The 72,089-nt window shown below is 39.3% G+C and overlaps 1 protein-coding gene across 1 annotated transcript; it reads left to right on the top strand.

Moving 5' to 3' along the window:
* The first annotated feature begins 24,337 nt into the window (after positions 1-24,337).
* LOC139327100 (inducible T-cell costimulator-like) lies at positions 24,338-32,542 on the top strand. The gene is made up of 5 exons (XM_070956801.1): positions 24,338-24,395; positions 27,625-27,672; positions 28,760-29,096; positions 31,783-31,930; positions 32,471-32,542. The coding sequence occupies exons 1-5, from the start codon at positions 24,338-24,340 to the stop codon at positions 32,540-32,542; spliced, it is 663 nt and encodes a 220-aa protein (XP_070812902.1).
* Positions 32,543-72,089: the final 39,547 nt, after the last annotated feature.

The following is a 72,089-nucleotide window of genomic DNA, read 5'->3' as shown; positions in this document are numbered from 1 at the left end:
GAAAAGAAAGTATGTGTGAAAATGGAGACTGTAAAAAATGTAAACAAGAACACTGAAATCTTACATGTGAGCAAATTGCAACTGACCCTTTTCCCGGTTCCATGTTGCTATGGTGCATGTTGCTATGGTAGTGCACAGCACAGCACTGGTGGGGAAATGTCCTCAGAATGGGGGGAGGGGGACTCTCTTTCCCCATTTCAAATCTATCACTCTAGCCACTATGACCTTATAATATTTATCTCTCTTGTTTCCTCCAAAGAATTCAGGATGGTTATAATTCTTCCCACATCTCAGTTTATTTAGTAAACGTGCAATATAGATTAGACAAAAGGTAGCAATAAGCGCCAAGATATCTAAAGAACTGCCTGAAAATGTAAATCCAAGTCTCTCCCCAGAAAGTCCATGGTTAATGCCATTATATCCCATTGGGGACACCTGATTAACAACTGCTGCCAGCTAAACAAGCTCCATGATACATTTTGGGAGGGGGGGGCAGGGGTTCATCTAGTCTTCTAACATTGATGTTTAGGAGGAGTGTCTGTGAGTGAGGCAGAAGACATTATTTTTTGATTTACAAGAAAGTTATTTTCTCAGGTATCTAGTGAAAGAGCCAGGAGCTAAGCGATTGCTCAAAGGAATATACCTGATCTCATATGGTTTCTTAGGAGAAGTCTTTATCTGGTCTGATGCTTCAATGAAATCCTAATGGTGTCCATTAGCCTGGGGATAGAGAGCTCTTCACAAGATGAGCCCCAAAAGACTACCAAAAAAATTGTTACCTTTGGAAAAATGGAGGTGAAACAAGCTGTCTGAATGCAAAGATGTCATTTCAGCTTAAAACAGGGCTTGGGCTGCAAATAACCCGAATGTTTTGTTGTGTAGAATAAAGAAGGGAAGTAGGAGGTTGAAAGTCATTTTGTAAATCACAAGCACAATAGGGGTATTTCTTATTAATCTCAAAAATCTCACTGTTACAGATGAAAATACCTAACCTGATATCTGTAAATATGTGTGCTTGTTTATATGTCATTATGTGATGTCATTGTGTCACTTACCATTGGTTAGTACTTACCATTAGCCCCGCCTTCTCTGTATATAAGTTCTTGTTCCTCCCAGATTAGCGCTTGTCTAATTGTGTTCCTGAGAAAGAAAAGAAATAAATATTACTATTACAAGAAAGCCTACAGTCTCTTATATATGGGCCTAACCAGGATAACCAAACTAGCAACAAATTGGTAGCAAGAGGATGGTTTGGTAGGCCCAACCGAACATAAAGATGCAAGACTCACATAACGACAAAAGAAGACCTGCCACCAGATACATAACGAAAAGAATGGCAGCTCAACTAACTCCTGACAAATATACACCACTTGAAAATATTAAGAAACAAACGCAATTACAAGAAAATGAACTGCTAACACCAAACAAAGAAGATGAGGTAAAAAGAAAAATACTAGAATTAATAGAAACAACTACAGCTGAATCAAATCTGCTTGTGAAAATCCGCAGCATAATAAACGACCACGGAACAGCAGCAGATAACGAAAATAACAAACAAGAAAACTGCAAGGTAAGAAATTCAACCCCTGACTTCAAAAATGACACCAAAGATGGCGACAGCTTCCCGCCTTTTTCATGGCAGCCATCTTACCCACCTAATACCTCTAAAATGCCTGACCAATTACTAAAAGAATTCCAAACCTCAAACTACGAAATAAAAAACAAAACCTACCAAGAAGATGATTACCCGAGTCCAAAAACAAATAAAAAACAATTATTTAAACAAAACAAAGCTCAACCTACTGAAGTAGAAATAGACAATGCTATACAGGTGCTAACTGCAGCACTCGGGACTAAACTAACAATACCAAACAAACAACCAGAAAATGAAATAGAAAATTCTAAACTACCATCTACCAAAGGCCAAAAAGAAATAGACTGTCTAAAGAAAGGCCTAGCCACCCGAAGAAAGACAAGCTGGCAATCATACTTACCTACTGAAGAGCAGCTCCCTGAACAACCCGGCTCCATTGGCAATGGCGGCCCGCCTCAAGCTCCACTTACTGACGACCTCAGAGAAGACTCCCCGATGAGCAGAGCAGCACCCCAGGCATTCTTCAGTCACCAGAGGCCCTCCGGAAACAAAGCAGAGCAACAGAAGGCCGTCTGGGACTTCACCCCAGGAGCTGCAGACACAGGAACCTCCCTCATCGACTGCTGGAGAAAAATGAGGACTGAGCATGCCCAGAACGAGCCTGCAAAGAAAGAAGAAGGAAACATAAATACAAGTCAGCGCAACATAGAGATAAGTAAATACAGACATACATCTACCATACCCAGGCCTTATTGTGAGTATGCTAAGGTCTTAAATCATGGACAGCTACTAAACATGAATAACACCTCACTACACTCAGGGACAATACCTCCAGACTTTATAAAATTGAAATTAGATGGAAGCAACTTAATGGAATGGGATCAGTGTTTACAGATTGTATATATGAAAGAAAATGTTTTATTTTTTATTGATAACCCACCAAATAAGCCTTGGACCTATGAAATAGACTGCCTCCACCACAAAGCATACTATATGTTAATTGTTTCTATTTCCCCAAGTATACTCCCCAGTATAGAGCATAATTTAACTGTATTTGAAGTATATCAAAAATTATTCAGACTGTTCTATAGCAAAAATGTAGCCACTACCACAAAAATCTCTAGGGAATTCTATTCTGCCAAACTAAAACATGATACATCCATGAGTGAGCATATCTTGAATTTAAACGCTGTAAGAGCAGACCTTATTCAAAGGGGAGAAACCATTTCTGACAACACCATGAAAAGCATTATAATTAACTCACTAGATCACAGCTGGGATAACTACATTACACTAATAGATAACCTAAGTATAGAGCAAATTACTTTAGAAAACCTTACCAATAAGCTTATTACTGAAGATAGACTTAGAAGAGAGCGATATACACAACAAAGAGAAGGTAGAAATCAAAGAAGGACTGATTTCAGGGCCAGAGACAGATACCCACATGAATGTCTCACATGTGGATCTGAAAGACATCAGAGTAGAGACTGCCCCAAGAATATAGGATACAGTGACTCATATAAACACAAGGATAGAAGAATACACTTTTTAGACAGAACCTCCCCAGATTACAGGTATAAGAGAAGAGAATCACCACACTCTAGAGAAAGACAAACTTACAGAAATAACCCTAGAGAAAATAAGAAAGGATCACTATATGGAATAAGAAATAATAACACTTTGATATCTGATTCACTCAACACCTGGCTCATAGATTCAGGAGCCACATGCCATACAACTCATAATAGAGAAATATTAAGTAACTTCACTGAAAAGAAATATTATATTAAAGTAGCAAACCAAAATAGAGTCCTAGTGAGAGGAATAGGAGACACGCATATAAAAGGTATAGGAAAAATAGAGGGGGTACTATTTGTGCCCGAAATTCCAAATAACATATTGGCAACCCTAAAGTTAAGCATAGACAATGCAATAGAAACCACTTTCAGAGGTGGAAAGGTATTCATGACTAAGAACAACAGAAACATAGGTAAACTATTTACAAATGATGGACTAACATACCTACTGCCACAAGATAACGAACTAGTCTATGCAAACTATCAATTAAGAAACGAAAAACCAAATTCAGATAGCCATGATGAAAATAATGATAAGAATGCATCAAACACTGATACTAATATGTCTGAAAATTTAAACAATGGAAAACCTATTCACGATAATTGTAGTCACTTACTCCACAGAAAGCTAGGACACGCGAGCTTTCCAGTCATACGAAAAATGTTAGAGTGTTCCGAAGATTTAAAGATAAAGAACTGTAAAAATTACTTAGAATGCTCTGTGTGCAATTCTTCCAAAATTAAAAACAAGCCAAAACCCAAAAAAGCCACTCGCACCACACAATCAACCTTTCAACTAATTCATATGGATGTAGTAGGCCCATTAAAACCTTCAATTAAATACAAAAAAAGATACTTCCTGACCATAGTCGATGACTATAGTAGATTTGGTTTTGTATACACCCTTAACCACAAAAGTGAGGTTTTCAAAAAATTTAAGGAGTTCTTTAAAATGGTAGAAACACAACACAATACCAAAATCAAACAAATAATGACTGACAGGGGGTCGGAATTCCTATCCAACGAATTTTCAATTTGGCTAAAATCACAAGGAATATTGCACTTTAAATCTTGTCCATTTTCCCCATTCCAAAATGGAGTCTCTGAAAGGAAGAATGGTTTGCTACAAACCATGGTTAAATGTGTGTTAGATGATGCTGGTTTAAACCAGTCATTCTGGGCTGAAGCCCTTAATTATTCCAATTACACTATAAATCGCTTATGGTCCAGTACAATCAATAAGACCCCATACGAACTCATGTATGGAAGGAAACCAAAAATTGGGCATTTACACGTATTTGGTGTATCTGCTGATGTATATGTGCCCTCACAGTTAAGGCGCAAAGGAGAGAAAGTATCCAAAAGACTGATATTTATGGGGTACGAATCAGGAACCAAGGGATATCGCTTCATTGATAAAAATAATCACTTCATTGTATCCAGATCTGCCGTGTTTCATGAACACATGAACTGGTCAAAATTACATCTCAATGAAATTTACCCAGAATCAAAAAATATTACACACACGCACGCAAAACATCACACATCAGATACGAACCCCAAATCCACATCTACTAACAGAATCAAATGCCCAGTAATAGTTAATGATGAATGGAAAAAAGGACACCCCACTTTGAAAGTAGATCAATTAACCGAAAAAGAAGCTAAGTATATGCATAGCGATGAACATCCCCAGAATAGGCCCATTAGATCCAATAGGGGCATAATTCCTAAAAGATTAGATGATTACGTACTGTCTATCCAAGCTAAACACCTGACTCCTAACACATATGATGACATACTTAAGCTACCCCTAGAAGAAAAAAGTAAGTGGGAGGAAGCAATGAAAAAAGAGATGGACAGTTTGAGAGAACTAAATGTATATACACCAACAGACCTGCCCACTGAGAAATCCCCTATTGGCACTAGGTGGATCTATAAAATCAAGGAGCTAGAGGATGGTAAATTCCTATACAAAGCCAGGTTGGTGGCTCAAGGCTTTGCCCAAAGATTTCCGGATGACTATGAAGACACTTACTCCCCAACCGTTAGATCAGAAAGCGTGAAAACAGCACTAGTGTTAGCTTCTATCTTAAATCTGGAAGTATATCAATTTGACGTGCAGACAGCCTATCTGCACGCTGATCTAGATAAAGAAATTTATGTGAAAGCACCCCCAGGAAAGGATACAAAAAAGGGAGAAATTTGGCTATTAAACAAGAGCCTTTATGGACTAAAACAGTCCGGTAAGCGGTGGTATGAGTGCTTATCAAAGATACTTAAAAATATGGGTTTTGTAGCTACTTCATCTGATTTTTGTTTTTTCACAAAAAAAAATAATGATTCTATTGAATATGTTTTGATTTATGTTGATGATATATTGTATTTTGGACACGACAAAATTAAATGTGATAATTTCGCTGAACAACTAGGCAAAAATTTCAACTTAAAAATATTAGGAAAGGTAAATAAGTATCTAGGAGTCCAAATTGACAAAACAGATAAGGGGTTCAAATTATCTCAGAAAGACAAGATTATGGAACTCATACAAAAATGTAACTTAATTAATTCAAAAATTTGTGATACTCCTATATCAACTGATTTTTATAGGAATGTGTATAATGAGTACGAACCATTCAAGGATAACACGTTATATCGATCAATTATTGGGTCCTTATTATACATATCTAATTGGACCAGGCCTGATATCACCCTTGCTGTAAATTTGTTGTCAAGACATGTAAGCAATCCTAACTCATACCACTGGGAAGGAATTAAGAGGATTCTAAAATATCTAAAGTCTAGCATTGATATGTGCTTATTCTTAGAACCATTCATTTCTGAAAAACCAACTTTGACCTGCTACGCTGATGCTGATTGGGCTACTGATTCAAAAACCAGAAAAAGTACTTCTGGATATGTTTTTCTTATAAATGGCTGTGCGGTGCACTGGTACACAGGCAAACAGAATTTAATTGCCACTTCCACAGCGGAAGCCGAATATGTTTGTTTATCCAAAGCGGTCAACAATCTAACTTGGTTCGATGACTTGTTAACCAATGTGTGGGATGAACCTGTTTATCCAATTATTATCAATGAGGACAATAAGGCAGCAATTGATATATCAGCTTCCGAAGCAATAGGTCAACGATCTCGACATATCGATATAAAATATAAACATGTAAGACAACTGTCAAGTATAGGATTTATTAAAGCTGTCCATTGCGATACTAGTGAACAAATTGCTGATATCCTCACTAAGCCATTGCCAACCAAACAACATATGTATTTGACTTCCAAACTTGATGTGCATATATAATCTTAATAACCCACCATTAGTTAGGTATTTTAGAGGGGGATTTGTTACAGATGAAAATACCTAACCTGATATCTGTAAATATGTGTGCTTGTTTATATGTCATTATGTGATGTCATTGTGTCACTTACCATTGGTTAGTACTTACCATTAGCCCCGCCTTCTCTGTATATAAGTTCTTGTTCCTCCCAGATTAGCGCTTGTCTAATTGTGTTCCTGAGAAAGAAAAGAAATAAATATTACTATTACAAGAAAGCCTACAGTCTCTTATATATGGGCCTAACCAGGATAACCAAACTAGCAACACTCACCTCTGTAAATGTGAGAGGGAATATGGTTGAATGAGAAGCATCAGCAAACTGACCCGAGGCAGTCTCATATGAAGACATATTTAGCCCGGCCAGAGAGGAGGAACCAGCTGGCAGGGACAGTTACAGGTAGTCCTTAAGTTACGACCACAATTGAGCCCAAAATTTTCCTTGCTAAGCAAGACAGTTATTAAGAGAATTTTGTCCCATTTTACGACTTTTCTTGCCACAGCTGTTAAGTGAATCTGGTTTCCCCACTGACTTTGCTTGTTAGAAGGTCGCAAAAGGTGATCACATGACCCTGGGACACTACAACCATCATAAATATGAACCAATGGCCAACTGTCTAAATTTTGATCACATGACCACGGGATGCTGCTATATTCATAAGTGCGAAAAATGGTCGCAAGTCACTTTTTTCAGTGCCGTTGTAACTTCGAATGGTCACTAAAGAAATGGTTGTAAGCTGAAGACTACATATATGCTTGGATTTTGTTGCATATGATACTACTCCTTACCTAATGGGTCCAAGGAATCCAGAGAGTGGGAGTAGAGGGGGGAGCATGCAAATTATATAAAAATTATTTTTAAAAAACTTTTATGATGACAATACTTCTATAAAGGATACTTGGAAGTCCCAACCATTCAATACGTAGTTGAAGATTCCAAGTTTCAGAAGAATATATGAATAGCAGAGTTATCTTCTTGCGTCCTGTTTGAGCTTATAATACTGTAAGTTGGTTTGCATATCTCTAGCAGTTCATGCACACAGGGTCAGTAGTACTATGGTGTCCGCCTTTCTTTGAAACAGGAGGAAAAGATGGCAATATAAAGAATGCAGCGCCCACAAATTTTTAATAAAAGTTTTAGTAAAAGGGCCCACACTGTTGCTGTTTTCACAAAATGTAACACAGGTTACTTTCAGGAACAGGAAATGTTTGATGAGTTCCTGTTGTCCTTCCCCTGCCTACCTATGGTCTCCTACTGTCAGAAAACCAAGAAAGGACCAACATCCTGTGTGGTGAGGAGAATATCAGAGATAATATTATTCACGTGGCTGGGAGAAGCTCTGCTTTCTCTCACCACAAGTAATATTGACCTCCTGCGTTCAACCTTACATGAGATCAATATTCTTATCCTTAAACAGCAACGAAATTAAATAGACTGCACAATTGAGATATTTAGTCTCTTAGTCACAGCTGAAGGTAAGAAGTCCAGTGACCAGATAAGAGAGGCAAGTCCCACAGCAGACTTGCTGGACCATTTGAAATCCCCCTGATGGCCAATCTAAAAATGCTGCCCCTGTGCACTCTGGCTTGGTTGCAACTTTACATGAGAACTCTTGTGGCATAATATTGGGGAGAATTATTTAGCGAAGATCTTCCCTTTTTGCTTGGCTCATTGCCAGGAAGGGCCACTCCATGATTCAGGAACAGATGATCATTTCCTCCTCCTCCTCCTCCTCCTCCTCCTCCTCCTCCTCCTCCTCCTCCTCCTCCTCCTCCTCCTCCTCCTCCTCCTCCTTTGTGTTTTCAAGCTTTATTCAAAACTGCTGTGTTGACCCAGGTTGTTTTAAGTCTTTCAGAGCAGATGGCCTTTAGCACTTCATTCAAGTCGAGCAGCTGGAAACCACAGTAGTGCCTGGCATATCTTTTTCCCTCTGGGGGTTAGTTATTGTCTTGGTTGCCATTTCAGGATCACATGATCCCACCAATTTCCTAACAACTAATCAAAATCACTGATTTTCCAGGATGAGAAAACAAATCACCTGCAAGCAGGTTATTGGGAGGAAGGGTAAACTTGTTACTTCTCTCTTCCCATCAGTGACACACTGCTCAGGATTTTGAGTGCATGTTAAAGATGTTCTCACAAAACAGTATTATGTAGGAGTAACCAGTTTCAAAATACCCATTTGCTAAAAAGTACTGGCATTATTTTCAGCATCAGCTTAAAGTTTTATATTGATAATTGGCAAGCAAAGGAAAGCAAATCCAGTGGAATAGCCATCACAAAGAATAGATGATTGAAGTGAACAATGAAAGTAGCAGTGTGCTTTCAGAAATGGCACCTGCTCTACAAACGTAATTGCTTATATGAAGGGAAATTAGTCTGAAGTAAGGACTGTTCAAAATGGAAGATAATGCAGTGTTTATCTAAAAGGAAGACAACACAAAATTTAAAAAGACCCATTCCCGAAATAAAGATTATACTGAAAATAGGTTAGAAATACTAATAAAATTCTATGCATTGCCCAATTTCTCTACTTGCCATTTATGGTTGCCAACACATAAATGTATATAGTGAGCAGAGCCAGAACAAAACAATATACGTACATACATACATACCAGTGGTGGGTTGCCCTTGGTTCGGACCAGTTCGCAAGAACCGCTAGTAAAACCGGCGGGAGGCCCCGCCCACCACCCCAGATGTCGTCATCAGTGATCTGTGCATGCGCAGAAGTGATCCCGTTGCAAACCGGTAGTAAAGGTAAGTAGAACTCACCCCTGATACATACATACAACATACATACAGCCATGTAAGTTGAGGTGGAAACTGGTGAAGATATCCCCCTTGTGAGGATGATGGATCTAACCCAATAGCTCATAAGACACAAGTATATCTTCTTTTAATTTCTTTATTGCAGGCCTGAACTAGTCCTAGGCCCATTCAGTTGATAACCACTGACCTTTGTCTCTCTCTTACAGGTGCACATCTGGAACTGCTGGATGGCCTCGTGGTGGGACCTCTTATACCCAGGGGGAGGAGTCAGAGGTAAGGTGGAATGATGGGATATGTGGTTATATTAACCCTTGCAGGACTATGAGGGGATGTGATACGAATGGGTTAGACATTTAACTTGACAAAACCCCCTCTAAATGTCTAACTGATGGCAGGTACATGATATTCACATACATACATGTTACATACATAAAATTATTTGGTTTACATATAGACACATATTTTTGACGTGAGGTATGCCTGTTGTTTGTGAGGTAAAGGTTTGGTAAGTATATCTGCTGTTTGCTCTTCAGTGTCACAGTGTATGGCCTTAATAAAACCAATCTCTGAGAATTGTCTAACATTTTTACACTTAATGTCGATGTGCCTTGATCTCTGTCCCACGGCATCAGCCTTTGATATTTCTATGGCTGCTTTATTATCCTCATGGATAATTATTGGGTATGATGGTTCAGTCCAAATATCACTGAGTAAGTCATCAAACCATATTAGGTTATTTGCGGCTTTAGACAAGCAGACAAATTCTGCCTCAGTGGTAGAGGTGGCTACTAGTTTTTGCTTCCCTGTGTACCAATGTATAGGGCTGTTGTTGAGGAAAAGTATGTACCCAGAAGTGCTTTTCCTACTTTTGATATCTCCCGTCCAGTCAGCGTCTGTATAACAGGTTAACTTTGGTTTCATGGATAGGTCTGGTTCAAGGTATAAGTGGGCATTAATACTGCATTTTAGGTACCTGAGTAACCTTTTGATGGCATCCCAGTGTAGAGTTGTAGGCTTACTCACGTGTCTAGATAGTAGGTTGACAGCTAAAGCGATGTCTGGTCTTGTCCAATTAACTATGTACAGTAGTGAACCTATGGTAGACCTGTACAGTTTGTTGTCAATGAAGGGTTCAGCTTCATTGTACATATTTTTTAGAAAATCTGGTTGCATGGGGGTCTCACTGGGTTTTGCCTCTGACATATTACATTTTGATAATAGCTCTATGATTTTTTTCTTTTTGCGAGAGTCGGAAACTTTTGTCAGTTTTGGTCACTTGGACCCCTAAGTATTTGTCTGTTTTCCCTAGTGATTTTAATGAAAAATGATTCCCTAATTCAGCAGCAAACTTGTCACATTTGGTTTTTTGCTTTCCTATGTATCATCCACATAGACAAGGATGCCTTCAAATGATTCTTTTTCTCTCTTTATGAAGAAGCATTTATCTGCTGAAGTGGCGGTGAAGCCCATAGAGTTGAGGGTCTTGGCTAGACAATCGTACCACTTTTTGCCTGACTGCTTGAGTCCATATAAACTTTTATTCAGAAGCCACATGTTGTTTTTTCCTTCATTGTATCCTGGTGGGGCCTTGACGTAAATTTCCTTATCCAATTCTGCATGAAGATATGCAGTTTGCACATCGAATTGAAATAGTTCTAGTCCCAGGATGGTGGCTATTACTAGGGCACTCTTGACACTCTCAGCCCTGACCGTGGGCGAGTAGGTGTCTGTGTAGTCCTCTGGGTGCTTCTGGGAGAAGCCTTGTGCGACTAGCCTCACTTTGTACAATACTTTATTGTTTTCTAGCATCTTGACCTTGAACACCCACTTGGTCCCTATTGGTTTTTTTGTTTTCTGGTACTTGAGCTGGAGAGTATACTCGCAGGTTCCTAAGACTCTCCATTTCTCTTTCTATGGCTTGTTTCCATTTTTCTTTCTCTTCCTGGGGAAGGTCGAGTATCTCTTCATAGGAACCTGGTGTGATATTGCCTGTATGTATAGACATGACATAATCCTCAAGTCTCTTTGGTATTTTGTTTCTATTCATTCTGATTGGTCTGTCAGGAGGCGTGTCTGTTTCATGCAGATACTAGGCTTCTTTGTTAGTGAGGCTAACTAACTTCAAAGTGGGATACCCTTCCTTCCATTCCTCAGCCCTTAGTTCGTGGTGTTTGGGCCTGTGTGTTTTGGTTTCTTTTTCTTTTTCAGTGGTTGGTTCCTCATCCTTTTGTTTATGTGAGTGCGTATCCCCGCCAAGAGAAATGTCGTTGGAATGAAGCCTTGACCAATTTGAATGTTCATGAAAGTCCGCAGATCTAGACACAATAAACTTGTTATTGCAATCCACAAACCTGAAACCTTTTGTTCCTGGTTCATACCCCATGATGTTGTGGCTCCGTTACCTGAGCCTGTGTCATCGGCAGGAGAGGACTCCGAGAGTGAAGGAGAGGAGTTGGCAAGGCCTCCCTCTCCAGGACCCTCCTCTCTGGCAATGCCTTCGGTGTCCGCCGAAGGGCAAGAGATAGGGCCAGGGCCAAGCACATCCATGCAGCCACAGGTGGACAGTGATGAGGGAAATGAGTCTTGGCTGGATCCTCGGCAGCGTTGCAGAGATAAGCGCGCGCAACAGAAGAAAAGGCATGCCAGAGATTAAACTCTGTGGGGTGTGAGTCACTGGACCACACCCCACAGGGTATAAAAGGGGGTGAGGTGGCCATTCAGACTCTGTGACAGACAAAACTAACTACTATCGAGTCACATTGCATCTTTGGAAACAACATTATCGGCCTTGGATTTATTTTACGAACTGGACAATTCTTGACTGTGTGTATTTTGTTTTATGAGTAAAGTTCTTGGCAAGCAGCTACTGGATTGCTGCCAAGCTTCTTATCGGAAGAATTGGTTGTCTGCCAGTTTATTTAACCCCGGGCTGTCTGTTTGTGTGCGTGCGTGTGTGAGACGGGGACAGAACACATGAATCTTAGTCTTTTGGATATCTTTTCTCCTTTCTTTCTTAATTGTCTGGGGATATGAACGTCCGCTGGGACACCAAATATATGCAGGTGAGCTAGGTTAGGTTTTCTGTGGGGGCAATAAGCTGACTTTGTATAAAATATACAAAAGAATGAAGGCTATTGCTTAACGCATTGTAAGCCGCCCTGAGTCTCCGGAGAAGGGCGGCATATAAATCAAATTTAAAAAAAAAAATGCAATATGCCCCTTTCCCTTAACCATTTTGTAAAGTCTCTGGCCATGAATTCTGTACCTCGGTCAGTCATTATCTGCTTGATTTTGGTGCCATGTTGTAGTTCCACTCTTCTATAGAATTCTTTGAATTTTTGGAATGTTTCATTTTTATTTCTGAGTGAATATACATAACCATATCTACTATAATTGTCCACAATGGTTAGAAAAAATCTTTTTCTATGCCTAATGGATGGCTTCAATGGCCCCACTAGGTCAATGTGTACTAGTTGAAAGGTAGAGTCAGTAGTCAGAGCTCTGATTTCTTGGGCCTCGCTTTGACCTTAATTTTTGAGCACTTACAAGCGGAACACTCTAAATAATTCTCACAATCTTTTACTTTTAAACACTCGGTACATTCCAACATTTTCTTAACAACTGGGAAACTGATATGCCCTAGCCTTCTATGGAGAAGGTGGGCACAATTATCATGGATGGGCTTTCCCATAGATACCGTGTTTTTACCTGGTGACATACAATTGGTTTCCCTCTGGTGTATCCCTCCTGTTTCTGTGTTTCCCTTTTTCTCATTGACAGTGCTTATGTTTACACTCCCTTTGTTACTCTCGTTAGGTGTAAAGTAAGGTAGACCGTCGTGTATGGTTACCTTCCCAACCTTTTTCTGTTGATTGGATAAGTATACTCTGCCTTCTTTGAACATTATTTAGGTGTTTGTGTCTATTGTAAGTTTTGTGGTGGCTAGCACATTATAGGGTATTTCTGGCACATATAACACCCCCTCTATTTCTCCTATTCCTGGGATATGCACACTTCCCTTTCCTATTACCTTGGAATGCTCTGGTTGGCCACTCTGATCTCAAAATCTGTCTCTATGAGGGAAATGAATAAATTTGAGTTATGTGTGGTGTGGTTAGTGGCTCCTGAGTTTAAGAGCCACATGTTCTCGCTTATTTTTTGTTTGGAGTTTGGCTTCCCATATCTGAAACCGTACATGGACCCTGGGTTACTGTCCCTGGAACTGTCCCTACGCTCACTGTTTCGTCTGGGGTTGGGAGACCACCCACGCCCTTGTTCCCTAAAGGGCCTGCGGTCTGGTGATTGTCTCCCTCTGCGATCATTGTATCCCCTGTCCCTATTGTTTCTGGGGCAATCCCTTTTTAAATGGTTCTTGGAACCACAAGAAAAACATTCTGGAGTACCCTTTGCCCTATCCTGGAACTCAACCCTCTTGGTAGGTCTTGGATCTCTCCTGGATAGATGGTGGTCCCTCCTTAGGTTATCTTCTGCAATTAGGCGATTGGTGAGTGTGTCTAAGGATAAATGTTCTAGACTGAGACTGTCTAGCTGTGTCACAAAGTTGTCCCAGCTACTGTCTAAGGAGTTTATGACTATGCTCATCTTACTCTCTTCGGTGATTGCTTCCCCCCTTTGCATTAATTCAGCCCTGGTACCATTAAGCTTCAACAGGTGCTCGCTCATGGGAACCCCTGGCCTGAGCCTGGCAGAGTGAAAATCCCTGGATATCTTTGTAGTGGTGGCTCTACTTCTACTGTAAAACAGGCTATAAAGTTTTTGCATGACCTCGTGTACCGTCATGTGATTACCTATGCTTGGATACATAGTGGGTGAGATGCTGGTTAACAATATACAAAAAACCCTGTGATGGATACAGTCAATTTCAAATTCAATTTCAATTTCAATTTCAATTTCTGTGCATTTCGCTGTGCCCTCAAGATCCTGCTGTTCCGCCAAGCCGGGCTATCAATGTAATAATTTTTAAATTGGGTTTTAAATTTTGGGGTTTTAAATCTGAGCCAAAATTATGTAATAATTTTAATTATTTTTTAACTGATGTTTGTCTTTGTGTTTTTAATAGGCTGTACACCGCCCTGAGTCCTTCGGGAGAAGGGCGGTATAGAAATAAAATTATTTATTTATTTATTTATTTATTTATTTATTTATTTATTTATTTATTTACTTACTTACTTACTTACTTACTTACTTACTTACTTACTTACTTACTTACTTACTTAAATGTCCAAGGTTTCTGGGGTGGTTTTGAAATTAGGAAAAGTATGTTTTCTTTCATAAATATTATTTGCAATTGCTGACTCCATTCTAAAAGACTAAACTACTACCTGTAGTTTAGGAAAGTTAACAGGTAATGTTCCAGAATTATTTGAGTAATTACTTACTGAGGGCAGCTGTCCATGGTCCTGGATGTGAGTGAATTCACAATATGGTAATGGGATGCTTGAGTTTATGTTAAAAAAACTGCTAGTCACTTTTTTTTCTTCTTTCCCTACAGGTGAAGACTTAGCATGCGCAAAGCTCATTACCAAGAGCCTTGGTAGTACAGTGGTCTAAAGCACCCTGTTATTAAGACCAGCTGCCTACAATTACTGCAGGTTCGAATCTCGCCAGGCTCAAGGTTGACTCAGCCTTCCATCCTTTCTAAGGTAGGTAAATTGAGGACCCAGTTGTGGGGGCAATAAGCTGACTTTGTATAAATATACAAAAGGATGAAGGCTATTGCTTAGTACATTGTAAGCCGCCCTGAGTCTCCGGAGAAGGGTGGCATATAAATCAAATTAAAAAAAAAATTCGCGCTGGAAGTTGTCGGGTGAGGAGCTCGTGGCCGCGGCTCCTAGGCCTAGGCCCAGGCTTGCCAGGGGGAGGTTGGACTCACCCCTGGCACATCTGGACTCCACGCTGGGCGTCGGAAACTGTTGCTGGGCAGCTGGATCCCCGGCGAACATTGGTAGAAGGCGCGGGGGCATTGTGGTAGTTGACCGAGGACTTCCAAAGTCCGGCGGCTCGGCGGCGGTGGCGGCAGCGGGTCTCGATCCACGGATGCTGGTCCCTGGGTGAGCAGAGAAGCCCGGAGGAGGTCGTAGAGTAGGTAAGTAGCTGGCTTGGTTTTCTTCCCTCGGGTCTCGTGCCGGTAGTAGGAGGGGTGGTGAGTTTGAGTCCTGCCGTGGGGTCAATCTGTAGGCGGTCGATGTCCTGTGCTCGTCACGGAAGTGTGTTGCTTTTCTGGGGAGTGACAGGGTCGGTGCTTCGGTGCCGATGGTCACTCTGATGTTCCTCTGGCTTTCGGAAGTTTCTTTGCGGCTATCTCGAACTCGGTAGGCGAGCTCCTGTTGCTTTGGATTCGTTCCTCACAGTTGTCTTCAGGATGTTCCCCGTTTGTTTTGGGGCTCTGGATGTTTTGTGCCATTGAGTTTGAATCCCAGCTCCCCATTGGTTGTTGGCCATTCCAAGATGGCCACCGGGAAAAGGGCGCAAAAATGGATTCGGCTAGGTCCGGATCGTCCGACTGAGCTGGCCTGTCCCTTACCGGAGTGTTGGTTCCTTGAATCAGCTCTGGGGCCTCGATCGCTGCTCCATGGCTCCCAAGGAGGCTTTGGACGTTCACGATGAGGTTTTCTTCACTGGTAGGCGTCTCCATTAACTTCAGTATTGATAGCCTTAGTTCATCCCCTCTCTGCGATGCTTCCTGTTCGCGATAGATTGCTTTCTCTTGTTGTCTTTCATCCTGGGCAGTGAGTTCAGGTCGCCATCCTGCTCACTCTCAGTCGGTGTGGCTCTTGCTGTGGCACCTCCGGGTGTCAGTTGTGCAGCCATTTGTCTAGTGAGAGCTCTTGTGTTTATTCTGTTCTTCTTTTTAGAATAAACAGCTGGTTCAGTCATTATTCAGAGTTATGGGTAACCATCCTCTGCTACCAATCTGTGAGGATGATGGATCTAACCCAATAGCTCATAAGACACAAGTATATCTTCTTTTAATTTCTTTATTGCTGGCCTGAACTAGTCCTAGGCCCATTCAGTTGATAACCACTGACCTTTGTCTCTCTCTTACAGGTGCACATCTGGAACTGCTGGATGGCCTCGTGGTGGGACCTCTTATACCCAGGGGGAGGAGTAAGGTGGAATGATGGGATATGTGGTTATGTTAACCCTTGCAGGACTATGAGGGGATGTGATATGAATGGGTTAGACATTTAACTTGACACCCCTCCTCCTGAGTTAGATAATTGAAGATGAAATTACACATATTAAAAATCCCACATCCCAGAAGGCCACTGATGAGATGTCTAAGATTTGAAATTAAGACATATGGGTGGTGCTCAAGTTGAGGAAGACAGTCATTGAAAATACCCAAAGTTCAATTTTATAGTAGGGGTCTAAATAAACATTACATACCAGCTGAATATAACTTTATCCCACAATTTTTGTTTTAATTCCAACTGCTAGCTAAAGTATGATTTTAAGCAGAACAACAGAGTTAAGGAGGAGTTACGTGACACTTTTTTTCTTTGCTAGTTTCCAAATCAAGTCTCTTTCTTTCTTGTTCCCCTATCCAGGGAAATTTGAGAAGACCTGGACAAGAAAGTCAATAAAAAAGTATCAATTTAAAGATAAATTAAGAGAGTACTATGAGTGTTAAATATGTAAATGGGGAGTGAAGCCTGGAGCAGCGGTCACCAACCGGTGGTCCACGGACCACTGGTGGTCCATGAGAAAATTTTGGTGGTCCACAGAGAAATCGTTGCATTTCTCTCATGGAGCCCAGCCAAGGTTTCCTGTGCCGCTCGCACTTCAGTGCTTTGACTCCCAGAGACAGGATGGGGTCCTTCAGGCAGTTAGTTTGGCCACCTGTTAGCAGAGAGAAGCAGCCGGAGTCCATCCTGGCTTTGTTGTCCATTGCAGATGCTAGAGCAGCCCCCTGCAAACTCTTGTCTCTCAAAGAGCACTCGCTGAAGAGGCACGGGAAACTTCGACCGGGCTCCTCGAGAGGCGAGAATTTGAAGGGGCTGATCTAGCGTCTGCAATGGACAGCAAAGCCAGGGTTGACTCCGGCTGCTTCCCTCTGGTGTAGTGCTTCCTGGATGTGGTTTACCACTCTGAGCCCCAAGTGCCCCCCCATCAGTCCTTCCCAGCACTTCCCCTCCAGCCGGCAGGTCGAGCCCAGCGCCGGCTCTTGTATGCCAAGCTGAGCTCTTTGTCTACTTCAAGCCATCCCCCATCAGGGGGACCCCACAAAGCCCTCACCACCCCTTCCATCCTTCTGCCCCCAGCCTTTTGGATGAGGTGGAAATACTGGATCTTCAGAGGTTGGGTGGCTACGGCCGGGAAGAAAAGGAAGAAGAGCAGCAGCAGTTCCAGGAGGAGGAGGAGGAAACCCCCCCTCCTCCTGGAGATATCTTTGAGGTATCTTTGCTTGACTTTTCCGTACAAAGCTGGCTTTTTCCCCTTCTTTCCCTGTGGCTCTTTCTGGGGGGAAAAAAGACCCCTTCCTCTTTTTGTATCCAGCTGGCGCTTTCCAAAGCTGGCTTTTCCAGTGTTAGCTGCCCAAATCCCCTTTGATTGTGATTTTTAAAAATTATTATTTACATCGACCGTCCCTTTCCGGACATCACCGGGCTTTAAAGACTTCTCTTTATATTAGATTGGTGGATAAATCCCAGGCATGAATATGCCTATGTATTTAAAATGGGAATGAACAGAAATTCTTAAAAGAAATTTAGCATGAAGCGGGGGAACTGAGATTTGTTAGCTTTGGTTTCTTTGCTGCATTGCCTTGATTATGTTGTGCAAAAAATAATAATGGTGCACCGGTTAAGATTCTAAGTTGATGCTGATTAAATTAAAACTAGGACAGTCATGAACAGTGTACTGTAATGTAGGGAAGAAATGATAAAATGGAAAAAAGCTGAAGTGCTTCCTGGATGTGGTTTACCACTCTGAGCCCCAAACAGCAGGAGACAAAGGCTGCCTTGGTGCCACCAGCTGGCACAAATATACCATGGTGAAGGCGGAATGCTGATGCCATGCAAATGCAAGTAGAATTTCACTCCTGGACCTTCCAGCCATTGCCACCGCCACTTCAGCTGCCCCCCCCACCTCTGTAACAGCACCATTATCTCATTCAGGCCAGCAAGGACTGTGCTCCTTTTCACATGTTGCACCACCTGCAAAGTTGCACATTGCACGTGCCACCCCCTATGGTGGAGATTTTCAGCCCCACCATGGCCTAGTCCCATATTCCAGAGCTGTGGTAGTCACAGGACTAGCTCTTTGGTCATCCCGGAGCAGTCCTCCACCTGGGTGCACTGGCCTGCCAGGCAGCAGGCAGGTAATTAAAGTGATGTCAGTGGCCAGGCTGCCGGACAGTCCCTTTAAAAGAGGGCACTGCAGAATAGCCGGCAGAATAGCTTTCCCTTTTTTTCTTCACCCAACATCATCAAGGCATGTGATCCTGTCCACCATTAAAAACATATTTCCAAGCAGTCTCCATGTTTCCAGTGTCTTTTTCCTCACTTGGAACTGAACTCAGATGGACATTTCTTCCAACAGTACAAAATAGTAGTAATAATCAAAATACTAGCCCCTAAGTAGACCTTTTGAAAATTTAACAACGTTTAATTACAACATTTTCAGCTATAATTGATCAAAGTTGATCAGTTTTATCAGAATAAGCTTGCCAATTTTTAAAGTGCTGCATACCATCATGAGATTTTAAGCAATGCCATGGGTGTAAAAAAAATATATTTATTCATAGCAGTAGAGAACACTCTAGCTTCAAAAATGGCTTGGAAGAAATGTCTCAGGCCTCCTGAAATTACAGCTTCTCTTTGCTATTCTACAAGAGTAGCTAGCCTGAGGTTTTTCAGGATTGTTTATGAATCTGAGGAAATGAGCTTCATTAAGTTTAAAGAATGGAATCATTAATACAGGGGTTAGGGTTCTAATGGGAAGGCTGAAAAAAAATGGGTTACTTTAATAACTAGCAGAGAAGACTTACACATGGTCTGAAGCACTTCTTCTAAATGTAACCATTCCTTGACAATAAAACCACAAAAGAAGCATCATGAATGATGTCACAATGACAGCTCTGCCTTTTGTTTTCACATCCCAACATTGCAAGAAAAAATATAAGGGGCAGAGTTTGCATTCCGAAGTCCTATTACCCATTTTGTCACCTGCATATTGGATGCCTGTTTCATTTTGGAAGCCATATGGCATAATCCTATTCAGCAGACGCAGAAAAAACAATCATACTGTTGTGCAGGTACAGTTCCATGGTATCCACTCTCCAGGACTTCTTGTTAGATCAAGTCATTTAAGTCTTAAAAACATAGCTTTTGATCTCCCCATCTTTCAGAAGGAATTCTATCTTTAAATTAGAAATTATTTCTTTATCTCTTGAGCCAGTTCCTCTCAAAATCTCTCTGTGTCTTTGTGAGCACTTTCTCTCTCTTTTTTCTTTTGTTCTTTTATTTGAAATTAAGCGGAGTCAGTCTAGGATGTGGCTCAACTGCTTTTTGGATCTTTTGAATTCATCATTGTTTCAACCTCCCTGCTGTATCTAGCTATTTAAGTAGCTATTTGAATAGAGAATTAGATTTGTTCTGAGGCTGGCTCAGAACTGCATTACAGTCTCTCCTAAGTACTGCAAGAATCTGTAGAGAATTATATTGCTTGGGTATCTGCATCCTTTGGGTAATCTTTTCCCTTTCCTCAAATCAATTTTTCTGCCAAATTCTGCTAAACAGCCTCAACAGTCTCCAAAATGGTGTAGTTTCTTAATATCCCTTTTGGGGAACTTGTCCCAAAATTACTCCAATTTTCTTGCTCCTTAGAAGCTCTCCAAGATGATGGACACCTACCTTTCCACAAGAAGTTTTAATTTAATTGTTTAAATGATGTCAGGGAATCTCTTAGTGGTGGATGCTGTTTCAGAAGGCAGATATAGTGACAGAGAAAGCTTGTGTTGTAACAACAATTAGATGCTATTTTTTAATAGATGGGATGTGAAATGTACCCACTCTGCTCAATCTGAGGGGAACAACATAAATAATGGGGGAAAGATGATCCCTCAGATAAATGGACTACAGTATTTGTAGTAGGTGGCAACAAACAGGTTGAATTACAACTGAAAATTCATTGCAGCTCGCATAGCAGAAGTTACATGGGCATACCAAAGCACACTCACAACTGCTCACACATCTGCATTTGGACCAGCTGCAGCTATCAAATGGTCTTTAAGAACAGTCTGCTTTGTATGCAATATTTTACATTTGGGGGAGATTATGGGTGTGTAACTCTGAAAAAATACTTCTAGTCCAGGAAATGATGCAATTGGTGCATCAGACAAATCTGTGCAAAAACCTTTCTGTTTGTAATAGCTGCCACCAACATTTCAAGTAGCAGCAGTCAATTTAGGAAGATTTATGAATTTCATGCCAGTTTTGTCTGGAAAAAATTGATTCTATTCAGAAATAAAAACAGAAAATATCTGGCACCGGAAGAATCATAGCTACTTGGTCTTTTAAGAGGCGAGATAAGACTTATTGCGTCCTATAAAGACTCCAGGCATTAGGATAAGACTTCAGCAGCATCATTTGGTTGACCAAGGGTTGAACTATACAACTATTATTGGCATACTAATGACACCTGATTCTGTGTCATGGGAAGACTTCTCCCTGCAGATTCAGATAGATGTTAAACAGGAATTCTGATAGTGTTGAACACCATGCTGCCCTATAATAAGAGGCTTCAGACTTTATTTCCCCCACTCCCAAACAATGATTGGAGCCAGAAAGAGAAATACCACAGCACTGTGCCTTTGATCTCAGTCCCTTTGTAGTTGATCCAGAAGGATAATATAATCAGTGTTATCAAAAGCTGTTGAGAGATCAAAGACCACCAGCTGGACTGCTCTGTCCAAATTCTGCCACAACTCCAGCTCTGCCATAAGTCATGTGCAGTAAATTCATCTCCATGCTATGGCTTGACTTGAAATTTGACTGAAATGGGTCCAAATAATCTGATTTTTCAAGGTCTATTGGAACTCCAATATAGATAGATAGATAGATAGATAGATAGATAGATAGATAGATAGATAGATAGATAGATAGATAGATGATAGGCCTAGGCCTAGGCCAGTAGTGGGTTTCAAATCCCATCGCTACCGGTTTGCTCGTGGGCATTCGTGTGCGATGCTTCTACACATGCGCAGAGACATCTGGGTAGGTGGGTGGAGCCTCCCACCGCCACTGCTACCAGTTCGCCTGATCTGGGGCAAACCGGTAGCAACCTACCACTGGCATAGGTATATACTGTATATTATTTCACTAGCTTTAATTAGATGTATCATCAATGTTTTAGTTTCTTTTTACATATCTTACAAACTATTAAAAGTAGAGTTTTTTTACAACAGTGGGATATAAAACAATAAAGAAATGAAATGTGTCATTCAGTAATCTGAATTCATTGGGAATGATCACTTCTTGATAAAACAAGAGAATATTGTCTAGGAATGAATGGGTGCAGAATGAATGAGGATTGAATAAAGAAGTGAGAGATCAATGCAAAAGAAGTACAATGCAAAAGAAGGTTATTTGGACACTGAAAATGAATGAGGTTCAAATATTTAAAATAAATATAGAAAGACAAAGTAAATGGGTTGGGAGGAAGTGGAAGATCAAGGAAGTTGTGATTAGATAGATTTGATATGAGAATTTTGAATAGTAAAAGGCAATGTATGACACCAAGTATTGATATGTTGGGTGCAAAGATAGTTCATTCAGATAGGAAAGTATATTGAATATTGTTGTTGTAAGCCAAATTCTGCTATATTTCTTTTTTTCTTTTTATCTCTTACCTCTATTTCTTTGGTTCAAAGAACAATAATTTCTTTGGTTTATTCTTTTTTTCATTTTGTATATTGTTAAATTACTTTAAAAAGTTACGTAGTTAATGTGAACTGTTAATTTCCCAAATTAAACACATTAGAATTTCTTGTATTTCTGTTCTTTCCTCTTTACTTCTATGTGCCTTACATATTTCAAGAAAATTGAAGGTAGTGATAATTGGATTAATTCACAAGGAGGCTTCAAATTACAACCAAAGGAGAGGATCATTAAAGAACCTAAGCAGAATTGACAACGAGAAATTTAGTAGATGAGCAACTATACCCGCTGACCTATTTTCAGTTTTCCTTGCTATTGCAGAAAGGGATATGAGATTTGTTTTTTTTAAAAAGGGGGGGGGGGTTTCAGGAGAACTATCTCTGGCAAACGCACCATGTCTCCCACTGAAGCCTTATCCATAGAGTCCTTGGAGACTGACTGGGACAAGAAGTTAAAGCCCAGATAGCAAGCATAAAAGTGACTCCTGAGTGTCTAAATCCAGAGGCCAACAGCAATTCTGGGTCAAAAGAAGGCTGAAGGACACAAATGTTCAAGACTGAGGAGAGTGATTGATTCACAAATCACTATGGCTCTTGAGTAGACCATTAGTCTTAATTGGGTCAATGCAGTCCATCTGGTTTAGGGTGTGAGCTTGAAGCCTATGATACAAAAAGTGGTTTGTGGAGATGAACAAGTACTGAAAAAAAATGTCTTGACTTTGTGTAGTCTGATTATCAGCTGCCAGAAAACTTGCCTCATTTCCTATGACTGAGTATTTATACTTAGACCTGGTTTGTATTTGGACCTTATTTTTTCCTAAACTTTCTTGTATGAAGAACTCATCTGCTCACTTTAGGATGTTGATAGGCCTTGTTTCCATTGCACTGCAAACCAATTCTCTTTGATATAAAGGAAACTTGGTAACTCTCGGGGAAAAAAAGGTTAACATTGCTATCATGATAGGTAACTTCCTGTTTTACCCCAAGAAAAACAAATTTTGAAATGTTCTGGAAGAGATAACAAGAGCTGCTTATAGAAATCCATGGAAATTTTCTATTTATTTAAGTATATCAAAAAGAGCAAGGAATAGATTTCTGTTCTTTCTAAAGGTAAAGGTAAAGGTTTTTCCTGTCCAGTTGTGTGTGACTCTAAGGGTTGGTGCTCATCTCAGTTTCTTAGCCAAGAGAGCCAGAGTTGTCTGAAGACGCTTCCGTGGTCATATGGCCAGCATGATTATATGGTTGGAGCTCACTCTGCTGCACTGTGCTGAGGTCTTTTTTGCTGTTTCAAGTCTTAAATATTGTATAAAACTAAAATAATATTTTATGGATTTCCAAACAAATATAGCAAAAAACCCATTAAATGTTGAAACGAATGAATAAAGTCAAAATAATTTGCAGACCACTGACCTCTAATTATTAGGACTAGTGTCTGACACCCTAGTCCTTAATGTTTCCTCTTTCAGCCCAGCCTCTATTTTCTAACTACAGCATTATCATGAAGAAAAGATTCAGCATAACAAATATTGTCATCAGCTTGATTTCTGTTCGCTCAGATTAAACTGAAACTAGTTTCAGATTCTGATTCATTGAAATAAACTGAGACAGGAAAAGGACTATCATTTCAGCGAAATAAGCAAGAACTGAACTGGGGAAATCCAACGCTTCAGACAGATCACACCTTTCACGGTGACATATAAATTCCATATTTCTACATGTGGAATTTAAACAAAGAACAGTAATTTTTAACAAAAACAGTGATCTTTTCTACTACTGAGAACCTAAAAAGAGAGAGAAGCACCATCTTTTTTTCCAGTATAAAACTTTGCTCCTCTTTTTTTTTTTGCTTTTAATTTATATGCCATCCTTCTCCGGAGACTCAGGGCGGCTTACAATGTGTTAAGCAATAGCCTTCATACTTTTGTATATTTATACAAAGTCAGCTTATTGCCGCCACAATCTGGGTCCTCATTTCACCTACCTTTGAAAGGATGGAAGGCTGAGTCAACCTTGAGCCTGGTGAGATTCGAACTTGCAGTAATTGCAGGCAGCTGAACGTTAATAACAGTGTTTTACTCCACTGTACTACAGGCTCCTTGACAATACAAAACATTAATTTCAGCATCTAGGTTCGTGAATATGAAAATAGGCATTGTGGCTTTCTGCCTTTTGTGTTGCTGCTTTGAAGCTTTGCATGGTAAGTGATACTGCAGATTCTGTTGACAGCAATTTCCTTTGGTTGTGATTTTATTGAGTTTAAAGACTGTATAAGAAATGTTTAGAAGCAGTGACCCTGAAGCTACGGCAAAGAACAGGCATTTGTACTATGAAAAATTGAATCATTCTCTAGCTATAGGACCATATTTAACGGTTGATATTTCTTATGTGCTATTATTTAGTTTACTAAAACTGTATCCACTAGTATATAGTATAGTAATGTCTTTGAACAGAGTTATAATAATCATTTTAACTTTATTATAAAAATTATACTATAAACAACTCCAGAAAATGATTGCCAAAATTGTCAGGTGTATTTTAACAAGACACAAACTTTTCTCAGTTGGAATTCCTTGTCTATGGAAGGCCTACGTCCAGTACAAGATTTCTAGTATATTGTTTACTTGGTTTTTAAGCTGCTCACTATTTTCTGTTTCCAACATTGTGCTTATATCATATAAAGTTGGTTTATATTACTTTATATCTATTTTTCACTCCCGGATCATTCTGAAGTATTCTAGTTACATGTGTGAAGGACCAACATCACACCATTTTACATAGAATATCTAATTCAAAATCTCATTGAATTTACTGAGACTTACCCCCAGGTGAATATATTTTGGAGTACTGCTTTAATTTACTTAGATTATATTTTAATAATGATGGCTGTCCAAGAAATACACCCTTTGTATTATCTCATGGTGCTTCAAAACAATCAGTGTGGAAGTCAGGAGTTGGCACTGTATGATGTGCTGCATGTGAATAGAATGATGTTGCCTTCTGACCTACACGATAGACTCTAATTTTGCTTCATGGAATACCACCATTTATCCCCCCAAATAGAGCGATGAAGGATCATTGAAGGTTGGCCAGCTGTATAACTGTGGCAACCTATTGGCATGATTTACTTTATACCATTAAATAACATAAATAACATAGGAACATAGGTGAGAAAATAAGCAGACCAATCATTGTTTGTACAGAAATTAGAACCAAGCAAAGAAAGGAGATGAGGACATCTTGTCACCTAACTATAAAGGAAGCATTTAGCACCTCTTTTCTCACCTCCAAACCTTGCATATGAAAGAAATGCCTCCACTAATTCATGTTTATTTGCAGCAAGCTGGTAGTCTCCCAAGGAGGTTGTGCAAGAGCGCATCATGCTTTTTTAGATGTGGTGAAATTGCACTTCTCAGAATTCCCAATTTGCATAGCCATATACTGACTTGGAATGCTGGGGGTTGCAGTTCACACAGAATGGGAGAATGACCCCTGTGGGCAGGCTCATGAAGTGGCCTTAGGATTGTGATAGTTCTGCTACTTCACTTAGGTTCATTTCTGTGAAGTCTTAGAAATTAATAAGAAACCACATCTTTATTTATTATATTATTTCTATATTACTATTAGCATTTTAGATTTTTTTGTATTATACTTTAAATTATTCACTCTTGGAAATTGCTGAATAGACTGAGTCATTCCATTTATACACAATATTATTATGTCCAAACCCCTTTGAGGGGTCAAGCATCGTTTCACTGTGGTAGGCACCTTTTTTCGGTCACTGATTCATTTCTATAACAGTGGCAATAATTATAAAAATAATTAATTGGAACCAATGCTTAAGGTTTTGTAATTTCTTTGGGATTTCTTTGGGAAACACAAAATGGCCTTTTATCATTCACTTATGCTTTAGCATTATAGTTATGAATCCAATAGATCCGATATTCTGCTTTTAATCAAATCTATTAAAAGATAAGGGTAAGATAGCTGAGGTAAGTAAGAGAAAAAAAATAGTATGAAAGAGTTAAGATTCATGTATCAGCTGAATAGTGTCTAGAGTAGGGGTGAAATCCAGCAGGTTCTGACAGGTTCTGGAGAACCGGTAGCGGAAATTTTGAGCAGTTCGGAGAACTGGCAAATACCACCTCTGGCTGGCCCCAGAGTGGGGTGGGAATGGAGATTTTGCAGTATCCTTTCCCTGGAATGGGGTGGGAATGGAGATTTTGCAGTATCCTTTCCCTGCCATGCTCACCAAGACACACCATGCCCAGCAAGTCACACCCACAGAACCAGTAGTAAAAAAATTTGGATTTCACCACTGGGCTAGAATATCCAATTTCAGCAGTTATTGCTTTCTAATCTTGCTGTAGTCAAGTTATTCCCATTTGCTCTTGAGTTGTACCCTGGTACTTTCTCTATGTTACCTACAACTTCCTTGCATTCCTAAACTTTGAGAGGGAAATTGGGATAACTGTGTTCACTTCCATGCCTCTTTCATTTGGCCTTGCTAGTTTCACCAAGGTTTTCTCCATAGCAGAAGTCTATATTACATTCTGGGTATAACTCTAGGTACATATTGTAGGATTTATACAAGCAGAATATACTGCAGGTAAACTTTTTTACCTGCAGTATAAAGACTTTTAAAAAATTCTCTTACTGCAGCTCCTTCATTGGCAACATGCCTTGCATGCATTTGTGCTTTTAGGTCATCATTCCTAACCACAACAATGCCACAATGATAATATCATGACACATAACCCACTCTTTTATACTTGCATTGCAGTATCTTGCAATGTTACCAGAGGTGGGTTGCTGCCGGTTTGGACCGGTTCACCTGTACCGATAGTTCCGACCACCGGCTGGGCCTGCCCACTTGCCCCGGTACTATCCTGTCCTATATATCTCACTCTCTGGCTTGCCCGCCCCGCCCACGCAGCCCAGCTGATTTCTGCGCCTTGCCTGCTCTATTCACCGTGGCTGCCAGAGAAGATGTACTGGAAGCTGCACACATGAAATCGCTGTGTGTTTGAAGCCTCACGCAAGCATGAAGGTGCATATGTACACACTCACATTTTCGGTTCTGCAGTAGGCAAACCGGTTGTTAAATTGTTTGAAGCCCATTCTGGACGTTGCATGCCCTTTCTTGACTTCTCTGTACAATGTGTTTTAATTCTGATCATAATATACGCATCCTTGGCTGCAATCAAAACTTTGCAAATATTATTTACATTCACAACCTTAACAGAATTTATAACATAAATAATGTTCAAAGAATTCATGATATGCAAAATTATAGGGGTACTTTGCAATGATTGATAATTTACTTAAACTAATGTATTGTTAATTTCTACTATGCAATTCAAATGTTTATGTACATTGGTTTTTTTAATCTTAAAAATGATTAAGTGGCATTGATATATTATTTTTAGGTGTTGACCAGTGTCCATCCATTTCATCCTGCACTACATCTTGCACAGGTATGATTTATTATATTTTAATGATATTAATTAAGGACATTATATCCAAATGAGTGTGACAAGCAAGAATTAACAACTGAGATCTGCGATTCCACATATATATAAGTGCTATATGAGTCAATATGATTTAAACTCTATGTCCAAGGGACTGAAACATCAAACTTAATCCAGTATATGGTTAGCTGCTATTGAGTTGTGATTAATGTTTCAGGTCTGTTAATAAATGAACATCATAAAAATATTTCTCTTGGTGTCTTGAGATAACATATCATTTCACCTGTCTTTTTCACCAGCCCTAGGAGAAGTTGATTTGTGATCTGCTTTTGATATTGATTTTGACTATCTATGTTTTGAGGGTTGTGTAACATCTGTGTTGTCTCCCTGAAATGGGTGGGAGGTTTTTTAGTTTCTCTAAAATCATTATTTTGCTGCTGTTTAATTTTGAATTTACTATATTGTTCTATGCCACCTAATGTTTCAGTACCTGAGGCAGCTCGTTCATTATTTTTAAAAGAAATATAATGAAAAGTAACAAATTGCTTACCTGTATTGGTATTTTAATGGGCCCTGTTCATGTAATGGCTTTTTTTTCGCTGTTACTTGCTTAAATATTGTGATGTCATGGATTTGCAAGGCTATCTTGGACAAGTCAGCTGCAGGCTTGTGAAAACTAATTGCAAATGCTGAAATTCTAAAGAAAACATATCAACTTATTTTTGAAGAAGATCAAAAGCACAAAAACTATCAGCAAACTGGGATAAAATCTGACAATCAGTTCGGCCATTTGGGAGACATAGAAAAATATTTGCAAAACAAGGATCCTGTATTGGCTTGAATGAGCTCACACAAATTAATGCAATTGATCGCATCAATTATAAGATGTTTATACTACATCATTATATAGATAATATAGATAATAATGGGATTAAATAATATATGTGATAGGATATTTAGAAAAAGCCTTAGTCCATTTCCTTCTTTTACCATGTTTTTCCTCTACATATTTCTTTGTTAACAAAGCAGGCAACTGCTAACTTCCCATGGCAATGTTTACTTTTGCTTGTTAACCGTTTCTTTCTTTCTACAGAGACTATCACCAACCATTCTCGGCGCAAAGATGAATTTCCAAGAGAAAATTTTACATTGAATTGTCCTTTGCCCAGGAATGTGAAAGGTTTCTATATGAAGCTGTATAAGGGCCGGAGCAATCAAGAAGTCTGTTCTCTTTATGTAGACAATGGTAAAAACAACTCTGAAAGAACAAATGAATCCTGTGAACCAATCCATTCAGATGACAAGGTATCATTCACTCTCAGAAATTTAAAAAGCAAGCATAGTGATACTTATATCTGTTGCCTAGAAGTTCTTACTCCAGTCTATCGTTGTTGCAAATCGAATGAAAAGCATCTCTATGTTCAAGGTAAGTTATCATTGTTTTTGAGAACACAATTAAATAAATCTAACAAAGTATGATTTGGCAGAACAATTCCTTTTGTCAAATAATTCTTACTTGTCAGACTGTTTCACCTTATTTTAGAGAAAGCATTTTTCTTCTTTCATCTCCTTTGGAAGGAAGGTACACTGAATTCTGGGGAAATGCCAGCAGCTCTTCTCAACTGGCAACAATAGCCTTTCTAAAAAGAGGCACGTAATATAAATGTGTAAAGGAATAATACTCATGACATCATCATTTAGGAGAAGTCTAAGTTCCACCAATCCCATTAGGTCCATGTATTGAGAGCCGTTGCTTCATCATTATTCCACACATGCCCTCACTTCCACCCAAATAAAATTGAAAGCAGTTTTTAGTGTCTCAGGACTGCTAGTGATTGAACAGTAATAAGATAGAAAACACAGCTGGAGCATAGTGCTCAAGGAGCAGAGTTCTTTTTCTCTCGCTCTAAGGTCTTCACAAATACATATGTATCCATTGATGACCTGCATATTTAAATATATACCCACAATTATAGATTCATAGATTCTCCCATCCACCAATATTTTGACATGCAATGTTTTAACACAGAAGTCATTTACCATGCTCACTGGTAGTCCCTATGGGAAGGTAATCAAGGGCGTGATCCTCACCAGGCCAGATTCTACTCCTGGATTAACAGAACGGCTGGCTAGACTTTCCTTGCAGCTAATGGATTCTGCTTCTATTCTAGTTATTTTCTGATGGCCATATTTGAAACTGATTTTTTTTCAAAAAATTGAAAGATGGTAAACGTAATTTTAATTGCAGTTTTATTGCATTGTAATAGAACTAAGGGATGTGGTGGCTCAGTGGCTAAGAAGCTGAGCTTGTCGATCAAAAGGTTGGCAGTTCAGTGGTTCGAATCCCTAGTGTCGTGTAACGGGGTGAGCTCCCGTTACTTGTCCCAGCTTCTGCCAATTTAGCAGTTCGAAAGCACATAAAAAATGCAAGTAGAAAAATAGGAACCACCTTTGGTGGGAAGGTAACAGTGTTCCATGCGCCTTTGGCATTTAGTCATGCCGGTCACATGACCATGGAGACATCTTTGGACAGTGCTGGCTCTTCGGCTTTGCAACAGAGATGAGCACCGCTTCCTAGAGTCAGGAACAACTAGCACATATGTGCAAGGGGAACCTTTACTTTTACCTAATAGAAGTATGTTATTATTATTATAAGATTATAGCTACCAGATGGCTGTAAAGTAGCATATAAAAGGAAGGTATGGAATCAGAGATAGGTTTCAGCAGGTTCTGACCAGTTCTCAAGAACCAGTAGCGGAAATTTTGAGTAGTCTGGAGAACCGGTAGTAAAAATTCTGACTGGCCCTGCCCCCATCTTTTCTCTGCCTCCCAAGTCCCAGCTGATCGGAAGAAAATGGGGATTTTGCAGTAACCTTCCCCTGGAGTGGGGAGGGAATGGAGATTTTACAGTATCCTTCCCCTGGAGTGGGGTGGGAATGGAGATTTTACAGTATCCTTCCCCTGCCACACCCACCAAGCCACGCCCGCCACGCCATGCCCACCAAGCCACACCCACAGAACCAGTAGTAAAAAAATTTGAAACCCACCACTGTATGGAATGCCTTCTTTGAGGAGTGCCACATGCCACAGAGTATTTATAGATCATACTCCTTATCTAAAAAAAACACCCTCTTATTTTTTTAAATGGAATTTTTCCCATTAAAAATAAAAAGCTTGTTTCTTATAGATATATAATTATAAAGATATTCATCATATAGAGAATGTTTCTACACATTAAGCAATATAGAAAAAGATAAAAGAGCTATTTTATGTATTTATTTTATCAAGTCCAGGCCTGAAAACCTTTACATATCTATAAGATGTGTATGGAGTAGGGAAATTTCATCCTTTGTATCTTTTTCTGTCATTAAAATTCTTTCTAGGAAAGACCGCTATTGATAAAGTTCTTATTTTTGGATGAGGATAATGATTTCCATTGGAGATAAATTGGAAGACTTTCCTGAAGCCATGGAACCCAAAGGAAAATGAAAGATTGCTGACAGAGAGTGTAAAGTGCTGCATGTGAATCTCTAAAGAGACACTTAACTAACCACTTTAAAAAAAAAAAAAAGTCAAGTTATGCACACCTAAATCTAGATTAAATGGTATCATGGTAATCATTTTGGTCCAGGTATTGAATGATCAACTCAGCCAGTTAAGGGGAGCAGCCTTGTTTTGGACAAGGAACAAAGTGAGCCAGGCAAATCCCTCCTCAACCATGAAAGATCTTTGGTGATTTGGGACCAGTCACACTCTCAGCCAGGATTATTGACAGGTCACTTCTAAGGAGGGGATTCTATATATTCTGAGCTGCTCAACAAAAAGCAGGAAAGATATCCAATAAGAAAGAAATCCAATCCAAAATACACTGCTGAAGATGGAAGAGTAGCAGACCAGTGATTCTTCTAGTCAAACTTCATTTCTGAGTCACAAGAATAGGATGGTTGGCAGCTTGGTTAATTTCTCTTGGCTTCATCCCTACCCTTTCCCTGTGTCTATAATCATATGTCAAGAGGTATTTATGGACACTGCTGATCACCAGCCAGTTCAAAAAGAAAATTGGCCAAGTTTTTGGGCTATACTACACAATTCACAATGGTGGCTATTAGTCCCAAGTCTTAATTATAAACACCAATTTGATTCTTTCCCAGATTCAGAAAAATCTTGCTGGCTATCGGAACTTACATCATGGATACTTATTGGGCTCGTAGTTTTTTTATTTGTTGCCTGCATCTTTTCTTCAATATGGTGTTTTAGAAGTGTGGTAAGTGATTTCCACAGCCTTCTTCAAGTCCAGTTTCTGCCAAAGATATAGTAACAGAGTTTCCATTTTGTGAGATTCAGAGGCATACAGTGTCAGCATGTGGACTGGAAATCACTTTGATGAATAAATCTAAGCATTTATTTACTATTGGAATTCAGTCACAAGTGATAGCAGTTTACTTTTAATTTGCATAAGATGGAGCTGTTTATTGATTTAGTGGCCTGAAGTTTTAGAACAAGGGCGAAGGGAGAAAGAATGCTGTGAACATCAGCAAAAATATCCAAGAAAGCAATTCCTCTGATTGCTGGCTGCAAAAGAATTGATAAATAATAGTGGGTGCAGCCAAGCTCTGAAGTCACTTGGAAAGCATCCAGCAGAAAGTGAACAGGGGTGATAATCCTTTTATTTTTATTTTTTACCCTGAATTTGCCATTATTTCACTTTTTCATAGTTTTGGTCATTTCAAAAGAAAAGAAAAGAGTTAAGATCATTCATCAAAATTATTAATCAGAATCCACACCATCTCCTTTTTGTTCCCAGGTTTGCCAATGTGCCAAGAGTTATGACAACAACACTGAATACATGTCCATGGCAGCAGTAAAACCTAGATGAAAATGCAGTATCCAGAAATAATACGTAAAGTGGGTTCCATGAAGCAGTGGGGTCAAAGCTGACCTTGGACTTAATTTACTTTCAAGGGGTTGGTTTCTTTCCTTGCTTATCTCTTCTTCCTGAACAGCCAGCTTTGGCTTCATCAGAAAAGCTTCTAAAGCAAGAAACTACTTTGAATGATTGCAGAGGAGCAACCCAGCACAAGGCCTCCATGCTATCAGGATTCTTCTCCACGTGTTAATTTTGCATTCCTCCTTAATGCCGGTTAGGACTGTCTTGTCCCACTGTTATTTCTGTTATGAATCAAAGACTCAAGGATTAATGGAAATCTGGAATATTATATCGGGACAATGCTTTTTTAAAAAATTAAAATAATTTTATAACATTCAGAGTTTGGGTTTTCTGTATGAATTCCTCGATAAGCCAGGAAGCATAAAATGTGAGAAATGTCCACCCTTTTCCAATGTTGAGTTTTGGCCTCAAACTTTTCTGCGGACACTGGGCTGGAAGAAAGTAGAACAGGTTACTGTTGTGTTCATCTTAGCTTTTCTTTATAAATTAAACACCTGAAATATATTTTTCAGTCATGAATGGTTGTAACTTCATTAAAATTGAAATATTGCTTTTAGTCAGATTTTTTTATTTCTTTGATTTTGCTTTAACCAACAACTAAGAGAACCTGCTTCAATGAAGTACGCAATAGAATAGCTGCAATAGTTTTCAGTGCATACATGAATGAATAAAATGCATTTGTTGCCTACATTTTTGCAAATAATTAAAAAATGAATATGAATTTCCCTTTTCAGCCTGTTAACCAGCAGTAGACTTATTTTTTATTATGCAGCTTCATGAAAACTAATAAACTTAGTTGTAGTAGATAACTTGCATTCAATAAAGAAAAGTTTGGGGCCAAACTTGAGGATGGAATCCCTGTGCAAGTTTTTTATCTTGTGATGGTCCAATCTGTAACTCAGATAGTAGAAATTTGGCAAATTTCTTTCTAACCTTTTTTTCTCTTCTCTATACTTTAATTATTTTTATTCAACATATTTCATCATTTTATATCACATTTACAATTTTTTCAGCGTTTCAGCATTGCTAATACTCATATATACATAACATACATAACATTCCTTAGTCTTCCTTTAACTATATGCATTATCTTTAAATTTTAGTATTTCTTTCAAGCTATCTTCATATTTAATCTTTACATCTGTTCTCTAGCCATTTGTACTACATTTCCCAGACTAAATAATATTTTGTTTCCCCTCTTTCTTTTAATTCCAATGTTAACCTGTCCATCTCAGTGCAATCTAACACCTTTTTAATCACCATTCTCTCAGAGGTCCTGTTTCTAGCTTTGTGCATATGAAATTCTGGCCGCTGTGTTACATGTAATATGATATATTGAATTTTCTTACTATGGTTTCCTCTTATTATCCCTAATAGGAATAATTCTGGTTTTAACTCAATTTGTTGATTCATAATTTCTTCTAACCATTTTCTTCTTCTAATCCAATATTTCCTGGCTTCTGAACATGACCACCATATATGGTATATGTTACCTTGATTATGTTTACACTTCCAGCATTCCACAGATAGATTTGGAAACATTTTGACCAGTCTAGCCGGAGGTAAATGCCAACGGTAAAATATTTTATATAGGTTTTCTTTATAGGCTGCCGACAATGTTAGTTTATAGTTTTTTCCCCAGAATTCTTTGCCCAGGCTATCATGGTTTCTTTGACAGTTTCTTCCTCCATCTTAAGTCTCAGTAAATAGTTATATGTTTTGGATATCATTTTTTCCTCCGTCCCCTGTATTATTTTATCAAGCTCTTGTTGCTCCTTGTAGAAACCATATTCTTCTAAATCTTTTTTGTATCTTGCCTGAATTTGTATCTTTCTAACTTTTTGTATTATGAGAAAAATGACAGACAAAACCTGGGTACACAACAAAAGTTTATATTAAAGCATGTGACAGACCAGTTCACCAATTCATTGTTTGTTTATCTGATATTATAAGTTATATATTACCTTGCTATAACCTGTATTGGAAGTTTGAAATTAACTTCCAATAGTATGAAATATAAACTAATAAATGGTATTGAGAGTCAGTTTGATCTATGTGTTGAAGGTCCTAGAATAAAAACTGAGAGACTATGAGTTCTAATCCCATCTTAGGTATAAAGCCAGCTGGGTGACCTTGGTCCAGACACTTTGTCTCAGCCCTAAGAAGGAGGCAACAACAAACCAATTCTGAAATCTTGCCAAGAAAACTGCAGGGACTTGTCCAGGCAGTTTTCAGAAGTTCAGACTGAGTCAGAGGCAAACAAACAAACAAAGAAATAAATAGTATTGTATCATATATTTAAAAAGCAGAGATGCAGCTCTCCAATAAAGTTATGAAAAAAAACTTCGTCTAAAGGAATTGTGGTTAAGATTTTACTTCTGTATATAAATTTCCTGGCTGATTCTACCCTGCTGCACTTTTTCAAGCTGTTGAGACTATAGTTGTAGGAGAACTAGCAAGAGAAGCAAAATGTACTAACAGGGTTGTGGTTTTAAAAATAAATTAACTGCATGGCAGTTGCAATTCCTTCAGATTTTTTTAAAAGCACAATATTTGACAGTGATCATATGCAATCAATTTTTTCAAAATTCCCTCCCTGTACTGTTGAATCCTTTTTCTCTTATCTAAATAGAGAAAAAACTAAAAAGGAAAAAGAAATTTAATAATTTACTGCCCACTAATCCTTTTCCTCCTGAGAACTGAAGAAATTAATCCTTGGCTGCCCCAGTTACTCTGCATCCTCCTGTTTCTTTATTCCCACTGCTCTGCCTTGCCCATCGTCCTCTGGGGGGATTTAAAAGAAATGCTGTGTCTCCAAGTGCAGGCAATGGCTGCTTCAGTGGATGATCTTCCCAGAAAGCTAAAACATCTCATATTTGAAATACACTTTACATGACGATATATTGGAGCTGAAGAATAATGAGAAAACAAACAAACAAGGGAAAATGATGTATTAAGAGAAAACAGTGGCAGAATAACAAGCTGAAGCGTTGTGGCCTATTGGCTGCCGGCCCCTCTGGCAGCTGAATCAGATAAGGAGGCGGTGTAAGAGTCAGGGCTGGCATCAAGGCATTCTGAGAGCTCTGAGGGGCCAACTTGGCTGGGTGGGCGTGGCCAACTTGATTGGTCTCACCCTTAGGAAATTTCTCCTTAGTCCAACTCATAATAAAATAGCACAATAAAATAGCACCGTTCCAATATTTAGAATAGAATAGAATAGAATAGAATAGAATAGAATAGAATAACAGAGTTGGAAGGGACCTTGGAGGTCTTCTAGTCCAACCCCCTGCTTAGGCAGAAAACCCTACACCACTTCAGACAAATGGTTATCCAATCTCTTCTTAAAAACTTCTGGTGTTGGAGCATTTACAACTTTTGGAGACAAGTTGTTCCATTGATTAATTGTTTTGTCAGGAAATTTGAGGGGCTCCTACAAAAATGAGTGGATCAATCTATTTTCCAAAGCACCAAAAGGCATGACAAGAAACAATGGATGGAAGCTAACCAAAGAGAGAAGCAACCTAGGACTAAGAAGAAATTTCCTAAGAGTGAGACCAATCAACCAATGGAATAGTTTGCCTTCAGAAGTTGTGGATGCTCCATCACACACAAGCAGCACAGTGACAAGTCAATTTGAAATCTTTACAGTCTAATACTGTAAGCTAACTCTTAAATGCTGAAAATGCAGGATCTACATAAACATTGAAACAGCATTGCAACCCTATTCCAAATTAATAAAATCAGTTCTGCTAATTAGAACGTATATTTAAAAAGACATAGGAACTCTGGCAAGGAACTCCTGTTTTTTTAAAAAAACATTTTCAAAACTCCGTCCCTGGCCTAATCCAGTCAAGAACAAGGAGAGATTCAACCTAAAAATAAGCAGGAACAATCAACCAATGGAACAACTTGCCTTTGGAAATTGTGGGAGCTTCATCAGTGGAGGCTTTCATGAAGAGGTTGGACTGCCATTTGCTTAGGTGGGGGGTTGGATTAGATGACCTATAAGGTCCCTTCCAACTCTGTTAATCTGTATGATCTGTAAATTTCTATTGTTTCTGTGCTGACTGCATTCCTGCAGTTTTGTTATTGTAACTAAGTATTCACCTGTTAAATGGTTCTTGGCTGTCTGCTCGGAGCTATTAACTCAAGGGAGAGAGAAGAAAAAAACCTTCTCTTTCACTTTATTCCCCCCCCCCCCCAAGTTTTAAAGGGGCTAGAATTTTTCTGCTGAGGAAATGGCTATGTGGTTATTTCATTTTTTTCTTTTCCCTTCCTTTGGTTAATTACAAACGAGCAGGAACATCTGAGGTGTGTGTGAGCTACTGAAATCGTTAGGCAGGCAGCCTTGACTATTCAGCCGGTTTGCAGCACTCCATAAAGATCTCCAGAACCAGTGCGAACCAGCTGAATCCTATCACTGGACATAGACATATATCTTGGAAGATGAAAGTTGATAGAAATTGAGGCCAGTAGCAAAGAAATCCAGTATTTTACTGATTTGCTTGCAGAGAATAAAATATTGATTAAGTCCACGCTGGTGTAGATGAGTTTTTAGATAAATTGGTCCCAAAGCATTTATGTCTGTGTATTAACCAGCCTTAACAAAATAATACTTAGATTCCCTTCATGTTCTGTTTGTGCCATCTAGATTACAGTCCAAAGCTATCTCAGTTTCCTGGTGGGTTCAATCAAAGAACACTTTTCCCTTCTATGATTACAATTTGACTTTCTATAGGCATAGGAAAAGGACAGTCAATTTTCAAATAAATAACATAGGCCAGCACTTTATTTATATTTAAAGAGTTAATGTGGATGTTGTGTGGGGGACTGATAAAGCTTCATCTAGATTAGTATCTCCATAATATTTAGCTCGTCAGCAAGTAAGTTTTCATTTGGCTGAAGATCAACTTTTAATAAGATATAAATCATTCTAACAATCAATAACGAAGCTTTAAATTGCACCAAACATTAATCCAACTGGCATTTCTTAACACACACACACACACGCAGACAGACACTCAAACTCTTGATAGCTCTGAAATATTGAAAAAAGGTTCATTATGTAAATCCAGCTTCAGTTTTATGATGACATTTTTAAAAGCAAAACATGCAGCACTTTCAATCTCAGATTTTCAATCAGACTGTCTCTTTGGACCATGATCTACATGATTTCACTTTATAATCATTCAGCAGAGACTATTTTCTTCTATTTAGCCCTTAAGATTTATTGCTGGGTATTTTTTACCTATATATCTCAGTTTCAAGTGTTCTGTCACATTATATACAATTTTTCAATAATTATTTCTAATAATTTTGTGTGATAACACCTCATCCTGGAGAATGATAGCACATATGGCTTTCTCTCTATCTTCCTCTTTTACATAACTTTAATATCATTAATTTAGTTGGAGGGGAGAATTGTTTTGAGCATGATGGAAATACATACTCAGGGATAGGTTGTTTAATATTGTTTTTTCTTCTTGGAAAATGCTACCACTGCGTGTCATTTCCCAGCAATGCTTTGTTGTTTAACACCACCTACAGGACTAATGAACATTAGTCACTCTGTTTGTGGTGCTCACTGAAACTTTCATTGTACAGTATTTTCCCCACACATTTGAATAACCTTAGGTAGTTGCAATAAGTAGCACATTCTACCTTTTATACTTTGGTTCAACTCATACTGAGATGGTTTCTGCAAAATCACAGGTTCTGATTATGATGGAGCAGTTCAGCAAATAAAAAAAAAACAAAGAAAAACTCAGTTAAGTTTTTAGCAGCCCTCTCAAAATCTAGAAATAAATCTTTCCACAGAGTTGGCATAGCAGAGGGGATATGAACCAAAAGATTACAGCCAAATTCTCCTTTCCCCCCATCCATGAAATTCTTCATCTGTTCGGGCTAGTTAGAGAATCCCATAGAACAACTCCAAAGTCTGCATTGAAGAAAAGGGAAATGGAAAATTGCATAGATCTGAACTATAAATTAGAATATTCAAGATCACTCTTGCCAAGAACCAAACCACCTTCTTTCAACCTCAATCTCCTCCTATACCAGATAAGAGATAACACTAACTTGTTCTACCGGGCTTTTGGAAGGAGTACATTGATGTGATGCTATGAAGTGCTCCAAAACTTTGAACCACAAATTCATGCTTATGACAGTTATGAAGACCATTGTTGCAGCACAGAATTTTCCTTTGGGATAAAATGAAAGTTGAACAGCTTTGATTCAGTGAAAGGAACTATAGAAATTCAACTGGTACAGAAAAACTTACAATCGAATACAATTCTGGTTGTGTTCATCTGTAGGAGACTTTCCCTCCCTCTCTTCTCCTCTGTTCTCTTTTCTCCAGTTTCAAGACTATTTTGATGAACTCCCATGGGTGTGAAGGAAACAGGAGCCATTGTGAACCAGCCTTCAGTTCCCTTCTCCTTATAATGTCCTTACCCCATCTAAATTTTTGTTGGAATATTCTGCTAAACTCTTACCCTAACAATTTGCAAATGTTTGAAAGTTATTTATTGGGGTGTATAGTTTTAGCCATCTCAAAGATCCAAGACAGGACCCAAACATCTCAGTGATGGCAAGATCAATCAGAATAAGCATTCCTTTGATTTATTGTTTCTCAGCTCAGTCCAGAATCCCAAAGTTCAAGTCAAATAGGTGGACATTAATACTTAGTTAAATATGTTTGGCTTGGATGATGCATATATGTATGAGTATGTGTGGCACCTTGCTCCATGTTGAACAAGTAAATTAGCATCAGTAAATTGAAGTTAGTAAATTAGTAAGTTAGTAATTAGCATTAGTAAATTGAAGTTCTAGTTTACCTATTCATGGCTAAATGCATGGCTAAAATTGAGAAGAATGGAACTTGTGTGTTTTGTGATGCCTTCAATATTCTCTTAGTTTCCTGGCCCTCTCAGAATTGATTATTTTATTTTATTTTATTTTATTTTATTTTATTTTATTTTATTTTATTTTATTTTATTTTATTTTATTTTATTTTATTTATCAACAAGTACAAGGAAACAAGTAACATTATAGACATAGACATGGACACATGAAAAAAATTGCCACAAATAAAAGGATAAAAATAGGCAAAACAAATAGAATGATTATATATAAATGGGGACAGTAGGACAGGGAAGGTAGGCACGCTGGTGTACTTATGCACGCCCCCTTAGGGACCTCTTGAGAAACATGAAAGGTCCACAGTAGACAGTTTAACGTAAAAGGTATGGGGATTAGCGAGACTAACAACAGGATCAGTAGAGTGTTCCAGGCATTTACTACTCTATTGCAGAAGTCATATTTTCTACAATCAAGATTAGAGCGAATTACATTGAGTTTGAATCTATTGATAGCCCTTGTGTTATTACGGTTGAAATTAAAGTACTCATTTACAGGTAGGACTTTTTGGTAAATAATCTTATGAACTACGCATAGGTCGGAATGTAGACAGCGTAGTTTGAGGCTATCCAGACCTAAAAATTCAAGCCTGGTGGTATAGGGAATTTTATTTCGAGCAGAAGATTTGAGTACTCTTCTAGTAAAATATCTCTGGACCCTCTCTAATGTATTGATGTCTGAAATACAGTGAGGGTTCCAGGCAGGTGAACAGTATTCAAGTATAGGTCTGGCAAAGGTTTTATATGCCCTAGTTTGAAGTATACCAGAGAGAAAACTTCGTAAAATGAGATTGACAACTCTTAATGCCTTTTTTGCAATGATGTTACAGTGAGCTCTGGGACTTAGATCTTTTGAAGTGAGTACTCCTAGGTTCTTGTCAGAGTGTGGGTCAACTTTTAGATCGTTTCCAGCCAGCAAATATTTGATGTTCTTATTTCTATTGCCAATGTGCAGGACTGAACATTTGTTAGCAGAGATTTGAAGTTGCCAATTGTTTGACCATTCAGATACATAGTTTAGGTCATTTTGAAGGGTAGTAGAGTTGTCTGTGGTGTTGAATAGTTTAACATCATCAGCAAAGAGGACACAGCTGCTTATAATTTGATCACAAAGGTCGTTGATATAAAGCAGAAAGAGTGTTGGACCTAGAACGCTGCCTTGGGGAACACCGCTGTTAACAGGTGCAGGATTTGATAGGGTGCTGCCTATTTTGACCACTTGTTGCCTGTTTGACAGGAACGCAGCTAACCAATTATGCAGGGGTCCAGAAATGCCATAAGATTTTAGTTTCAGAAGTAGTTTGTTGTGTACTACTGAATCAAAGGCTTTACAGAAGTCTATGTAAATTGTGTCTATTGCTTTGCCCTGGTTGAGTTGAGAGGTCCAGATGTTTTTGCAGTGTATGAGTTGCAGATTACATGACAAATTTTTCCTGAAACCAAATTGTTTATCAGAGAGTAAGTTATTTGTCGCTAAGTGGAGGGTGATGGATTGGTTTATGATGAATTCCATGACTTTGCACGTGACACAACAAAGAGAGATTGGTCTATAATTCTCAACAAGGCTGGGGTCACCTTTTTTGAAGATAGGTATGACTGTTGCTAATGACCATATGTCAGGCAAGGAGCTCATTCTAAAAGATACTTCATAGATGGTGCTTAGAGGTTCAGCTATGGCGGAGGAAAGCTTTTTAAGAAAGAAGGCACATATTCCATCAGGACCAATAGATAGAGATGGCTTTAGTTTGTGTAGTGCCCTTATGGTGTTATCTTCAGTAAAATCAATGTGGATTTGATCATTGCAATTGGATGAGATACGACTAGGAAATAAGAGGGAGATACTGTTGCTATTGACAAAGACTGAACTGAAAAAAGTGTTGAAGAGATTAGCTTTAATGGCATCATCGTTACAACCTTCACCATTTGGCCCTTTTAGAGGTGGAATGATTTTTGAGTCTTTAAGTTTGGCGTTTACAAAATTATAGAAGGCACGATTGGAATTCGTGTGTAACAATTCTTCCTCCTGTTTGCAGTGGTAATTGATACATTCTGTTTTTATTTGGCAGCATATGGATTTGTATCGTTTTTTTAAGTTAGCAACATAGCCAGTTTTATTTTTCCGCCAAAGGGATTTTTTTTTTTATTGGAGTTTCCTTATTGATATGGGTAATTTGTTCTTTTTGGCTTTGGCTGTTACTAATGGTACATATAGATTAATGACTCTTTGAACTTCAAGTAGAAAAGTGTTATAATTGTCTTCAGCAGTGTTGCAGTCATTGAATAGGATTTGCCAATCTAGAGATGAAAGGTCGGCAGCTATGAGATCGTAATTTGCTTTTTTAAAGTTGTATTTAGGAGTCCTATTATGAGATTTGTTGTATGGATGTAAATTTAGACAAAAGTCAATCATGCAGTGGTCACTGTTGGAAAAAGGTTCTTTGATATGAAGGTTATAAATTGTGTTTAAACTGTTGTAGAAGATTAGATCAAGGCAGTTGTTGAATCTAGTGTTGTTCGATACCAACTGATCAAGTCCTAAAGTAGTGACGGCATTATACAGAGTCATATGTATTGATTCAGTAGAGCACTCATTTAGGGTCCAATTAATAAGAGGTAAATTGAGGTCACCAAGAAAAATAATAGGATGTGGGCATGAGGCTACCCGTGTTAGTAAAGTAGTTAGTTTAATCGCATGATCAAGGTCATAATCAGGGGCTCTGTAACATAATAGGAAGTGAATTGTGGTATTTAGTGAAAGGTCTCATGAAGAACTAGCTCTTGTGATACTTGAGTATTTTTCAGATCTAGGGACTTTTTATAAAAGATGGCAACACCACCTCATCTTCTGATTCCACGGTCAGACCGATGGACATGGTAGTCACTTGTAGTGGTAACGGAGTCTGAAAAGGATTTGTTAAACCATGTTTCACAGCCAAATATAATGTCAAATTGAGCCGTATTTAGAAGAAGAAGAAATTCCGCCATTTTGTTTGCGAGGCTTCTTGCATTGAGTAGTTTGCATTTAAGATCTGTGACGGTGAACCTGGATGATCTTGGGGGGATGCATACCTAGTTTTGGATGTTAGGGTGTTGAGGTTGTTGATTGTTGGTTGTTGGGATGTTTGATTGATGGGATTGTCATTTGTTGGTTATTGGGTTGTTGTGGTTGTAGGGATGTGAGCCGTTGCTTTTGTGTTTGATACAGTCAGCCCGGTAATCGATGTAAAGGTCAGTTTCACCACGATCCAGGCTTCTTCTGAGCTCTGCATGAAGCATTATGACAAATGCCATCTTCAAATATGGCTGCATGAATATAAATAAAATGATGAAGATTAGACAAATATTATTTTCTGTCCTCTGGATCCTTCCTTTACCGTTACATAAATTTCCTTTCAGCTGTTCTGAATGTTATAAAAAGGGAGCCTGGTTTCATCTGTCATGTTCCTTCTAAGTTTAGTTGGTCATGGCACTTGTCTGCAAGCTTGGATACTGATGAAGGATCTGGGTTAGGAATTAGATATTATTACCCATGTTGCCTTTTTCACAGAAGCAGACAGCTTTAGAATTAAAATCTGTAACCTCAGCAAACCTAATCTTTAGAAATGCAATTAGGTCACGTTATAATTTTCATGAAAACTGACAGATTGATGCTATATTGAAAGTATTAAACTCAATATTAACACGATAAAATTAATAGTTTTGAAATGAGTGATTAACCACACTGCTTCCTGGAACTGGAACTGCAGAAACAAAATCTATATCCTTTAGAGCAGAAAAAATGAAATGCATACAGTGCAGAGATTTGGTCTATGATGCATTTTGCTAACAGCAAAAGTATGTGTTCTGATCTGGTGTTTGCCTTTTAGATGTAGTTGGCCTACAACTTGTTCTGGCTACAACAACATATCTGGTGAGCATCCAGTTGTGAGAGGTGTGATCTAGCAGACACCCATGTATGCCCAAATGAGAGAGACACTTGAGGATTTTCAACCTTTGGATTCTGTTATGAACTGTACCAATGGAAGAAAATAGTTGTAGCTCAGGGTTGAACGGTGGCTTCCTTGGTACTTTCTGAGCTTGGTTGCTTTCTTCAAGATGTTTCGTTACCAAACTAGGTAATACCATCAGTGCTAGTAAGGAATGGGATTTGATCTCATTTTATATATTAGTGGCTTGCCCTATCAGTGTTGGTGGGGTGATAATTATGGCAGTTCCTTGATTGGGCTGTTTACTGTTAGCTTGTTTGGCAGCTCCTTGATTGAGATATTGTTCGCTTCCTAATTGTTGGTCTAATATTAATCTTGGTGTTAATCTCTGCTTATCTGAGTGTTGCTTGCTGGTGAGGAGGTGTTTAAGTATTTTTGTTTTCTTTTTGGCTTTTTCATTGTCTCTTTTGAATGGTATGTAGATGTTGTTTATGGTTTTTTTTTTTTTAGATGTTGTTTATGTTTATGTGCCTATTGATCAGGGGTGAAATGCTCCCGGTTCGGACTGGATCACCTGATCTGGTAGTGATGGCAGTGGGTGGTTCGGAGAACTGGTAGCAAAAATCCCTGCACCCCCCCCATGCCCAGCTGAGCACACGATCATCAGAGGGTTTTTCTTTTTTTACTTTTAAAAGCATTTTTTCTACAACCTCTTTAGCTGAAAAAATGCTTTTAAAAGTAAAAAAAAAAGGCCTCTGATGATCACACAGCTGACTTGCCTGATCGTCAGAGGCTTTTAAAAGCATTTTTTTACAACCACTTCGGCTGAAGAGGTTGTAAAAAAAATGCTTTTAAAAGTAAAAACCCACCCAGTCACATTACCCCCCCCCAAGCCACACCCACAGAACCGGTAGTAACAAATTTTACATTTTATCACTGCTATTGATGGCCTATTTCTCAGTGTGCCAGGCTTCCAGAAATTCCAGAAAGTGTTTTTGGACTTGGCTTAGTTTAGGATGCTTATAGTTTTCCAGTTGAAACTATGGTTAAGTCTGCCCATGTGTTGTGAAATTCAGGAGTTTGTCTTCTGACTGCTAGTTGGCATTTATGGATGCACTCTGATAGTTTTCTGCCCCTTAGTCCTACATAGTAGCTGTTGCAGTCTTTACACTGTATGTTGTAGATCAGTGGTCCTCAGACTTTTTGGCACCAGGGACTGGTGCCTGTGTGGAGGACAATTTTTCCACGGACTGGGGTTGGGGGGGTGGAGGAGGAGTGCACAACTTAGAACCCTCGAATGCACAATTTACAGTAGGGTTCACGGTCCTATGACAATCTAATGCCTGATGATCTGAGGTGGAGCTGAGGAGGTGGTGTTAGCACTGGGGAGCAGCTGCAAATACAGATGAAATTTAGCTCGCTCACCCACCACTTATCTCCAACTGTGTGGTCCAGTTCCTAACAGGCCACAGACCAATCTGTGGCCCAGATGTTGGAAACTCTGTTGTAGATGGCCCTTGTTTTTTTCTTCTGGGGCTGCTGGGTCTTGGTTTACTTAGGATGTTTTGGAGGGCTTTAGTTGGTTTGTGTGCTATGATGGTGCTATGTGGTTTTAATAGTCTGCTGGTGGTTTCTGAAATGTTTTTGATGTTTGGCAGTGTTATCATTTTCACAGCTTGTGTTAGTTGTGGTATATAGCATTGAGTACAGATACTTTTTGACGAATGCAATAAAGGCAAATAACTGTAGCTCGGGTGTACGATCAGGGTGAAAGTTCATTTTCCAAGCTGATTTCCAAACATTTTGATATCAGGCTAGGTAACATCTTCAGCAGAGTTTAGGGGATGTCAGTGTCAGTGTTCTTCTGTTTATAAGGGCTTTGTTAAAAACCAATATTTATGAAGACCAGCTTGGCACTGAAATGCCACAATCCCAAATCCTTAATCTCTGGTGTCACACTGACACCAAATAGCACCAGTTTGATTGGAGCAACACAAAAAAACATTGGCCACGCTACCATCCACCATGCTCATGAGTTCATCGAAGCCTGGCACTCCACAAGCAATTCCATCAATAGACACATTAACCTACAACCAGCCTACGAACCAGTGGTGGGTTGCTACCAGTTCTCCCTGGTTCGGGTGAACCGATAGCGGCAGTGGTGGGAGGCTTCACCCACCTGCCCGGATGTTTCTTCACATGCGCAGAAGCATTGTGTGTGAGCGTGAGCACGTGAGTGCCCACAAGCGAACTGGTAGCAACAGTTTTTGAAACCCACTACTGCTATGAACCCCTCAGAACCCAAATCAACCACACAGCCAACTAGAGACAGCACCAACTCTCTACCAAACCTTGCAACCCCCCACCAGCACTTCACCTTCTAATGACCCTCATCTGACCTAACCTCCCCATCACAAGACCCATGACAAGACTCTCACTGGTGACTCATACCTGACCCATGACAAGACCCTGACCTGATAGGACCTTGACCTGATGGGACCTCATCATCACAAGACCTACTGACTACATGAAGCAGTTATAAACAGAAAGAACACTGATATCCCCTAAAATCCACTGTAAATGTTACCTAGCCTGGGAACAAAATGTTAAGAAACCAACCCACAAGCTCGGAGAACAACTGAATTTCTATACTACCGACCTCATTTCTATGGACTGTGGAGCCCTGATCTGGGGCTCGCCATACCTGGGGTGATGATGGTGGGAAGGGCATGGAGCAGCACACAGTGGAGATGACACCAAAGTGACAGACAAGGCTGTGGTGGCAGTGGCTGGACACTCTGGGGCAGCGCCGACCAGCCCCTCATCAGCAGATCATTCCCTTGGCCAGTCCTCTGAGAGTGGCACCGAGCAGCAGGCAGAGGGGCAGGCGACCAGCATGATGAACAAGGAGGCGATGGCAGTGATGAGACTTCCGGTGGCAGCACCAAACAGCTGCTCGCCCCCCTGCTTCCATGCATGGGCCTCTGGTTGAGATTCACAGGGGCCCGAAGCATGCCACCACTTGGGCCATGCTGCTGTGGCCAGATGTTTGCCACAGGCTACCAGATGTTGGGTGACCAGCAGGCATGGCAGGCCAGCTAGAGGGTGTGGTCCTGGGCTATAAAGTGCATGGAACTGTGTTATACTCATCATGTACCAGGGCTCTGACCTGCTGTTGAGGATTAAAGTCTGGGTTACCGAGAAGCTTGGTTTCCTGTGTGTTTGCCTTGGTCCTCACCTGGTCCGGCCCTGGACCTTTGAGAGAAAATCAGCACTCTTCCTTTTTCTTTCCCCTTGTTGTCTTCCACTGATTTCATGGTTGGCCAGAGAGGCGGAACGAAGCCAGTGCAATGGCTGAAGGGACAGTGCCAGAGGTGGCTGAGGTGGAGCCTGATACAGAGGAAGAGGTGCCCAAGCCAGAGGCTTTGGAGGACAGCGCACAATCAGTTGTGAGGCCAAAGGAATGTGAAGCATGTAGAGCGGTGCAGCCAACAGAGGGGCGACAGTGCCCAGAGGCCTGCAAGGCCCCAGGGCCCTCAGGGGAGTGGTGGCATAGTTCATCGGTGACTGGGGTTTCTGAGTCACGATTGCCAACCCCCCTCATTCTGGGGCTCCTTTGACCATGGGCCTTGGGAACATGGGCCTTGGCCCCCAGAAGGCCATGGAAAGATTGACTCGTGGAACATGATCTGTCCCTAGTGCCCTGGGCCCTACGGTGAGGCCTGTTCGACCTCCACTACAGTGTTTTCAGTGTAACCAGCCAGGACACTGTGCAACTGAATGCATGGCGCCTTTGCTGCAGTTACCGATATTACTAGCCCGCAGCTCCAGTAAGACTGCAAGGCCTCCCTGACAGACCCCTGAAAGATTCCGGGGAGCAAGCAGGCAGAGACCTCAGTGATGACCTCAGAGGAGGGAGAAGTGACGGTGGTGGGAAAGTTCCAGGTGGTAGCGTCAAACAGCCACTCACCAACTGATTGCCCCCCGCTTCCATGCACGGGCCTCCAGTCGGGATTCACAGGACCATGAAGCATGCCACCGATTGGGCCATGCCACTTCAGCTGAATGTTTTCCATATGCTACCGGATGTTGGGTGACCAGCGGATGTGGCAGGCTGGCTGGAGGGTGTGGTCCTGGACTATAAAGTGCACTGGGAGTCAAGAGCTCCCAGCCCTGACTTTGCACAGAACTGTGTGTTATACTCATCGTGTACCAGGGCTCCGGCCTGCTGTTGAGGGTTAAAGTCTGGGTTACTGAGCAGCTCGATTTCCTGTGTGTTTGCTTTGCTCCTCACCCAGTCCAGCCCTGGATATATCCTTTTCTAGGAAATATCCTAGGATATATGTGTATGTCCTTCTTTGCTCTTTTTTTTAGGAAGTCAAGAAAATCATACTTATTTCAACCTGCGTTTTATAAATTATCTTACTGCAATTCATTTCTTCTCATATTTGAGAAGGTATCATTTTAATCTGATGCTTGTGGATGTCTTTATCTTGTTTTGGGTGGGAAGTGTGCTCTGAAAGATACTGGTGAATAAGAAAGTAAACCCCACTCTCTATTAGCACTGACCATGTTACCTAATTTTGGTAATATAATGCGTAGAAGAAACAAGCAATCTCATAGAGCACCAGGAACCCATGGTATGAACTGTCTTTATGGATGGAAACTAATCAAGGAGAGAACCAACCTAGAATTAAGGAGACATTTCTTGATAGTTAGAACAATTAATCAGTGGAACAACTTGCTTCCAGAAGTTGTAGGTGCTCCAACACTGGAGGCTTTTAAGAAGAGATTGGACAACCATTTGGTTGAAATGGAATAGGTTTTCCTGCTTGAGCAGGAGGTTGGACTAGAAGACCTCCAAGATCCCTTCTAACTCTGTTATTCTGTTATTGTCTATTTACTTGCCCTTGCAGGACTGAAGTAAGATAGTGGCTATTCTTCAACTTCTATACTCTGCAGGTTGCAATATAGTTTTTAGCTGAACAGACAAACAAGACCTACTGGAAACTTAGGATGAAATAGAAATGTGCTCTGAAATGATAAATACATGGAAATGAAAATTATAAGACAAAATGTTTATAAAAATATGCACTTAAACATTCATTGTCATATTCCCACTCCCAGTTGTAAACCATTGTGGAAACGGAGTGTAATGAACTTGTCAATAAATACACATGGTAGTGAAACTGACAGAAAAAGATTGAACCCTCCACCTAATGCAAGATGTTGAAAACTCATCTCACCTTTGATCAGTGTTCTAATGTTAAATATAGCAAAATTGTTCTCAGATTCTTTCTACAGAAGCCATTTTCAACTTTTGCTTCTGCTTAGGGGCCATCATATCACAGAGGAGAAAGGAGGGAATGAAGGTCAGACTCTTGGTAGTCAAAAGTAAGATTTCCACTGAGCCCTTTTAAAGACCAGATTTATTGATAAGGTCAGGAGTATTAGTACAGAATTTTCAACAACTGGACCATTCATTTTAGAATCTAGTTTAATTTTAGGGTACATTAGGGTACAGTTTTCTTCAGTTTCTTTCTACTACCTCTTCTCTGTGCTGACAGACACTCTGTTGTTTCCCAGACAACTGAGGAATGTGTAGCGAACTTTCCCAACCCTCTGCTGTATCTTTATTAGGCTGAAAATAGACCATGGCAGTCTGACTAATCTTTTCCCTTGCTGTGAGTGCTGACTTTCGAAGACAAAGTCTCTGCACTTACATAGGCTTTTTTTTTTTGAATTTTTTTATTATTTTTAAACAGAACATAAAACATAAATCCATTATCCATTACAATTGCAAATCGGTTACAAATCTTTTGTGCTTCATCTCTATATTCAGAGTTTACTAATTATCTAATTTCTCATATTGTCAAACAAATAAACATCCTCATTTATCATTTATTTAACTATGACTTTACCGCTTCAAAAAATTATTTTCAAATATTATATTTATAACATTCATTTTATGTTTCATATTTCATTTCCATGCTTTCTTATCTAGCCATTGATAAAATAAATCCCATATCTTATAATATTGTTTATCTTCTTGTTCTCTAATTTCAAATGTCAATTTACTCATTTCAGCACATTCCATGATTTTCTTAATAACTTCATCTTGTGTTGGTATTTTCTCATTTTTCCAGTTTTTAGCAAACACAACTCTGGCCGCTGTTAAAACATTCACAATCAAATATCTCAATTCTCTATTGTATATTTCTGGCACAATCCCTAATAAAAAAATCTCTGGCTTAAAGTCTATGTGTTTTTTTTATCATTTTTTCCAACCATGTGTGGATTATAATCCAGTATCTTTTAGCTTCTACACATGTCCACCACATATGGTAATATGAGCCTGGTGTCTGATGACATTTTCAGCACTTTTCAGATTTGTTCTTGAACATTCTGGCTATTCTTGTCAGGGGATGATGCCACCTGTAAAACATCTTATACAAATTTTCCTTATATGCTGTTGACATTGTCATTTTATAATTTTGCAGCCACAATTTTTGCCATTTCTCTAAATCAATTCCATAACCAAAATTTTTCCCCCATGCAATCATTGTTTCTTTTTGTTCTTCCTCCAACTTTACTTCTAATAAATAACCATACAATTTTTTAATTACATAGTCATCAGAACCTATTAAAATTTTATCTAAGTTAGATAAATTATTATAAAGACCCTCTGTCTTACAATCTTTATCATATCTAGAATGTATTTGCATATAAGAAAACCAATTCATCTTTAAACCTTGTTCCTCCAATTCTTGCTTTGATTTGCACTTACATAGGCTTTGACCTTAAAATTGTCATACTGATTCAGTTCACTTCACTTGCATCAGTCCAAGCTCAAGTCCAACATCCTCCTTTGACTTCCTGATCTGATAGTAAGTTCCTCAAATGATAGCATTCACCTGTATATTCTGTTCAGAAAAACAGTAGAAAAACATGGCAGCCAATTTTGTAAGAATGATGAAAAGGAGCTGCAAATGGCATGAAAGTGGTGCTCTAGAGTCCTATTGTCATATGGTGTAAAGAAGTCAGAGATGACCTTGGAGAAGGAATGTGACAGTTAACAGTACAGGATTTAAACCCAGGATTAAAAATGAACATTAGAAAGACACTTAAACCCACCTTAACTTTCTAGTATAAGAGAAAGGGAGGGAAAATGCTTTCCATCTTTCAAGATTCTGTCCCAAAGCCTATTTGCAGTGGTGAAATTCAATTTTTTTTACTACCGGTTCTGTGGGTGTGGTTTGGTGGGTGTGGTGTGGCTTGATGGGCGTGGCTTGGTGGGTGTAGCAGGGGAAGGATACTGCAAAATCTCCATACCCATCCCACTCCAGGAGAAGGATACTGCAAAATCCCCATTCCCTCCCCGCTCCTGGGGGAAAGATATTGCAAAATCTCCATTCCCACCCCACTCTGGGGCCAGCCAGAGGTGGCATTTGCCGATTCTCACAACTATTGAAAATGTCCACTACCGGTTCTCTGAACTGCTCAAAACGTCCACTACCAGTTCTCCCCTGCCTATTTGGGTATTATATATGGAATCTGTTTCCTCATCTGACTTATTTAAAAGGGAAGATGTATCTAACTGATCTTCTTACTGATTTGAAAGAGAACATGCTAAACATGCCTTAGCCAAAACAGCAAGGATAGAATCAGGGATGGTAATGCTATCTAAATACAGCAGGATTTACTCCTGAGTAAAAAGGCAGGGATTTCAACTGCCAACGAAGCAGGTTTTATATATATAAAAAATCACCAAAGAGTAATATGACATGGCTCATTTTTGATTCAGTTCTAATCTCCATCATGGCCTGTTGCAATATTTTCAGGATCAGACTCAATAAAGATAATAGAAGTTAGAGATTTAAATATATCTCTTTTTAATCATAATAGGCATTCTATATTCGCTGAATATTCAAGATAGAAGCAAGGAAAAAGGGGAGGATGGCTCCTTATATATACAAGGGGTGGAGCCAGGAATGGGAGTGGTAAATTATGAATACATTAAAGTCCAAAGAATAAGTTAACCCCTGATGTTCCATATATACATTATTTACACATTAGAGAATAAGGCATTTACATCTGACAAATCCCCCTCTAAATGCCGGTTCGTTATACAACACCAGTTACATTCAGATTCAGGACAATATAATACATATAATTTAGAAGTTAAATATTTGTGTTGTTTAGAAGGTAAGGGTTTTGTTAATATATCAGCTAATTGTTCAGAAGTATCACAATGTATTGCTTTGATGAATCCGTCTTGAGATAGTTGTCTCACGTGCTTAAATTTTATATCAATATGCCTGGACCTTTGTCCAATTGCATCGGATCTAGATATTTCAATGGCCGCTTTATTGTCTTCATGCATAATAAATGGTAAAGTAGGTTTCTTCCAAACATCTGTGATCAAATCATTGAACCATACAAGGTTATTTGCAGCTTTAGACAAGCAAACATATTCCGCTTCTGTGGTAGAAGTGGCTACCAGTTCTTGTTTACCAGTATACCAGTAAACTGGACAATCGTTCAATAGAAAAACATAACCAGAGGTACTCTTTCTGCATGATGTATCACCAGCCCAATCTGCATCAGCATAACAAGTAATTTTTGGTTCTTTGTCATTATTGGGTTCCAATATTAAACAAAAATCTAATGTACTTTTCAGATATCTTAAAATTCTTTTGACAGCTTCCCAATGATACAAGGTTGGTTTGCTAACATATCTTGACAATAAATTGAGAGGTAATGCAATATCTGGCCTAGTCCAATTAGATATATAAAGGAGTGAACCTATAACTGATCTGTAAAATGTGTTGTCTTTAAACTCAGGGGAAGATTCATCAGTGTTTCTAAGAAAATCAGTTTGCATAGGTGTGTCACATGTTTTGGCATTATTTAAGTTACATTTGTTTAGGAGTTCAATAATTTTATCTTTCTGAGTAAGTTTGAATCCCCTTTTAGTTTTGTTAATTTGTACACCAAGGTATTTATTCACTCTACCTAGTGATTTCAATGAGAAATGTTCGTTTAACTTATTTACAAAGATTTCCCTGCTCTCTTTATGCTTTCCAATATATAAAATATCATCCACATAAATTAATACAAATTCAATATGGTCATTACTCTTTTTTACAAAGAAACAGTTATCAGCAGTGGTGGCGTTGAAATCCATGGTCTTAAGTACTTTTACCAAACAATCGTACCATCTTTTGCCAGATTGCTTCAATCCGTACAGACTCTTATTTAATAACCAAATTTCGTTCTTATTAGTGTATTGACTGTGTGGTGCTCTTACATATATTTCCTTATCTAATTTTGCGTGTAAGTATGCAGTCTGTATGTCATATTGAAACACGTCCAGATTGAGTGCAGATGCTACTACAAGAGCTGTTTTGACACCCTCTGTTCTCACTGTTGGTGAATAAGTGTCAGTATAGTCTTCTGGATATTTTTGTGCATAACCTTGTGCAACTAGTCTGGCCTTGTATAAGGTATTACCTCCTTCCAAATTCTTAATTTTATAAATCCACCTGGTACCTATAATTGTTTTATCCTTAGGTGCGATCGCAGGTGTGAATACATTTAATTCTTGTAAACTTTCCATCTCTTTTTCCATAGCTAGTTCCCATTTTTCTCTTTCTTCACGGGGAAGTTTCAATACTTCCTCATATGTATTAGGTGTTATTTGTTCTCCATCCATATGCATTATGTAATCTTTGTATTTATTTGGTATTTGGTTTCTATTGTTTCTAATATTTCTTTCAGGTTTGCTATGGTTGTCATGCAAATATCTGGCTTCCTTTTTTGTTAATGTGTCTGTCTTTATTTTATGCTGACTATTTGTCCAAGTTTTGGTTTTGTTCTTACTTTTGTTAATATTTTGATTTTCTGTTGTTCCTTCCTCGCAAGATATATTATCTTTGCTTTTATTAGGAAATATCTCATTAAGGTGCAATTTAGACCAATTGGCCTGCTCATGGAACACAGCTGTTCTGGATACTATAAATTTGTTATTATTATCAATGAATCTGTACCCTTTGGTTCCAGTTTCGTATCCCATGAATCTTAATCTCCTGGATACGTTTTCTCCCTTTCTTCTCAATTGTTTAGGTATGTGTACGTCTGCAGTAACTCCAAATATGTGCATGTGTGCTAATTTGGGTTTTCTATTGTACATCACCTCATATGGTGTCTTATTCACAATACTGGACCATGTTCTATTTTGAGTGTAATTTGAATAATGTAAGGCTTCTGACCAAAATTGTTTGCCTAAACCAGCATCCTCTAATGTGCATCTAATCATGGTTTGTAGTGTGGAATTCTTTCTCTCTGCAATCCCATTTTGAAATGCAGAAAATGGATTGGACGTGAAATGTAGCATCCCTCTATCCTTTAACCATTGGGAGAATTCTTTAGACATGAATTCACATCCCCTATCTGTCATAATTTGTTTTATTCTGATATTATGCTGTGTTTCTATGCGTTTGTAGAATTCCTTAAATTTCTGAAAGGTTTCATCCTTGTGCTTTAATGTGTAAACAAAACCATAGCGACTGTAATCATCCACTATTGTTAGGAAGTAACGTTTTCTATAGGTAATTGATGGAGTTAATGGACCAACTAAGTCCATATGTACCAAATCAAAAATATTGTTAGTTGATCTGTTAGATTTTTTTGGTCTGGGACTGGTTTTTAGTTTGGTGGATTTACATACTGAGCATTCCAAATAATTTTCACAATTTTTTATTTTGACACCTTCTGCGTGTTCAGTCATTTTTTGTACTACGGGAAAGCTTGCATGTCCTAACTTCCTATGTAAGATGTGAGCACACTCATCATGAATTGGTTTACCTATTTTTGGTTTCTTCTCATTGTGTGTATTTTTGTTATCATGAGTTATTTTACATTCATCATTGTCACTGTTACTGACATTTTCATCATCTGCTTCAATACAATCTTCCATATTTGAATCAATGTTATGTAACCATCTTTCTTTGGTTATCAGATAGGGTAGACCCCCTTTTATCATCACAGTACCTACATTTGTTTTGTTCTTTTCTATAGTTGCTTTCCCCTTTGAGAAAACTATATTGATGTCAGATTCTCTGCTTAGTTTTATAGCACTCAGTATGTTGTGAGGTATTTCTGGGATTAATAATACCCCCTCTATTTTCCCTAAACCAGGCAAGGTCACATTTCCTCTGCCTAATACTTGAACCTTTTCTTGATTAGCTACCTTTATCACAAACTTATCTTCTGTAAATGAGGTTAATATACTTTTGTTGTTAGTGGTGTGATTTGTTGCACCAGAATCAATAAGCCAATTATTGTTCTCATCTTGTTGTGTTCTGGTGCTGTCTTGTTTATTTAGCCCATTTAGTGACCCAGATTTTCTCTCTTTTGAATTTTCTCTACCCCCTCTACTTTCTCTGTAATTTGGTGGACTTCTATATTTGTGTCTATCTGTGGAAGATTGTCTGTAATTGTATTTGCTCCTATATTCTGGCCTATGTCTCTCCCTTGGGACTTTGGGACAGTCTCTTCTACTGTGTTCCCTGGATCCACAATTGTGGCATCTAAAGGCCTCATTATATTTATCTTGAAAGACTACTTTCCTAAAAGATTTGTGTTCTGTTTGGTTACTGGAACGATTTTTTCTTGAATTGTCTTCTGCTATCAATTTGTTAGATAGACTTTCTATTGATAAATATCCCAAATTAATGGTATCTAAGTGTGACATAAAGCTATCCCATGATGGATCAAGTGAATTGATAATAACACTTTTCATTGTTTGATCTGAAATCACTTCCCCCCTCAATTGCAGCTCAGCTCTTATTTTGTTTAGATTTATCAAATGCTCACTTATAGAAACCCCTGGTTTCACTCTAGAAGAAAAGAAATCCTTAGACATTCTTGTGGTTGTGGCTACGCTATCGCTGTGAAATAGATTAAACATGCATTGAATTATTTCTGATACAGTTAGGTTTGGTTTGATGCTATGATACATTGCAGGAGACACGCTAGAAATTATTATGAAGAATGCTCTATGATGTAAACAATCTATTTTTAAAGTCCAAGGTCTTCTTGGAGGACTAGTTATAAAGAATAGTAAATTTTCTTTCATGAAAATAACCTGAAGCTGTTGGTACCACTCTTGTAAATTAATGCCATCAACTCTAAGTTTTGGGAAGTCACTGGGTAAGTTCCCCACATTATTTTGTCCATTACTTACAACCTGAGGCAGTCCGTGGTCTCTCAAGTGCAGGAAATTACAGAACGGCATTGGGATGCTTGTAACGAGTCTGCGCGGTTCTCTGGCCAGTTCAAGTCTTTCGGGGCCGTCTACGTAGTTTTGCACATGCGCGTTGCTCATTTCTTCTTTGGCGCCGTTGTGGAAGGTTCTCTCCATTTCAGCTCTCTCGATCCGCTCCTCTTCAGATGAGTCGGTCTCTGGCTCGGTTTTTGGGGCTTTGGTGATGGCGACGGTTCTTCTCTTTCTCTTGTGTGCGCTGGCACTCGATTCTGTCTGTGGTGTAGGACGGAATCGGCATGGCTCTCTGGGCTCGGGTGTCGTCGTTTTCGAAGTCAGGATGGGAGCGTGCAGGTCTTGAGTTGTCGGTTTGATTTCTTGCTTCTTCGTTGATGTCTTGGAGATTTTCAATCTTGGCCCAAAAGCAGCAAAAAGCGTTTTCATTGCTGACTTTACTTGAGACTTTGTTAAATCGTCTTCACTTTCTGATTTTGGTTCATCTGAAGAGTTTGAGACTTCTTTTTCACTTTCTTCGTCTGATAGCGTTTTTCGCGCCAGAAATTTTGAACTGAGCGTTTTGATTGGCTCTGCTTCACTCTCTTTTGAAGTTCGTTGAAACCAAGATGGCTGCCGTTCAAAATTTCGCGCGAGGTCACATCTTTTCTTTTTTACAACTATTTTCTCAGTAGTCATTTCACTCACAGTTTTTTGATCTTTGGGTTTTTCTTTAATGACGTTTTTCTCTCTCGCTGCTCCGCTGTTCCTCAGCATCTCCTGGAGGTCCGCGATGAGGCTTTCATCATTCTTTTGGCTTTTTAGTATCTTTAATATCTCTGACCTGAGTTCGTTATTTTCTATCTCAATTTCTTCCTGGTCGTTGTTTTCACTCATCAGTTCTTCTTCTTCAGTGGTGTATTCTTCGGATTCTCTCGAAATCGCATTAGTGGATTCGTTGATCATCTCTTGATCAGTTTCTATTTCTTTGCTGTAGGTCCTGGTGTTGGGCCTATCTTTCTTGGACATTTTTAATTACTTATTGAGTCAATTAACCATCCTCTGCTACCAGCTTGTTGCAATATTTTCAGGATCAGACTCAATAAAGATAATAGAAGTTAGAGATTTAAATATATCTCTTTTTAATCATAATAGGCATTCTATATTCGCTGAATATTCAAGATAGAAGCAAGGAAAAAGGGGAGGATGGCTCCTTATATATACAAGGGGTGGAGCCAGGAATGGGAGTGGTAAATTATGAATACATTAAAGTCCAAAGAATAAGTTAACCCCTGATGTTCCATATATACATTATTTACACATTAGAGAATAAGGCATTTACATCTGACATGGCCAATTCCTACTGCCTCTGTCTTCCAGTACATCAATAGCTTGCCTTTCATTGATTGCTCAGATACTGCTAGCTATTCTATAAGTGGCCTGTGCCATTAGGATTGTGCTGTTTTCCTGGCCACACAAAATATCCCCTCTATGGTAGAAGAAAGTAAATAACAATTGAGTCACAGGCTAAGCTCGGTGACACAATCACTCTTTGAATATGAAACATACTGTTTGCCTTAGTTCTCTTCCTGGAACACATTTACCAGTAGAGAAGATGTCTGTGGAAAGTATTCTCAAAGGCAGCATGTTTATCTCTTACCTCTGTTTTCACTGACTCAGTCAAGGTGGTATGATTTCAAAGTGGGCCTCAATTCCCAGCGTCTTGATGACAACTAATAGGGTTTTCTTGTCTTTCATTTCATTTCCTTTTCAAATGGCCCATGTTACTAATTTACGTCATTCTGAAAGAAGTGTTTTGCAGCTCAACAGGAAAATGCGGTATCAAGATTGTAGGTGGCAAGGTGGAAATCATTAGGTACCTGTGTGTTGTTTAGCTAACTTGACAAGGAACCAGGGAAGTGGCAGGTAGAAGAAAAATGGGATGTGACATAAAGTTCATTGTGCAGCATGCATTGTGGTGCTGAACAGTAACATCTTCCCTCTCAAACCCCGTTTCAAAGACTCCTGAGATCATATTGTTTCCAAAGCAGCACCCTAAAGTAAATATGGAACAAGAAGCTGATGGAAAAAGACCAGGGGTGAAATGCTCCCGATTCGGTCCGAATCGGGTGATCCGGTAGCGATTGTGGCAGGTGGTTCGGAGAACCGGTAGCGATGGCAGTGTGAGGCTCCACCCACCCACCCGGGTGTCGGTACTTCCTGGTTTTAACCAGGAAGTAATGTGTTTTTTACCCTCTGAGCATGCACAGAAGGTTTTGCGCATGCACAGAGGGTCTGCGCGCACATGTGACGTGCACACACTTCCGAACCGGTAAGGAAGATAAGTAGATTTCACCCCTGAAAAAGACCATGGGTGCAATCTATTCACATTCCAAAATTCCAAGGAAAAAGAAACCTATAGGAAAAGTGACCCAGAATTAATGCATATGTTCACATACATTCTAAAACGTACTTCTGACATCATAGAACACCTCTGAATATAGCTAAGGAAATGCAATGGAGGATGGGGGAAAAGGTAAAAAAATGCAGATGAAGGAAGTTATAAATAAATAAAAAATATCCAGCTCCAAATAGCAATTATTCCTAAACACTTAAGATTTTTTTTTTTTTTTTGGTCAAAGGCTTGATTCTAAATATTTGTGGTGCTAAATCTACCTTAACCTAGATGTCATAATTCAAGTTCTCATATATCTCTCTATTTAATATGGAACTTTGCTGTATATTTCTGGAATAGCTCTCAGGAAGATTTCACATTAACCTGATGAAGTAAAAAATAGTAACTTACCATGCCGTTTTCTTGCCCTGATGACTGACATGGATTCTGGTCCTAACTTTAGCATCCTAAATTAGATTTCATTGCAGCAACTTTTTTGTCTCTAATAAAACTAAGGGGCAGCTATCATTAGCTAGGTAAATAAGATGTAGCATTATTGTAAGTAATAGCAGCAGAACGCACTGAGCCACCTGAGGATTGTGAGATCAATGTGATAAACTGGTGGGATTTTTTTCCCCCCTTTTTATATAAATAAGCAACCTAGATTTTGACATGCATTTTTTCCCCTTTAGTTGAAATCTCTTTTGAAATACAAATAGTAATTCAGAGGGAATTTTGGCAAGGAGAAAAATTGTTCCTAGTTTCCTTACTATTGCTTAATCTCTTTACTACTACTTTTCTGTTTTATTTACACACTAAAGCTCACATGTGATTTAGGATAAGCCCAATATTTTTTTTACAATAAACTCAGTTTTGCTACTGAACTACAAACAGGCTTCTTTCTCCTATTCTGGAAACTAAATGACCAGTTAATAATAAATCAACAAATAATCTAAAATGGTCATTTCCATATAATAAAAAAGATAAAGAGATAAACAAAATGATTTTAAAATAAAAGAACAAAAGAAAAGGCAAAAGGAACCCTATGTTTACATACTCATTTCCTTAGGAAATTATATAGCCAGCAATTTTATTCTTACAACATTCCATGAAGTTGGGTAGAGAAAGAAAAAAGTGACCAGCACAAATTCTGGAATGGGAGATCATCCAGTGAGTTTTCTTTTCTTTTCTTTTCTTTTTTTTTAAAAAAATTGAAATATTTTAATAAACATAGTAAAAACTAATACAAACTAAATTAAAAGAAAAAAGAATAAAAGAAACTTTTAGAAAGTGCAGGAAAAAGTAAAAAAAGAAAAAGACAACTAGAAAAGGAAGAAAAAAAATAAGAATAGAGTACAAAATAGAGTACAGAAAAGGAAAAGAAATATATAACAAAATGACTTTTCCCTTCATAATAACAAGTATAAACAACTTTAGGAACTTATTAGTCACTCTGTGAGGGAGGCTGCATCGTTCATGAAATGAAACAGTCAATGACTGGCACACAAAGGCCAGGATGGTGACCACTCTTGTTCTCTTTCTCTCTCTTTTTCTAATATGAGACTAGTGGCCTTTTCTGCCCCCTGTCTATGAGCTCTGTGCGATTATTTTATTTGGACTGGCTTGCAATGGTTTGAGAAGAAGATAAAGGAAATTACAAATGAAGTTATCCAAGCTACTATAGATGCATGAGTATGTGTGTAATTTTGTCATCACAACTGATGCCAGAATGGGAATCCTGATGACGTTACTTGCCTCCTTATGTCCATTCTTGTTAGATGCCCAAGGTTCATGACTGGGATTTTCAGGAGGAAATGGAAAAGGAGAAGTTCATGCTACAATTGGGCCACTCCCAAAGCAGGAAAACAGGAAGCTACAATCTGGTGACATACTTTTAATAGTGGGCTGAGTCATTCTTATATTTGGAATTGGTTCTCATCAAGTCAACTGAAGATCTGTAGAAATGGTGATATATTTTTCTTGCCTAATAGCAAGCAAAGCTGCCTCTTTTGTTGTTTAATTTTCTGGACTGCTGAAGCTCTAGAATGAAAGGGAGTCAAACATTTTTCAGCCGTGTGGTTATTCTTGAAGCAATCTCAGGATTGGGGAAGATTATTTTGAAAATGACTTCCATAGAAGCTGAATCACACAGAACAACAGCAGGCAGCTTTTCTTAAAGAGAGTTTTCTGGGATGGCTGTTAATTGCAAACCTTGCTTAATGTCAGGTATGCCTCCTTTCAACACTCAAGAAAGAAAAACCCTGACTCCAATTTCATAGAGAAAGGAACTTAATAGCAACTCAATCCTCCTCTAGCAGTTGACATCAGTGGTGGGTTCTACTTAACTTTACTACCGGTTTGCAACGGTGCTGCATAGAAATGCTGCAGAAGCATTTTGGTGACATCGTGGTCAGTGGGCAGAGCCTCCTGCCAGTTTTACTACTGGTTCTATAGAACCGGTGTGAACTGGGGGCAACCCACCACTGCCTGTATCATTACAGAGAAATGGCACTCACAGCTTCTGAAGGCAAGTTGTTCCACAGGTTTATTACTCTCACTGTCAGGAAATTTCTCCTTAGTTCTAGGCTGGTTCTCCCCTTAATTAATTTCCATCCATTGTTTCTTGTCTTACCTTCTGGTGCTTAGGAAAATAGGTTGACCCCCCTCTTCTTTGTGGAAACACCTCCAATATCAGAACACTTATCACCCTTAGTCCTTTTCACTAGAATAGACATATCTAATTCCTACAACCGTTCTTCATTTGTTTTAGCCTCCAGCCCTCTAATCATCTTTGTTGCTCTTCTCTGCACTCTTTCCAGAATGTATGGGAAGAGATCATTTGTTGTGTTTTAAGGGAAGGCTATTTATTTAATCTATAAGATGTCCATCTAACTCTACAAAGGGACTTTGGGTGGCTTATAATTAAAGTTATACAATTGTACAATTATTAATTAATCTTGCTGATTAGACTTAAAAACTGACTTCAGACGCCATTCTACTTCCCTTTTCAATGGTTCTGTCTCCATAGATCTATACAGTGTGAATGCACTCAGGGTGGATTGCATTCATAGCATATTCCAACATATATTAACTATGGTGTGCATATTTTCGTTTACAAGCATGGGCTTATAAGTATGGCAGTGATTCCTTTAAAACTGCTTTGGTTACTACATTAAGGTTGTACCATTCAAGTGAGTGAATTGAAACCCTGGTTGATGACAGTAGGAGCCTGGATAGCTCAGCAGACTAATGCATTGTAATTTAACTCCAGCTGTCTGCAATTAGTAAGTTCGAATCTTGCCAGGCTCAAGGTTGACTCAGCCTTCCATCCTTTCTAAGGTAGGTAAATTGAGGACCCAGTTTGTGGGGGCAATAAGCTGACTTTGTATAAATATACAAAAGTATGAAGGCTATTGCTTAATGCATTGTAAGCCGCCCTGAGTCTCCGGAGAAGGGCGGCATATAAATCAATTTTTTTAAAAAAATGACAGAGCCCTTGCAAACCAAAAGTAGGCTTTGCCCTCTGCTGAACCAGCTTCTGTAATTTCTAGCAACTTTTGGAAAGGGAAATGGGCACTCCTTCTACAATGTCTTCTCTGTATTATAAAGTTGCCATCTGACTGCAACTTTAATGGGTAAATGAATGACCCAACTGATACCCTTTTGCTGGTAATTACAACTTTGTGAAGTTCTATCTGCACAAATATTTAAGATCACAACCAAATGCTATTCCTCCCGAGATAAACCACTTTATGGTTTAAACCACTTTAAACCACTAGAGGGTACCAAAGCACCATTATTTAAAACACCAATTTCCTTCTAATTAAAGTTCTCTCTGAAATGAGAGGTAAAAGAAAAATTGTAACAGAAGGAGCCAAAAATAAGTTTTAAAGCTTGACATGAACAATCCTTAAAACTGGAATGATGAGATTTAGGTTCAAGCTCATTTATTATATAGAATCAGCAAGGACTTTAGAAAATTTTACTGACTTATTATGATTCAAATAACACATTATGGGGATTTCCAATTTTAATTTTTTTTCCTTCACCCCAAAGCAGTTTTAAGGCTGGCTGCATCTGTGTGAGAGAAGAGCATGCACATGGGGTTGCTTCATCAGTTCAAAATCATCCTAATTGTCACCTGTGGATGAAAAGATACAAGGTTTCTCCATTTCATAGATGCAAACAAGGAATGCAAACAGAAATAAAATTTCCTTTGTTCTGTTGAAGTGAAGCAATTCAGGTTTTATTTTTCACTTCCAGAGTGTGCACATTAGGAGACAATGGTTTCTAAAGCAATACTTGGTTTTCTTGATCTGCTTTTGACCACAACTTGCATTCACACAGCTTAGGGATGCTGTCTGTACGTTTGAAGAGCATCCAAATGACCAATATCCCATAGGCATCTGTAACAGGTAACAATAAGAGTTAGAAGGAACCTTAAAGGTAAAGGTAAAGGTTCCCCTCACACATATGTGCTAGTTGTTCCCGACTCTAGGGGGCGGTGCTCATCTCCGTTTCAAGCCGAAGAGCCAGCACTGTCCGAAGACGTATCCGTGGTCACGTGGCCAGCATGACTAAATGCCAAAGGTGCATGGAACGTTGTTACCATCCCACCAAAGGTGGTCCCTATTTTCCTACTTGCATTTTTTATGTGCTTTCGAACTGCTAGGTTGGCAGAAGTTGGAACAAGTAACGGGAGCTCACCCCATTACACGCCACTGGGGATTCGAACCACTGAACTGCTGACCTTTCGATCGACAAGCTCAGCGTCTTAGCCACTGATCCTTTTTTCTCCACATCAGTCTCAAATAGCATACAAGTCTAGAGATACTCTGAATGTGGATTTAGCATGAATCCACCCTTCTGCACTCTGTTGTTCACCTGCCTTCTCCATCAAAGGGATACTTTATTCGAAGAAGGAGGAACAGTGTGATAAAGACTCACGACAACTGGAATCATCCATCACTATTTTACAAGAACATCCAATGTGGAACCTGCCCCAGATTCTTCTTCATTTTATTTTAAAACCGAGGACAAACATAAAGAAATCAGAGTAATTTACAATCTGAATCTAGGAAAACATAACCAAAGAGATGGACACTATTCAAGTATCCTGTCTACCAGGACATCACAATCCATGGGTTCATGGAATTATAAACAACAACAACAACAAAAATGACAGTGTATGAAGTAGTGCCAAGGAGCTCTTTTTACAAAATCACTGCATTTGCAAGGGGAAATTCAATTGTTGGCGACTGTTGCAAATAGGCCAGAGGAAATGGAAAATAATAGCTCTGTGGGCACAAGGAAGAAATACAAATGGTTCAAGGGACAATTTCTGCTGCCAAACTGGAACTGACTAGTGACCAAAAAAAAAAAAAAAAAGCTTGCTGACAATGGGAACAAACAAAAATATTGGTATGAAACATATCACATACATTTGCAAATGACAGATGGGCTGAAACAATACCAATCACAAATTTGCTAAACTAGACCAACCCACCCTTCCTCCCTGATTACATGTAAATAATAATAGAAAAACATAAAAATATTTAAAAAAACAATAAACAATGTTTCTGATATAGTTCTTCCATGTGTCTATTTACCTTCCAGAACCAGTTGTAGGACGTACCCCTCAAAATCCTGCCTTCCCTCAAAAAAAGGGAAAGGAAAGGAAAGGAAAGGAAAGGAAAGGAAAGGAAAGGAAAGGAAAGGAAAGGAAAGGAAAGGAAAGGAAAGGAAAGGAAAGGAAACAAAACAAAACAAAACAAAATAAAATAAAAAAACAACAACAGCCTTGCAAAATATTTATAGCATGGGAATTGTAGAAGGTTTCATTTCTATTTTTAAAAACACTTTTGCTGTAATTGCCTGCTTTCCCTACACTGCTATGTACAAAATTGGTGTCATTAGGCTTCTGCAACATGGACAGATAAACTTATGGAATGGCTGACTTCCAAAGGTTACTTCTAATTTCCTAAAATTCTCAAATAATTCCACTCCAATTATGAACACATGTTGAGTTTTGCTTGTATTAAACTAAGAGACCAAACTATATGTTCATTCACCTCCAAAACTTTTCAAGAGGTCTATTCTCAAGATTAAATCTACCATTACTATAACTTTTTTTTATATATATTGTTCCTTTGAGTCAGAATTGGCCTCTGACTAATCCAGGCAGTTTTCTTGGCAAGGTTTCAGAAGTGATTTGCCATTGCCTCCTTTCTAGGGTTGAGAGTCTTTGTGCCTAAGGTCATGCAGCTGGCTTTGTGCGAAAGGTGGGAAGACTCACAGTTTTCTGGTTCCTAGCCTGGTGCCTTTGCTGCTACATCAGACTAACTCTATGATTTTTTCCCCCTGTAACTCATTTCTTAATGTATTTAGATCATCATATCTTGCCAGAGTAGTGATATGTTGCAATACTTCTCACTATTGTCCTTTATTGTCTTCATTAATGGAGGGGAAATTTGAGCATGTTGATTGGCTGATGAACAACCAACAGCACAGAATATTCAGTTTCTCTGAACTCTGTCCATAATTGGTCAGTTTGTGGGATTGTCTTGACTCAGGAACCCAACTTCCCATAGAAAAGCAAATCTGTTCATCATACGTACATACTTGTACTACCCTTGTGCCATAAACACCTTTGTTTTTTACTTAAAGAAACATAACTTTAAAAAAGAGACAAGAAAACACAGATGATTTTAGAGCAGATAAAATTTATCTTTAAAATCAGATAAAATTACAAGATGGATATATCATAACCACTGAGAATTTTAAAATGCAAAAATATTTCATCAATATTACTCTAAATTACATAAATAAGAAGAAATTACACTGGCAAAGATTCATAAATACTTAAAGAAGCAAAAATAATAATAAAAAACCCCAGAAACAATTAAAGGGAAGTTTGTGAAGTTATAAAAAAGTAGGGAAAATTGGGAAAGTGCCTGGGCCAGGTAGTTTACCAGCCTCTTATTGTAAACATTTTGAAGATAAACTATTCCAACCGTTGCAACATATGATGAACTCTATTTCACAGACTGGAAACAACAGAATTCATCGAGGCTAATATAATATTAATCCACACAGAAAGTCAAGAATTGACCTCGCCAAAAAGATACTGCCCAATATCATTACTGTATAGTGATTATAAATTATAATTATTTACAATGACTTTAGCTAAGAGAATGATATGTTTTACCGGACCTTATTGATGAAAACCAATGTGCTTTTTTTGTCAGCCCCCCCCCCCAAGTAGACCAGAGAGGAAACATGATGAGAGGAACTAATTCTACTTTATTGTAACATTACATTGACAGAATCTTGCAAGTCTGAAATACAAATCTTCTACTGTCTCTTTTTACTCTGTGATAAGTTAGAGCAGATTCTTTCTAAATTTCTTTCTCTATCCATTACTTGGTTGTGGCATCTTCTCCCTTTTATCTGACTGCTCTCTAGGCAGCATCTCTTCCCTCCATTTTCCAAGGCCATTCTCACATTCATTTACAGTTTTTGCCTAAAAGGCAGCCGAGGGACAATATTAGAAATGTATTGGATATTTTGGAATACTTGGAACAACACAATGAAAAAATGACCAAATTTTTCTTGATGCAGAAAAGATCTTTGACAATTTGAACTGGACTTTCTTGCTTAACATTTTGGACTATATAGACTGCGGTGTGATTTTTATCAAATGGCTAAAATTGATTTACACTTCATAAAATGTCCCTATATTGTAATTGTGAATGGGGAATTAAAAAACCTTGTGAGATACAGAAAGGAACTAGACACAAATAAGTGCTGCTTATTTTAGCTTTGGAAGTATTGAATAGAAATATCAAGTGAGATGAGAGAAATGTTGGAGTGACGTTTAAAAGACAAACTAATAAATTATGATTGTTTGTTGACTACCTAGTAATTTTGGAAGATCCTTTGTAAGGAATAGAAACATTAATAGAAAAACTAATGGTCCTTGGGGGTATTAACTGGCTTTAAAATTAATAAACAAAAGGTAAAGTTGTTAACAAAGAACATGGAGATCAAAAAGCAAATTGAATTCATGGGAAAAAAAACTGGTTTTAAGATTAAGAAAATAGTGAGATACTTTGCTATCATTATGACTAATATGAAATGTATTGTATATAAAACAATTGTGTTAAGACAGAATGGACATGATATGATGGAGAAATTACAATTTATGTGACAAAAATGAATGTTTTGCAAAGGATGATGTTTTTGTTTCAAACAATCCTCATTTCTGATAAGTGATGTACCATTTAAGCAATGGCAGAAAGAAATGCTGTATCTAAATCTACTGTAAATATGGCAAGGGAAAAATCTCAGCAGCAGAGAGGGGTCTGGTAATTTCAGTGCCCCCTGGGGTCCAACTGACTTCCATTCTTCTTTCTCACCCCTTCCCCTTCAGCCACACAGGGCTTGCTGGAACTGGAGTCTAGGAATTTTATGGGATGGAGGGCAGAGAGGTGGACAATAGCATCTCTAAGAGATACTTTGAGTTCTTAAAAGCACAAAGTTACCACTGAGCTTTAAGAATCCCAGTGAAACAAGGCACATTATTTTCTTAGATCACATAGTATGAAAACAAAATTAGTATTTAATGATGCCACACTAATTCCAGTTACTAGAAGGTATAACTTTATTACGCTATTTGTTAATTGCCCTTGATGTTTTTTAATGACAGACAGTGAATCATTTTTGTATAATTACTGCACATAAAGATTCAGCTTTTCCTGTGCTTAAGAACATAAATCCTTTTCTTTTTTTGGCTTCTGCGGCTGGTTCGTTTTTAAAATAATATTATTTCAGAGATTTTTAACCTAAAGATCACATTGAACAAAATCCACACAGCTTTATTTTCTACTTTCACTTATGAGTCAAAAGAAAGATCCAACTTTTGAACTTTTTTTTTTTTGCTTTAATTTATATGCCGCCTTTCTCCGGAGACTCAGGGCGGCTTACAATGCGTTAAGCAATAGCCTTCATACTTTTGTATATTTATACAAAGTCATCTTATTGCCCCCCATAATCTGGGTCCTCATTTTACCTTTGAAAGGATGGAAGGCTGAGTCAACCTTGAGCCTGGTGAGATTTGAACTTGCAGTAATTGCAAGCAGCAGATGTTAATAACAGTGCTTTAGTCCACTGTACTACCGAGGCTCTCACTCAAATATCAATAATATCCTGGACCCAGTAATCCATACTAAAATTAAATGTTGATACCACATATATTCCTCTCAAGTAAAAGTCTGAAAAATGTTTAAATGACATTCAAGATGTACATGTGAAAGGGTATGTGTGTGTGTGTGTGTGTGTGTGTGTGTTATGAATAAATGTCAACTTTGTATGTGGCAGTGCATGGGTTAACTCCACCTTTCCCACCTAGCCCTTCCTTTGACCCCTCCTTACCTTGACTCCGCCTCCGTGGTACATAAATCCATGCCCAGGGACTGACCAGGCAGTTCCAGATGTTCACCTGAAAGAGAAAGACATGGTATAAATAAATGCTTTTGAATTGAAAACAAATCGTATTTGTGGTTATTGGGCAAGGTCCTTGGAAAACAATTAACAAAATGGTAGCAGAGGATGGTTTTGCCCAATGACCCAAGAATAATAACTGAAATACAACTTACCCTGAAATGGAAGAAAGAATGAACACGAGGTCCATCACCAAACTAATGGCAGACCTGCAGGAATCCGAAGGCGCCACAGCAAGAATTCCAACTGCCATGGAAGTGAGAGACCTGGACCAGACAGACAGGAGCGTGAGGCCACGAGAAAATGCGGCCAGGTACGAAAGGGATGAATCACCCGAGAGGGATGAGCTGAGAGAGACCATACAAAGAATGATGGAGGCCTCCATCAGCAAAAGGGAACTCATCGTGAAACTCCGGGACCTACTAAATGACCACGGGGCAGCGATGAGCTCCCAAGAGTGAGACCACGAGACTGCCAGCCCGGTAAGAGAAAGACGCCCCCTGGCAGAAACCCAGGACTTGAACAGCTCCAGTTTCACGCCATGCTCCCGGTGGCCATCTTGGATGGCCACCGACCAATAGGGAGCCGAGATTAAAATTTAATGGCGCAAAATGAAAAGAACCCCAAAACAAATGGGGGACCAACCAAAGATAACCCAGAAAGGAGATACCAAGCCATCAGGAGCTCGCCTGCCGAGCTCGAAGTCGAAAAAACGTATGGGACTCCAGCGGCAGCAACCGGCTCTGCATGCGAGCCCCTCGCGCCAGCCACAAACCGCAGAAAGATAACCGCAAGCCAAGGGGACTATGGGGGGGCCATCGATGTTGATGCATCACCCCAGCTTCCCCACCCGAGGAACGCACACCGCAAGGGTGATCGCCAAGCACCGATCGCACATGAGACATGCCGATGGCAGAACTCAAACTCACCACCCACCGCACCAGCAACGCGAGACCCGAGGGAAGGAGGGCACGCCGGTTACTCACCCTCCATGTGACTCCGCCAGGCTTCCTCGTACGTCCAGGGACCAGCGACCAAGGATCGGGATCCCTCACCACCGCCGCCGCCACCGCTGCCACTGCACCGCCGAATCCCAGAAGTCTTCAACATATGACCACCTCACCTCCTCGCCTCTCTCCAGCCTTCAGCAGGGATCCAGCCGCCCATCGATGGATGCCTGCCTCCAGCGACAAAGCTGGATACCCCAGGGGTGAGTCCGAACCCCCAACTGCAGGCCTAGGCTGAGGCCTGAGAGCTACGACAGCAAGCTACTCACCCACCAACTACAGACGCGAAATGGGCTTTGCGCATGCTCAATCAGCACCTGTAAGAAGAGAAGAGGGGAACATAGATACAAGTCCATTCAGAGTCACAAACAGCATCCCCATGCCATATTGTGAGTTCCCTCACCTGAGATACCATGGACAGCAACAGACTGTGAGTAATTTGCCACACAGCTCAGTAAATTTACCAACTGATTTCCACACTCTTAAACTAGATGGAACAAACCTTATGCAGTGGAATCATCAACTCCAGATTTTGTTCTTAAGGGAGAACATGTTATTTTTAATTAATGACCCTCCCAAGAAACCTTGGACTCTAGAAATAGACTGCTTGCACCACAGGGCTTATTATATAGTCATAGCAAGTATTTCGCCAAGCATATATCCCAGCCTTAGCCATTACCTAACTGTGTCTGAAATACTGGAGAAAATATTTAACTTATTCTACAGTAAAAGCACAGCCACCGCAGCCAAGATATCTAGAGAGTTCCACTCAGCCAGACACAAGGCTGGAACTCCCATGGGTGAACACATATTAAACTGAATGCCACTAGGGCTGAATTGATACAAAGGGGGGAGGATATCTCAGAGGAGAGTATGAAAAGCATTGTCATTAACTCCCTGGATTCTAGCTGGGATAACTTCATAATGCAGCTGGATAGCCTAAGCCTAGACCACCTCACACTTGAGTCACTAACAAACAGGATAATTGCAGAAGACAGTTTAAGGAGGGACCGCTCCATTAGTCGCAGGGACAGCAAACCAACAAAGGGGGTTGAGTTCGAAACCAGGAACCACGACTCCCCAGCATGTTTTATCTGTGGTAAATTCCAAGAACCACTATAAGAGGGATTGCCCCAAAAATTCGAGGGAAAGGGACTACACCTACCATAGGGAAAGACAAGGCTGAAGGTCAGGGTTCCCCGATAGGTCCCCACCTGAGAACAGATATAGACGCAGAGACTCCCCCAACCCAAGGGACAGAAGGGGAAATAGAGACAGCTCCAGGGAGAGCCGATCAGGATCTATGTATGGGATCGGGGAAAACACCCACACACACCCACAAATGAGAGAGGGAGATGCGTGGCTCATTGATTCGGGAGCCACCAATCACACAACTCATGACAGAAAGATCCTCACCTCATTTACAGAAGAGAACTACCACATTAAGGTAGCCAATCAGAACAAAGTTCTAGTAACAGGGAAAGGAGATACATTCATAAGCGGAATAGGCAAGATAGAGGGGGTATTGCTCATACCCGAAATACCTCACAATATATTAGCAACACTCAAACTCAGCGAAGACACGGGTATAGAGACCACTTTTAAGGGAGGAAAGGCCTACATGACTAAGGGCAAGAGAAGTATCGGCAATATAGTCATTAATGGAGGACTAACATACCTCCAACCTAAAGGGAATAGTCAGACCAGTATAAATGCTTAACTAGAAAGCACAGAGAACAAGGCCGATACCCATGACGAGACAGAGGGGGACAAGGATGATGACGCCACCGAAGATAGACACAACCGCGATACAACACACAAAGGGATGTTGCTAATTGGCAAGCCCATTCATGATGACTGTGCCTACTTACTACATAGAAAGTTGGGCCATGCCAGCTTCCCAGTCATCCAAAAAATGACAGACTGTACCAATGGTTTGAAAATAAAAGGCTGTAAAAACTACTTAGAGTGCTCTGTATGTAAATCCTCTAAACTAAAGACCAAGCCTAGACCTAGGAAGGCCACCCGCACCACCAACTCCATCTTCCACCTAGTACACATGGACATTGTGGGTCCCATGAAGCCCTCTATAAAATACAAAAAGAGATTCTTCCTGACAATAGTAGATGACTTCAGCCACTATGGCTTTGTGTATACCATTAACCATAAGAGCGAGGTATTTCAAAAATTTAAAGAATTTTACAAGAGGGTGGAGACACAACACAATACAAAAATAAGGCAAATAATGACGGATAGGGGGTCTGAGTTTCTATTAAGGGACTTCTCGAACTGGTTAAAGATGCGTAGGATAGTACATTACACAACTTCTCCTTTTTCCGCATTCCAGAATGGAGTCGTAGAAAAAAGGAACGGAGTCCTACAAACAATGGTGAGATGCGCTCTAGAGAACGCAGGGTTGGGACAATCATTCTGGGCAGAAGCACTCACCTACTCAAATTACACACTGAATAGGCTCTGGTCTAGCGTAGCAGAGAAAACACCTTATGAGGTGATGTACAACAGAAAGCCACAAATTGCACACTTGCACATATTTGGGGTCACATATCCCCAGACAGCTAAGGCGAAAAGGAGACAAGGTCTCAAAGAGATTAAGGTTCATGGGGTATGAGCCCGGCACAAAAGGGTACAGGTTCATCGACACGGACAATAGGTTCATCATATCCAGGACCGCGGTGTTCCATGAGAACACCAACTGGTCAAAGATACATCTCAACGAGATACTCATCAGACAGGAAGACACAGACAACATGAGGGATAAGGGCAAACATACCACAATAGAAATGAAAACACAAAAAAGGCACAAACCTAGACACCAAGAGATAGTCACCAAAGGGTGGAAGGAAGATCACCCCATCATTAAGGTAGATGTAATCACAGAAAAAGAAGCCAAATACATGCATGACACAGATACACGACCAAACAGGCCCATAAGACACAACAGAAATAGAATTCCAAAGAGATTTGAGGATTATGTTATGTCCATACACACAAATAAAATGACCCCCAACTCATACGAGGAAGTAATCAGACTGCCACAGGAAGAGAGAAGTAGATGGGAACAGGCTATGGAGAAGGAGATGGCTAGCCTAAGGGAACTAAATGTGTACATCCCCTCTAAGGCCCCAGCTGACAAAACACTCATAGGTACAAAATGGGTTTTCAAAATTAAGGAACTCGAAGACAACAAGACCCTCTATAAGGCTAGGCTCGTAGCCCAGGGATTCGCACAGAGGTATCCAGACGATTACACAGATACCTATTCACCAACAGTTAGGGCAGAAAGTGTCAAAAGCACCCTAGTAATAGCATCCATCCTAGGCCTAGAAGTTTACCAATTTGACATTCAGACTGCCTACCTCCATGCAAAGCTAGACAAAGAAATCTATGTCAGGGCACCCCCAGGGAAGGACACGAAAAAGGGAGACGCCTGGTTATTGAACAAAAGCCTG

This window comes from Pituophis catenifer, unplaced genomic scaffold, assembly GCF_029215685.1.
Source record: "Pituophis catenifer annectens isolate HBS135680 unplaced genomic scaffold, rPitCat1.0.hap2 SCAF_1, whole genome shotgun sequence".
NCBI lineage: Eukaryota > Metazoa > Chordata > Lepidosauria > Squamata > Colubridae > Pituophis > Pituophis catenifer.
This window is presented reverse-complemented; position numbering and strand designations above follow the sequence as displayed.

What these genes read in the sequence shown, in the direction of transcription:
- LOC139327100 (XM_070956801.1), top strand. Translation starts at nt 24,338, where the DNA reads ATGAAAATAGGCATTGTGGCTTTCTGCCTTTTGTGTTGCTGCTTTGAA. An exon ending in CATCTCTATGTTCAAGGTAA is followed by an intron (nt 29,097 to 31,782) that starts GTTATCATTGTT and finishes ATTAGTCCCAAG; the next exon opens with TCTTAATTATAAACACCAAT. An exon ending in TATGGTGTTTTAGAAGTGTG is followed by an intron (nt 31,931 to 32,470) that starts GTAAGTGATTTC and finishes TTTTGTTCCCAG; the next exon opens with GTTTGCCAATGTGCCAAGAG.